The sequence below is a fragment of the Choloepus didactylus genome, chromosome 14, assembly GCF_015220235.1.
Source record: "Choloepus didactylus isolate mChoDid1 chromosome 14, mChoDid1.pri, whole genome shotgun sequence".
In the NCBI taxonomy this organism is placed as follows: domain Eukaryota; kingdom Metazoa; phylum Chordata; class Mammalia; order Pilosa; family Megalonychidae; genus Choloepus; species Choloepus didactylus.
The window spans coordinates 4459647-4531735 of NC_051320.1; the positions used below are offsets into that span (position 1 = coordinate 4459647).

Here is a 72089-nt window from a genome sequence, read left to right on the forward strand (position 1 = left end):
GAGATTTGTCAGTGTCAGAATAGAGTATTTAAAGATGCACTTTGGGCTATTATCTGGATAATTAGTCTCCAAGGGCTTTAATTCTGCCCTTGCCAGGGGACTATTGAAGTGTAAAAAGTTAAGGAGTCAGAGAGAAAGGAGAAGGGACAAAATGTAGGGCTCAAAAAGCATTTTTGGAGCCAAGGAATGCGTGCTGCTTTTATATGCCCCCCTTTCCAGAGCCCAGCCCTTCCCTAGCACTCCCAGCTCCAAAAGTTAATTAATTAATTTGTTAATTAATTCTGCAGTTGGGGCTGAGTTGAGCCCCCCTTCTTGCTCCCAGTATATTGTAGTTTTTTTCCTTTCACAAAGCCAGCTGCGAAACAGTCCATGGTGTCTGGGCAGGGAGGGGTGCCAGACCCCTGGTTGGGGGAACTTACAAACTTTTGCTGTGATCTCAGGTTTTCCACCCATTCCAGACTTGTGTATGATGTGTGACTGGTCACTGGAGATGCTGAAAGTCCTGTTTCATACAGTTGCTGGGTAATTATCCTCCAATTAATTTTTAAAAATTCCCTATAAACTTCCTCTTTGAGGCATGTATTATTTAGAACTATGTTGCTTAATTTCCAAGTATTTGGAGATTTTCTGCTTTGTATTGTTTATAAGGTTTCAGTATCAGGATAACACTGGCTTTATAGAATGAATTGAGAAGTATTCTTTCCTTTTCTACTTTCTGGAAAAATTGTGTATAGTGATGTTAATTCTTTAAAATGTTTGGTATAAATTCTCCAGTGAAACCATCTGCCTAGAGATATCTTTTTGGGGTGTTTAAAAATTTTGAATTCAGATCTCTAAATAGTTATACAGCTATTCAAATTATCTATTTCATGTTGGATGAATTCTGGCAAAGAAAAGCTTCTACTTTGTAAGAAGTTACTACATTTCATCTATGTTCTCAAACGTGTGTATAGAGTTGTTCATAGTGTGATTTAGGAAGTGTTCTTTCCTCTTCTGTTTTCTGGAAGAGTTTCTGTAAAATTGGGGTTTTCTTTGAATGTTCAGCAAAATTCTCCAGTGAAACCATCTGGAGCTGGAGATTTCTTTTTTGGGAGATTTTAAATTGTCCATTAAATTTTTCAATGGCTATTGAGCTATTTAAGTTATCCGTTTTGTCTTGGCTGAGTTTAGGTACTTTGTGGTTTTTGAGGAATTGCTTTATTTTTTTCTAAGTCATCTAATTCATAAAGTTTTTGGTAGTATTCTCTAATACCCTTTTAACTGCTACAAGATCTTTTGTGATATCTATCACCCCTATTTTATTCTTGATTTTGGTAATTTGTATCTTCTCTCTTTTTTCTTTGTCAACTTTCTAGAGGTTTGTCAATTTTATTGATTTTTTTTGAAGAGCCTATTTTTTTCACTTAATTTTCTCAATTGATTTTCTGTTTTCAATTACATTGATTACTCCTCTTATCTTTATTATTTCCTTCCTCCAGCTTGCTTTTGGTTTATTTCTGTTTTGTTTTTCTTGTTTCTTCATGTTGGAACTTAGACTATTGATTTGACATCATTCTTCTTTTCCATTAAAAGTGTTTAGAGGAGGATACAAGATGGCATGAAAAACACTAGGTATAGGACACAAAGTGCTCCAGAGTAGCAGTTCCAGGGTTCCACTAGCTGGGCAGGGACTTCTACACCCATAGTGTGTGTGTACTTGGAGAAACTGAGAAGCTGCCGTCAAGGCGAGTGAGTTTCAGCCCAGAATGCCACTGGAGAATGGATGACTGCAGCTGGCTGATGGTGTAGAGAAGAGTAGCCTTCCACAGCCTGGGCACCTTCCTCAGTACCTGGCATGGGTGATAACCCTTCACAGACCCACAGCCAAGAGCCTCTATGCCAGGAACTGGAGATTGGAGCAGGCAGACAAGCATGGAAAGGACAGCTTTCCATGCCCCATGCAGTCATCTTTGCAGCTGGCTGGCAGACAACCTTCATGTCCCCACAGCCGAGAGCTTTCTTGAGCATATTTGGGACTTGGTGGGCTTGTGACGGTATCCACTCTTCCTCCACAGAAGCCCATGGTGTGCACAGCCTAGAGGCAAGGTCACTGCACAGAAATGCCTGAAGCCCTCCCCCCAATTCTAGGGACTTGTGGGCACAAGACAGAGGACTGTGGGGCATTTGAGCTGACAAGTGAGACACACAGATTGCAGCTCCAGAGTACTCCACCAGCAGCCCTGGGGATTACTGGGACCACTGTGTCCTGGAGCAGACACCCTACCAAACTGCACAGGGCATGACCCCCACCCGCAGGGCTGGAAGTCCCTAGTGAACACAGTAAATTGGTGCACTGATTGGACCTCCACATGGTTTGGACTCCCCACTCAGTGCATAGATGAAGTTGGAAAGAACTGGCTTGAGCATAAGAGGTGGATCAGGAGTGCCATCTGCTGGTAGGTCAAGGAAAGTGCACCCCAACAAGCTGTAGCTCTGCCAAATTACAGATAAATGTTCAAATAATCCTGTGTATCCTAAAAGAACCCTATCAAGATAAGCAAATGCCAAGAGGCCAAAAACAACAGAAAATTATAAAGCGTATGAGGAAGCCAGAAGATATGGATAACCCAAATGTCCAAATTAAAAAGACCGAAGAGGCACAGAACTTGGAGCAATTAATCAAAGAAGTACACACAAATATCATTATCATGGCTCAGGATATAAAGGACCTGAAGAAGACCCTAGAAGAGGATAAAGAATAATTTTCAAGAGTAAATTAAAAAAAAAAGTGGATCTTATGGAAATAAAAGATACTGCTGATCAAATTAATAATATTCTTGGGACACATAGCACCAGATTTGAAGAGGTAGAGGAATGAATTAGTGAACTTGAGTATATGGTTATGGAAAGTGAAAGCATAAAAGAATGAATGGTAAAAAAAAATGGAGAAATTTGAAATAGATCTCAGGGAAATGATGGACAACATGAAGTGCACAAATATGAGAATCACTGGTGTTCCAGAAGGGGAAGAGGAGTAAAGGGCTAGGAACAGTATTCAAAGACATTGTTGGGGAAAACTTCCCAATTCTTCTAAATGACATAAATATGCAAATCAAAGATGCCCTATGAACTCCAAATAGAATAAATCCAAATAAACCTACTCTGAGACACATTCTCATCAGATTGCTGAAGAGAAGGAGAAAGTTCTGAAATCAGAAAGAGAGAAGTGATTCGCCACATACAAGGGTAACAACATAAGATTAAGTAGTGACTACTCAGTGGCCACCATGCAGGTGAGAAGGCAGTGGCATGATATATTTAAGATTCTGAAAGGGAAAAACTGCCAGCCAAGAATTCTTTATCCAGCAAAGTTCTCCCTCAAAATTGAGGGAGAGCTTAAGATTTTCACAGACAAACAAATGCTGAGAGAATTTGTTAACAAGAGACCTGCCCTATAAGAAATACTAAAGGGAGCTCTACTGGCTGGGAAAACAAGAAAGGAGAGAGAAGACTGGAGAAAGGCACAGAACTGAAGAGTTTCAGTAAGGGTACCTTAAAGGAAATAAAGAGAGAAAGGGGAAAAATGCATCTGACAAATAGAAACCAAGGAATAAGATGGCTGGTTCAAGAACTGCCTTCACAGTAATAACATTGAATGTGAATGGATTAAACTCCCCAATTAAAAGATAGATTGACAAAACGGATTAAAATATATGAACCATCAGTATGTTGTTTACAAAAGACTCATATTAGTTCCAGAGACACAAAGAAATTGAAAGTGAAAGGATGGAAAAAGAATATCCCATGCAAGCTACAGCCAAAAGAAAGCAAGGGGAGCAATACTAATTTCAGATAAAATAGAATTTAAATGCAAGGATGTCATAAGAGACAAAGAAGGACACTATAAACTAATAAAAGGGACAACTGACCAAGAAGAGTCATGTATGTTACCACTAATGTGAACTCTGAAAAATGTAATATAGGTGTCTTATCATGTAGAATATAGGGCCCCTAGAAGCTAGTGAAGGGGAAATAATAATCTAATATGTACAGATATGATAATGAGGGTGATCTTAATGGTATGGCAATAGTCAGGTGTGACTAGGGTTAGTTAATGGGATTATAAGTATCAGTGATGCATTGAAGGTGAATGTGTTTGTAAATGGTCATGTAACCCACAGAGTAGCACCACAAACCTAAATAAGTGTTTACCAACTGTACACCAATACTAGGGATGAATAATTAGCAGCTGATATGAGCTCTGGGATGTATTATGTTATGATAATTATTTAAAGTTGAGAGTGATGATGATTATACAACAATGTGAAGATAATGTAAGAAATGGACCATTTATCTTGGGCTAGAATATATATTAAGTAAAGTTTGGAACCCACTAGTTAATAAATCAAGCCCTTGACTTGAGGCTTGCTCTTGTGAAATTTAGGTTCATAAATAGGATACTGAGCCCTCCAATCCTAGAAGAGTTTCAGTAAGGGTACCTAGAAAGACACCTCCAGGGAAACTTTCATTGCTCAGATATGGCCTTTCTCTCTCTAAGCCCAACTCAGCAAATACATTCATTAACACCCCCCCACACACACCCCATGAGTGACATGACTCCAAGGGAATGAAAATCCCTGGTGACATGGGACATGACTCCCAAGAGAGCCTGGCCATGGCAGTGAGGGAATGAAAATGCTACTTGACCAAAAAGGAACAAAGAAAGGTAACAAGCTGAAGTCACAGTGGCTGAGGGTTCCCAAATAGAGCCAAGAGGCTGTCCTGGAGGTTTCTCTTTTGCAAGCTCCATCTAGACGTCCCAAATGGCAACAGTAAGCCACACCCTTACCAAAAGTAGTCTCCAAATACCTAGGTCCCTACCTGAGATTCTACAAAAGATTCACTCACTAAGTTTTAACTCTCAGAAACTTAAATCCACCAGAGTGTTCCCATACCAGACAAGTCCTAAAACCCAGAGGCAACAACCTCTTTAAAATCAACCATCAGATGAGCCCCCCCTTCCCCACACTGTCAACACCCTCTTCAATATGAAAAAGTTAGGGTGCTCACTTCCCAGACATCTCTGAAGATGGAGAAAGAGAGTAAGTGAAAGGAAGGGGTAGCAACAAACAAGATTAGATTTAAGAAAAGTCTATGAATATTGAAGCTTTATATAGTTATGTACATATTTTGGATGCTGGGGTGTTGGACTGGCTGGAAGATGATAAATGACATGATGGAACTGCAGCCTATAGCATCCTTTGGGATTTGTTCTATAGCTGCTCACTGAATTGTGTCTTGAAGGTCTTTAGCTTTCTGTATATATCTTGTATGGTATAATAGGGAAGAGACTGAAACTGTGCAACTGCAACCCATAACAGTTTTTGAAATTACCTATATAACTGCTTGTTGAGCTGTGCATGGAGAGTTGACACTTTTCTGTATGTATGTTATATTTTAAAGTAATGGGAATATCTGAAGTTGTGGAACTGTGAACCATGACATTCTTTGAAATTTGTTCTTGTGAAATCATACTTTGAAAGTTATCACTGCTATGTATATATGTTAAAGTTCACAATAAAAAGGTAACCAAATTACATGTTAAAATGATATTGTATTTAAGGTTGTTTTATGTGTGTATATGGGTCTTTATCAAAAAAGATAATGAAACAATTCTCCTGAGACTTCTGAAGGCATGTTCTTCAATCTCTCTTGTTGAAATCAATCTAAAAATATTTAGCATTGTATAAATCTTGTTGTGGCCAATGCATCTTCATTAGCTCATGCCAATGTTAAAAAGATTCATCTAAAAAAAGTATTAAGAGATATAAATTTCCCTCTTAGAATTGCTTTAGCTGCATCCCACAAATTTGGACATTCTGTACTTTCATTTTCATTCACTTCTAATTACTTTTTAAAAATTTCCTTAAAGACTTCCTCTTTGACATATGCATTATTTAAAAGTACGTTGTTTAATTTCCAAGTGTTTGGGGATTTTCCTGTTATCTTTCTGCTACTCATTTCTAGTTTGACTCCATTGTTGGCAGACAAGGCACTCTGTATTACTTCAATCTTTATATTTGTTGAGCTTTGTGTGATGACCAAGATGCAGCCTATTTTGGTGAAATAGTGCTTGTAAAGAATGTTTATTCTGCCTTTGTTGAATGGAATGTCTATAAATGCCAATTAGATTCTGTGGTCTGAAAGTTATTGAGTTCCTCAACATGCTTGTTGATTTTCTATCTTGTATTTCTATCCATTGCTGAGAGAGGGATGCTGAAGTCCCCAACTTTAATTTTGGATTTGTTTATTTCCCTTTCAGTCCTATTAGCTTCTGCTTCAAATATTTTGAAGCTGTAGTGTCTGGTGCATACAGGTTTGGGATTGCTGTATCTTCTTGGTGGACTGACATAATGTTCCTCTTTTTTTCCCCTGGCAATTTTCTTTGCTCTGAAGTTTTCTTTATTTGATATTACTACATCAATTTCTGCTTTTAAAAATTTTTACTAAAGTTTTCATGGTATCTTTTTTTCTGTCTTTTTACTTTAAACTTACCTATGTTATAGTTTCAAGTGAGTTTACTGTAGACAGCATATATTTGTGCTGTGTTTTTTACTCCACTGTGAATAACCTCTAAAGTAATCATTGTTATGGTAGGCCTTAAATCTGGCATTTTATCATTTGTTTCCTGTTTTGCATTTCTTCATTTTCTTTTTTCTTGCTTTCCTATGTGCTACTTGAACATTTTTCAAGTTCCATTTTGATTGCTTTATAATGTTTTTGGGTATATCACTTTGTTTAGTTTTCTTTGTAGCAATTCTATGTATTACTATGTATATATATGTATATATCTATAACCATATATATATAATTTATCACAGTACTGTTCACATTTCACCACTTTGAATGAAGTGTAGACCATTTAGTTCTCTTTTTACCTCTCTAGTTTTAAAATAGCATTTTCTCAAATACTTCCTTCATTTGATATAACATCAAATGATATTATAAAGTTTGCTTCAGCCATAAAATATAATTAAAGTAATTCACCAAAAGATAGTCTATTATATTCACTTCTGTTTTTACCATTTCCATTGTTCTTTTTCATTTTTGAGGTTTCCAGTCTTATTTGTTGACATTTTCTTCCATTTGGAGAGTTTTCTTTAGCTGGTCTTTACGAGTAGGTCTTTGAGAGCTGGGGCAAGATGGTGGAGTGGTGAGGTGTACATTTTAGTTACTCCTCCAGGGAAGTAGGTAGAAAGCCAGGAACTGCATGGACCGGACACCACAGAGCAATCTGACTTTGGGCATATGTCATACAACACTCATGAACATGTGGAACTGCTGACATCTGTGAAATCTGTAAGTTTTTGTGGCCAGGGGACCCGCACCCCTCCCTGCCAGGCTCAGTCCCATGTGAGGAGGGGCTGTCAGCTCCGGGAAGGAGAAGGGAGAACTGCAGTGGCAGCCCTTATCGGAAACTCATTCTGCTGATCCAAACTCCAACCATAGATAGACTGAGACCAGACACCAGAGAATCTGAGAGCAGCCAGCCCAGCAGAGAGTAGATAGGGATAGCAAAAACAGCAAGAAAAACCCAAAAATAAAAGTGGAGGCTTTTTGGCGTTCTGGTGAACATAGAATGGGGAAGGGCAGAGCTCAGGCAAAGTAAGGCTCATATGCAAATCCAGAAGAAAAACAAGTTTCTCTGCACCTTTGGACCATTCCTTAATGGCCCTAATTGCTTTGTCTCTTAGTGTTTCAATAACCCATTAGATCTGCAAAGAGGGCCTTTTTTTTTTTTTAAATCTTTTTCTCTTTTTCTAAAACAATTACTCTAAGAAACCCAATACAGAAAGCCTCAAAGACTTGCAATTTGGGCAGGTCAAGACAAGAGCAGAACTAACAGAGCTCTGAGACAAAAGGCAATAATCCAGCAGCTGAGAAAATTCACTAAACACCACAACTTCCCAAGAAAAGGGGGGTGTCGTTTCACAGCCATCATCCTGGTGGACAGGGAACACTCCTGCCCATCACCGGCCCCATAGCCCAGAGCTGCCTGAGACAACCCAGTGTGATGGAAGTGCTTCCAATAATACATGCACACACCACAAAATCAGGCATGGACATTAGCCCTTCCTGCACCCTCAGCTGGTGTGGTTGCCCCAGAGTTGGGAAGGCGGAGCAGTGTGAATTAACATGCCCCATTCAGCCATCCTTTCAGCAGACTGGGAGCCTCCCTACACAGCCTGCAGCCCAGAACCACCCTGGGGGGACAGCGCTCAGCTGTGACAAAGCACTCAGCTGTGACAAAGCAGTCTTCCCTCAACAGAGGACCTGGGGGTGCACGGCCTGGAAGAGGGACCCACTCACAAGTCTCAGGGGCCATACACCAATACCAAGGACTTGTGGGTCAGTGGCAGAGACAAACTGTAGCACAACTGAACTGAAGGATTAGACTATTGCAGCAGCTTAAAAACTCCAGGAACACCAGGGAGATTTGATTGTTAGAGTCACACCCCCCCCCCCCCGACCACCCAGACACATGCCCCATATACAGGGCAGGCAACACCAACTAGACACGCAAGCTTGATACACCTATTGGACCCCACAAGACTCACTCCCCCACTCACCACAAAGACAAAGTGGAGGACAACTGGCTTGAGGGGAACAGGTGACTCATGGACACCACCTGCTGGATAGTTAGAGAAAGTGTACTACACAAACCTGTAGATATGAAAAATTAGAGATAAGGATTTCAATCAGTCAACAAACCCTAAAAGAACTCTATCAAATTAAGCAAATGCCAAGAGGCCAAAAACAACAGAAAATTTTAAAGCATAAAATACAGACGATATGGATAACCCAAGCCCAAGCACCCAAATCAAAAGATCAAAGGAGACACAGCACCTAGAGCAGCTACTCAAAGAACTAAAGATGAACAATGAGACCATAGTATGGGATACAAAGGATATCAAGAAGACCCTAGAAGAGCATAAAGAAGACATTGCAAGAGTAAATAAAAAAATAGATGTTCTTATGGAAATTAAAGAAACTGTTGACCAAATTAAAAAATTCTGGATACTCATAGTACAAGACTAGAGGAAGTTGAACAATGAATCAGTGACCCGGAAGATGACAGAACAGAAAATGAAAGAAGAAAAGAAAGAATGGGGAAAGAAATTGAAAAAATTGAAATAGACCTCAGGGATATGATAGATGATATAAAACATCCAAATCTAAGACTCATTGGTGTTCCAGAAGGGGAAGAGAAGGGTAAAGAGCTAGGAAGAGTATTCAAAGAAATTGTTCGGGAAAACTTCCCAAATCTTCTAAACACCATAAATACACAAACCATAAATGCCCAGCAAACTCCAAACACAATAAATCCAAACAAGCCCACTCCAAGACATATTCTGATCAGACTCTTGAATACTGAAGAAAAGGAGCAAGTTCTGAAAGCAGCAAGAGAAAAGCAATTCACCACATACAAAGGAAACAGCACAAGACTGAGTAGTGACTACTCAGCAGCCACCATGGAGGCAAGAAGGCAGTGGCATGACATATTTAAAATTCTGAGAGAGAAAAATTTCCAACCAAGAACACTTTATCCAGCAAAGCTCTCCTTCAAATTTGAGGGAGAGCTTAAATTTTTCACAGACAAATAAATACTGAGAGAATTTGCTAACAAGAGACCTGCCCTACTAGAGATACTAAAGGGAGCCCTACACACAGAAACAAAGAAATGAGAGAGAGACATGGAGAAAGGTGCAGTATTAAAGAGATTCAGTATGGGTACATTAAAGGATATTAATAGAGAGAGGGAAAAATATATATGACAAACATAAACCAAAGGATAGGATGGCTGATTCAAGAAATGCCTTCATGATTATAATGTTGAATGTAAATTGATTAAACTCCCCAATTAAAAGATATAGATTCACAGAATGGATCAAAAAAAAAATGAACCATCAATATGTTGCATACAAGAGACTCATCTTAGACACAGGGGCACAAAGAAATTGAAAGTGAAAGGATGGAAAAAATATTTCATGCAAGCTACAGCCAAAAGTAAAAAGGAGTAGCAGTATTAATCTCAGATAAAATAGACTTTAAATGCAAGGATGTTAGGAGAGACAAAGAAGGCCACTAAATACTAATAAAAAGGGCAATTCAACAAGAAGAAATAACAATCATAAATGCTTATGCACCCAATCAAGGTGCCACAAAATACATGAGAGAAACACTGGCAAAACTAAAGGAAGCAATGGATGTTTCCACAATAATTGTGGGAGACTTCAACACATCACTCTCTCCTATAGACAGATCAATCAGACAGAAGACCAATAAGGAAGCTGAAAACCTAAACAATCTGATAAATGAATTGGATTTAACAGACATATATAGAACATTACATCCCAAATTACCAGGATACACATTCTTCTCTCGTGCTCATGGAACTTTCTCCAGAATAGATCATATGCTAGAACATAAAACAAGCCTCAATAAATTAAAAAAAAATTGAAATTATGCAAAGCACATTCTCTGACCACAATGGAATAGAATTAGAGGTCAATAACCATCAGAGACTTAGAAAATTAACAAATACCTGGAGGTTAAAACAACATGCTTCTGAACAATCAGTAGGTGAAAGAAGAAATAGCAAGAGAAATTGCTAAATATATAGCGAAGAATGAAAATGAGAACACAACATACCAAAACCTATGGGATGCAGCAAAAGTGGTACTGAGGGGGAAATTTATAGCACTAAATGCATATATTACAAAGGAAGAAAGAGCCAAAATCAAAGAACTAATGGATCAACTGAAGAAGCTAGAAAATGAACAGCAAACCAATCCTAAACCAAGTAGAAGAAAAGAAATAACAAGGATTAAAGCAAAAATAAATGACATAGAGAACACAAAAACAATAGAGAGGATAAATAACACCAAAAGTTGGTTCTCTGAGAAGATCAACAAGATTGACAAGCCCATATCTAGACTGACAAAATCAAAAAGAGAGAAGACCCATATAAACAAAATAATGAATGAGAAAGGTGACATTACTGCAGATCCCAAAGAAATTAAAAAACATTATAAGAGGATACTATGAACAACTGTATGCCAACAAACTGGATAATGTAGAGGAAATGGACAATTTCCTGGAAATACATGAGCAAGCTAGACTGACCAGAGAAGAAACAGAAGACCTCAACCAACCAATCACAAGCAAAGAGATCCAATCAGTCATCAAAAATCTTCCCACAAATAAATGCCCAGGGCCAGATGGCTTCACCGGGGAATTCTACCAAACTTTCCAAAAAGAACTGACACCAATCTTACTTAAACTCTTCCAAAACATCAAATAAAATGGAACACTACCTAACTCATTTTATGAAGCTAAACATCAATCTAATACCAAAACCAGGCAAAGATGCTACAAAAAAAAAAAACAAAAAACAAACAAAAAAAAACTACAGGCCAATCTCCCTAATGAATACAGATGCAAAAATTCTCAACAAAATACTTGCAAGTCGAATCCAAAGACACATTAAAAAAATCATACACCATGACCAAGTGGGGTTCATTCCAGGCATGCAAAGATGGTTCAACATAAGAAAATCAATCAATGTATTACAACACATTAACAAATCAAAAGGGAAAAATCAAATGATCATCTCAACAGATGCTGAAAAAGCATTCGACAAAATCCAACATCCCTTTTTGATAAAAGCACTTCATAAGGTAGGAATTGAAGGAAACTTCCTCATTATGATAAAGAGCATATATGAAAAACCTACAGCCAGCATAGTACTCAATGGTGAGAGACTGCAAGCCTTCCCTCTAAGATCAGGAACAAGACTAGGATGTCCGCTGTCACCACTGCTATTCAACATTGTGCTGTATATGCTAGCCAGGGCAATCTGGCAAGACAAAGAAATAAAAGGCATCCAAATTGGAAAGGAAGAAGTAAAACTGTCATTGTTTGCAGATGATATGATCTTATATCTGGAAAACCCTGAAAAATTGACAATACAGCTACTAGAGCTAATAAATTTAGCAAAGTAGCAGGATATGAGATTAATGCACATATGTCAGTAATGTTTCTATATGCTAGAAATGAACAAATTGAAGAGACACTCAAGAAAAAGATGCCATTTTCAATAGCAACTAAAGAAATCAAGTACCTAGGAATAAACTTAACCAAAGATGTAAAATGCCTATACAAAGAAAACTAAAAGAAATAGAAGGGGACCTTAAAAGATGGAAAAATATTCCATGTTCATGGATAGGAAGGCTAAATGTCATTAAGATGTCAATTCTACCCAAACTCATCTATAGATTCAATGCAATCCCAATCAAAATTCCAACAACCTACTTTGCAGACTTGGAAAAGCTAGTTATCATATTTATTTGGAAAGGGAAGATGCCTCAAATTGCTAAAGACACTCTAAAAAAGAAAAATGAAGTGGGAGGACTTATACTCCCTGACTTTGAAGCTTATTATAAAGCCACAGTTGTCAAAACAGCATGGTACTGTCACAAAGATAGACATATTCATCAATGGAGTAGAATTGAGAATTTGGAGCTAGATCCCCAGATCTATGGCTGACTGATCTTTGATAAGGCCCCCAAAGTCACTGAACGGGGTCATAATGGCCTTTTCAACAAATGGGGCTGGGAGAGTTGGATATCCATATCCAAAAGAATGAAAGAGAACGCCTACCTCACACCCTATACAAAAATTAACTCAAAATGGATCAAAGATCTCATTTTAAAAGAAAGTACCATAAAACTCCTAGAAGATAATGTAGGAAAGCATCTTTAAGACCTTGTATTAGGTGGCCACTTCCCAGACTTTACACCCAAAGCACAAGCAATAAAAGAAAAAATAGATAAATGGGGACTCCTCAAGCTTAGAAGTTTCTGTACCTCAAAGGATTTTGTCAGAAAGGTAAAGAGGCAGCCAATTCAATGGGAAAAAATTTTTAGAAACCATGTATCTGACAAAAGACTGATATCTTGCATATATAAAGAAATCCTACAACTCAATGACGATAGTACAGACAGCCCAATTATAAAATGTGCAAAAGGGAAGTAGAAGATGGACTGAAAGGAAATGTGGTGGCTGAAGACAGACAAAGGGGACAGCTGGGGACAGACAAAGGACAAGGTTGGGTCATTCCACAGCCTTACTTTGGCCGTCACTTGGAGGAGAAATGAAACCTTAACTATTTCAGTATTAATGTTGTCAAAGGACTGTTGTGGTGAGGAAGACATGCTAGGAGAAAATAGATACACATCTGCCAACATGATCCTTGTTTTCCAAGGATGTATCTTATTGTAACTGAAACAGATTTTTGACTTAGTAGAGTCACAGTCTCTCTCAACAGAGTTTACTACCTTAAAATATCAAGGGGCAGAAAAAGTAGGGTGGGATTTGCCTGGAAAAGGAAAAAAAGAGAAGTTTGCCTTCCAAGAGATGCCCAATCATCTCCATCTCCAACACCACACATAGTTTCTTTTATACAACTGTATGTGGAGAGTGATTATTTAGATGGACAATTCTGAGGTGCTGCACAATTCTAAGTTATCAAAGGAAAATTAAATCATGTTCACAATATTGTTTTTGGAGAAAGAGAGCTAACTTTTACAGAGAGTCTACTTAGAGACTGGAGCTTTGTATAAAGCTCTCATTCAATCCTCACTTTGAATCAAGGTAGACTGTATTTAAAGTAAAGAGAAACTTACAGAAGTGGAAACTGAGGCCCAGAGACAAGAAGTAGCAAGCTGAACATTCCATCACAGAGATGTGGCTCACCTGGTTGGGGAGGTGGGCTGCCCGCCTCCCAGTCTGTTCCTTTACCTGCGACGTGCCAAGGCCCAGGGGTGTGGCTGGCTTAGGAAGGTGGACACAGAAGGGCTGCATCCAGGGTTGGTTTTTGGGTTTTTTTCTTTTGGCACTTTTGTTATAATTGATGAAACAATATTATTGATAATTTACTATTGACTGTAGTCCATAGTTTACATTAGCAGTCTCTGTTTGTGTTGTACAGTTCTATGGTTTTTAAAACATGCTTATTCTGGTAACACATATACAACCTAAAATTCCCCATCTTAATCACTTTCAAATACACAATTTAGTAGTGTTAATTACATTCATGATGTTGTGCTACCGTCACCACTGTCTATTACCAAAACTTTTCCGTCCAGTTTCATCACTTAACTTTGCTCTAATGAGCTTGGAACTGGCCTGAAAGCTCCCTGTGGGCAGGGCCTGTGGTCATCTCATTCAGTGTTAATTCTCCAGTACCTAGGACAGAGCACAATCGATCTTTGGTGAGTTGAGAAGCAAAATTCTCAAATTATTCAATAGTTCTCTCTGAAATGTGAGGCTCGATTGTGGCTTCCATCCCTTATCTGGTGTGGCTCCTTCCAATAACCTCCACCAAAGAGGAGGCTCTGAAACTGTTACTGCGCCAAGGGATTCCATGGAAGTGGATAGACATGGCTGATTCACATTTACAAAGTTTTTGTTTTGTTTTGTTTTTTAACTTTTTAATCCCCCCATGAATTCTGTGAGGTGGCTGATACCTCCATTTTCCTCACAAGGAAATGGAGATTCTGGAAGGTTGAACCATGTGCACAAAGTAGTAGGAGAAGCTACGGATCCCAGACACCTGCAGGCTCGCCTGGGCTAAGCTGCTAGTCAAGCTCACTCCCCTCAGGGGTGTCAGAGCAGGGCTGTGGAACCTCTCTGCCTAGGTTCTTCAAGTCATCTCTTTGTCCCTTTATCCCTGTGCTAATTAAATATTCATGAAGCACCTACAGTGAACTCTGCCCTGCCTGGGGCCTGGAGATGCAGAAACCAGAGCAGAGCAAAGTCACGTTCAGACCACTTTCGGGATTTCCCTTCCAGGAGGCAGTATGGAGACGGCAGCCTGGTTAATTGGGGTTTCTGGGCACGACCCCTGTTATTGTGTTTTCTTTTTTTCTTTTTATTTTTTTTAAGGCTATGCACATAAAACTGTGCTGCAGGAGGAAACAGTGCCCCAGAAGAAACAGTATAAAGAGTAAGTGATCATACATTTGTAAGGTTTACTGCTATCATCAAAAGAAACAACGTTAATCTGCCATGCATTTCATGATGTCCATAATCTTTACTGTGCTGCATGATAATTAGGCATAAATGATCAGCAGTTAGCCCAAATAACCATAATCAGCAAGACTTTTACACAGTCAGGTCATCTTCTAGAGGATTTTCTCTTATTTTATTAGGTCTCTAGAAGTCAGTTGTAGTGTCAGCGGAGCTTTCTCTGGGCAGAGTGGTGTTAACCTGCCCACCCTGCCGGGCCCACCCATGTGTAAGAGCAGAAGCCAAGCCCTTTGCCTTACTTTCTGACAGCTGGGGTTTCCTTGGCTCCACCTTGCCCTGCTCAGGTTTCCTCTGCAGCTCCCCACACTCGTCAGGCCTCCTTTCTCCCCGTCACCCTAGACTTGTGCTGCCTCCTGCCTAGGTAGGCTCTGCACCCTTGTCCTGAGCTCAGTGCTGTAGGAGCAGAGCCTGGGATTGTCGTATGTGGCTTCCATGGGACATGGTCCTCTGGGGCAGGCTGGGGGCTGGGGGAGGGAGAGGCGATTGTTTTTCTAGATCCATTGGAGGGTCTTGGGGTAGAGCGCCAGGAGGGAGGAGCCAAGAGGTGAGAGGCAGGCAAAGGAGGATGAGAATAGCCCCTCATGGCCCTTGATGTGATTTTAGGTGTTTTTGGTGTTAGGAGAATTTAGTCAACATTCTCTCTATGGAACCAGATATTCCTTTAACTGGGGCACAATGCTCCCATTTAATGATTGGAGATAAAAATCTGAAAATGCAAATGCCTGGAGAATTACATCACTGGCATGGAAGAGTTTAGGTTTCCAGTATAAATATGTTGCTCTGATTTAGGAAGGAGATGGGAAGCTGGAGATGCTTTGCAGGGTAGAGGAGGGAAATGCAGATTGGAGACCCATGGGAGCATCTGGGGAGCTGAGCTTTACCTTGGCCATGTGGTGATGGGTGGGTCAGCACCTTGGGCCCACCTGTATCACCAGGTCCCCTGTGCATCTTTGACTCCTCTGCCCTAGAAGGCTCGGTGAGAAGATTATGTACACCAATAGGGAGGGGTTGGATTGCAATGAAGCAATCTCCCATGCCGGCTTCAGGGCTAGGACAACATGCTTTGGGTGGAGCTATAGGCACAAAGCCAAAGGCAGAGTGACTTGAAGCCACCCAAGGAGAACAATCCTCCCGAGAATGGGCAGCCTGGAGCGCAGATGTGCTGAGTGGTGGGCTGGGTGGGAGTGAGTGGGCTGCAGCGCTGCCCACCCTGTAGGGAGGACAGTGATGTAAGAGAGCACTGGAAGCCCTAGGAGACCTGCACCATGTCAGCAAAGAGGATTTCCCCACCAATGCAACCTGGTGGGCTGGGGGAAAGCCTGTCCCATCCCAGAAAACTCACACTTTGCTTTGTGAGGATGGTGGGGGTATAAATGTAAAATTCAAAGTTTCTGACGAACCCAGGGAAACAAACACAGAGGTTCCCAGTTTACTTTCCTCTAATCAGGGCCTTATTGGTATAACAGAATTACTGATTTTGGGATTAGGCTGATTACTGCTGGTGGTGACACACCCCAAAATAAACTCAAGACAGATGGCTTACTTTGAATCATATAAATTTTTTTTTCTCACAGAAATATTTAATGTCAAAGAAAGTAATGAAAAGAGTATTCAGGACCCAGATGAGTCTGGTGTAGCACATTCTCTGAGCTTGATTCTTTTGGCTTCCTGGATTTCTTTAGGACAGGATGCTAAATGCTGTCATTTAAGACACATGTCCCAACAAAGCATGGTTCCTGATCCCACAGAACACGGTCTCTCTGAAAAGCTGAAGTTCTCAGAGCCATCTGGTCCACCAACTTCTTCCAAGCAGAATGGCATGCATTTCTCATAAAACTGTGCAGATTTATCACATACATAAAACAGCAAGTAAATGCAATATCCTTTTATACATCATATAAATAAATATATTATATAAATAAGCATCTACATAAATATAAATAAATATGCATTTCAAATATCTTGTATTTGATGGAGACGTTTTCTCTATCAGAAAGAGGGTAGAGGTTGCTCAGCCTCTAGGTTAGGACCGTGAGTCTGGAGTCTACAGCTCCATCCTGGCCCAGATCCCTGCAGACAGTGGAACCTCCTCCTGGCTCCCTTTTCCAGTGGACACAGGGAACGAACGTCCATGTCTTCCACCCACAGGGGCCTGGAGGGCCGGCTCATCGGTGCTTCTCCAAGCTTCTTCCATGCAGCCCTGGAGGCGCTGGACATGCCAGGAGATTCAGGCTACCAGATCTTGGAGGGTGCAGTGGCATGTAGTCTGAAGAAGCCCCTTTCCCATCCTGGGACTACCTACTCCTCTTCCTTACCTACTCAAAGAGTCGGTCTTTTGGGGAAGGTTGAAAATAGTGCTGGAAATGGATCACTTTTTAATTTGTTTGTCAACTATAACTGTAATTCAGTCAGATTATTCACAAATGAACGCATAAATATATATTCCCATCTACTTTGCACATGTCCTAATCAACTGCATCTTCACACCCTCGCTAAAGATTTTCCTTCCCACGAAGAACACGCCTCCACCCTACTCGGTCCAGCTCAGGACCCTCTTCATGAAATCTTCTCTAGCCAAGTCTTTCTCCCAATGTGCTGAATTTCCCTAACCATGCATTTCCAAACCATTACTGTCAGTTCTGCATAGTCTAACTTATATCGCAGAGTAAAATAATAATTAACTCCTTTCTAGCACGATACGTCATTTACTGTTCCAAATGCTTTCCAAGTGTCATCTCATTTAACTCACACCTGTGAGATAGATGCTACTATAAGCCTGTTTTTGCAGATAAGGAAAGTGAAGCCCTGAAGCACTGGACAGTTTCTCCAGGTCCCACAGCCTGTGAAAGCTGCAAAGCAAAGCTGTCCACCAGGCACTGATGCCAGTACCTGCAGCTCCCCCATTAAGGGGGGCTTCCCAAGGAGAGGCTCACATACAGATGCACACCCCTTTGGTCTAAGCTCTGCCAGTGGTCCCTGGCTACAGCAGAGTAATCCGGAGCCTTTAAAAATAAAATTTCCTGAGCTTCACATCTCGGGAATCTCTTTGATATTCCTCGAGGGCACTGAGGGAGAAGCCATGCTGCACATAGCATGATCGCAGGTGTGCAGTCGTACCTAGCAAATGTCCACAAACAAACACTCTGCATGTATTGCTTTGCCCAGTCGCACCTTAAGCAACAATCTCAGGTCACGTGTGGACCTGGACACATGGATGTCAACCCATAGACAGGAAGGAGCTGTCACTAGTCTTCTCAGATACTGACAAGTTGACAATCGTGGGTGCCTATTTGCAAGTTTTAGAGAAATTTATTTAATTAAGTCAAAACTTCTAACCAGCAGGTGAATTTCTTCCAAAGCTCCTGCTTCCAATTTTGTCACTTGTCTAGTTTCAGAGTCACCTTGTAGGTGAGAAAGTGACTGCGCTAGGGGCCAGTGGACGGCAGCTGCCAGACAGAGCCCCTGCCCCTTCTGGATGAACCACGGGCTCCTTACAGGGATTCAGTCATGTTTTCTTGGTGCAGATGTGGCCTCAGAGCCTATTGAATTAATTACCTAACTCAAGTATCACATCCAGTTCATACACACTGTTAAAAGGCACAGTGTCTGCTCACGGGGCTGTGTGGGCTTCCTGTGGCTTTTGGCATAACCCACTGGGGAGACAGAGAGTCTTCTTACTGCGTGGCGCGCCCCTGTGCCTGAGGGGGCTTCCCCGCAGGCCCACCCAAATCACCTGTTCTAGAACTGAAGGACATTTTAATGCAAATTCCTGTTCACTGCACGTTTGCAAAGGTCACATCTTTCCCTCTAACATCAGAGCAAACAAACAGCAACAATAAATAAAACCAAAAAGCAAAAAATACCCAGAGTAGCAACTGTAAAGTATTGGTTTCCCCTTTCTTTTGGCTCTACTCCCCTTCTTAAGTATGTGGAGGGAAAAATCGCTAGACTTTATGTCTGTGCTTGGTGGGAACTATTAAATTACTGCGGGATGTTTTTAATTATGCCCCACATCAGCGCCTGCGCACGCGGGCCACTTGTGGGCCCCCTACCCGCGCGGCTCTGCGCAGGGCACTGCCTGACACTTGTTTGTGGGGCCCCTCCGTGGCACCAAAACAGTGCGGTTTTTTTTTTTTTATTTCTTGTGCACGGATGGGAGCGAGCGCTGGCAAGAGGGGAGGAAACGGGCAATAAAGCCGCGAGCTGCCGGCTCGCTGGAGCCACGGACGCCGCTGGGGGCTGCTCGATTGCTCCAAAATGAAAAAGACGCGGGGGTTTATGAAATCCCAGAAGTGCACTTGCCAAGCCTCAAACATCGGATCGCATTGCACTTTCTAATCCCTCCCCTTCCCCACAGCCTTGTGTCTTATTACTCGTGGGGGCGGCTGGGAGGGGAGCGGCTGGGAGGAGAGGGGGGCACTGGCGTCGCGTGTCCCCAGGCCCTGCGAGCACAGCCACCCGCGCGGGGACGCTGGGGGCCGACCCTCTCCCCTGGGGGACGCGCGCCTGGGCATGCGCCCGCGCGGAGCCAGGGTGCCTCCCCCGCCGGTGGGTGCGCTTCTGGGGGTGGGAACCCTCTGAAACCCGGCGACAGCGTACCTCCGGGGACAGAACCCATGTCCTCAAAGGAGTCCGTTACCAGAAGCACTGAGAGGGAAAACAGACATACTTTCCTTCTGTTAAAAAGAGTACAGAGCTGGGGACTTTTGGAGAGTGTAACTGGAAGGCATGGCTGAAGGAAGGATGGGAGAGCAGAGGAGCTGTGTGAAGCCAAAGGGCGATGTTAACCGAGGCTTTCCGCAGATGGGGAGGCAGGCGAGCGGCCCTTCAGAGCGGGAAGCACCCCTCCTCTGACATCCCTCATCCGATCGTCTGGCTCAGTAATTGGGGGAAGGAAACCTGGCTGGGGCAAAGAGGATGTGCAGGAAACCCAGCCGGGAGCACGCGATGAGTCAGGGAGATGAAAGCCGGCCGGTAACAAGTGTGAAGAGCGGCAACAGCCGCAGAAATCAGAGGGAACTAGGGAAGGGGAGGCCGACACAGGAACTAGTTGTCCCAGCTTCTAGGCTCCTTTCCCCTGGGGTTCACATTTTCCAGGCTAAGGACAAAGGGGAGGGATAGTCTGAGCTGGGAGAGAGCTCACAGGCAAGGTTTTATCTTCTTCAGGCAGGATTTATCTTCTTCATTTCCTGCCCAGTTCATCCCTTTTGCCCCACAAACTTTCAACTTCCTGAGCATACCTTGTTGGGCAAGTGTGTTAGAATCATTCCAAGCGGCACAGGTTTCTATGGATGCAAGAAACCAATAAGAAAAAAAAAAATGGTGACGGAAACTCTCAAAGTTTTCAGTGCATTCTTAGAAGAAAAGCATTGAGATCAGAGATTATATTCCTTTTTGCTTAGGATTTGGAAAAGTCAATAAGTTTAGTTTTGAGGAAAACTGCAAGAAAGCAATGATGCGACAGAGAATAATGATGCCGGTGTGAAGTGGAGGAAACCCTGGAGGTCATAAAGGCTAACATGTAAGGAAAACATCACTGTAATTTTATTCATGGCCATTGTCATCATCATGAAGAACACAGAGGTGGTTGTTTTCCTAGTTCCTAGATCCCTGTGTGCATGGCTTAGTTTAAGCTGAATTCAAGGATTAGCTTTTTTTCCACACTCACAGTAACAAACTGGACAGTCTCCAGCAACAGGCTATTTACTAAAGTCCCACAGCAAAGCCCCTCACCCAGTTTTGATGGCAACAGGCACTTTCTCTTCTCCACCCAGCTGTCTCGCCAGGGGAAGCCACGGGCAGATGTGGTGTTTCCTCTTAGAGGACCAGAGTAAGGCTGCTGTGGAGTCAGAGATTTCCTCCCTGTAACAAGAAAAGGACTCAAGGGATTGTCAAGTAGCATTTTTATATAGACATAGTCTTGGAGCCATGTCAGAGAGAGTGGAGCACAACTGCACCGTTGAATGAAGGAGCCAGGCATTTGCCCTCGCCTCTGCTGGGAAACAGATCTGAGCTCCCATGGTGCATGCACTTTGGGCGTGAGGCACACCTGCCCCTCACCTGTCCACACTGGCTGGATCCCATCCCTGTCTCCCTCATCTCTCCACATGTTTAGGATGGCATGTGGTGCATTTTCCCCAATCAGCTCCATGCAGTCCTTGTGGAGGAAAGTTGCTGCTGTGGTGGCAGCATGACGTTCTGGAAGCAACAGGGCCAGACATTTCACAAGCTTTGTTCCCCCACTCCCTAAGCCTACGAAGTTGGACCCTTCATGTGAGAAGCGCCTCCATGGCACAACCCAGCACCCTCCAGTCTTGCGACTCTTGTGTTGGGACATTTTGTTTCCAATGACAACGATGTCCTCAAAGTGAGAACAGCAGCAAAATATCAGGGTGAGAAAAAGCTGCATTAGAGGCAGAGGAGTGGATATAGCAAGTGCAGTGACTTGGGCATCAGAGGAAGCTTCAAGTGACTCAGTTTCTCAAATCCCTGGAGAGAGGAACTGTGTGCTGTCAGCGTGTGGGCTGAGCTGCATTCCATACAAAGTTCCCTTGGGAGCTCCGGGGAAAGGCTGGGCAGAGAGGACCCATGCAAGCTGTCCTTTAGAAGAACGGCATCTTTTGTAGACAGCATGGACCATGATCTCATTCATGCTTCAGAAGGTAAGAAAGGAATTCTCCAGTCCTCCCATCTAGCCAGAGCATTCTGGAGAAAGGGAAGAAGCCAAGTAACCACCACTGACTCTTCCCACACAGCTCTGGGAATGTACCTTTTATGTACATCATTTTACTTAAACCTCACAAAATCTTCTAGATGCTGATTGATATTATTCTTTTAAATGTGGAAAGTCAAGCTCAGAAGTGTATTAGTTAACAATAGCTACTGTAACAAACAAACCTCCAAATGTAGAAAGATTTAAGAATGACACAAGCTTACTTCTCATTTACTTAAATCCCATATAGGTGTTCCTTCTGCAGGAGCACCTCACCTCCAAGCGATAATCCAGGGGTTCGAGTTCCCCATCCTGGTGACTTGTCTTTCTCCCTTCTCTTAATGTGCTTCAGTCCCTACTGTAGGATGGATTTAAAATTTGGTGTGATTGGTATTTTAGAACTGGAATTAACCATAACAATAAACAGTCCAAACTCCTTATTTTTTGAGAAACCAAGACTCAAAGAGACAGAGATTGACCAAGGTCTCAAAATTAGGTAATACAAAACCTGGGTGTTGTGTTCAGTACTACATATGCTGGTGAAAAATTGCTAGTTGGGCTGGAATATAAATAGGACTTTGCCCCATCAATAAATTTTAGAAATAAACACAAATTCATCTAAGCTTATATTTGTAGCTGTGAAACATGGGGTTTCAAAGCCCTTCTACAAACCCTGGGTATAAATATTTTGACAAGAATAATGTAAGTGGCAATGCCTTATGGAGGGAGAGAATGCTAGGCTTTCATTTTTTTCCACTTAAATTTTCGCTGTTGTTGCAAAATATTTGTTTATCTCTATTGATTAACAAAAAGTGTTTCCAACTGCTTGCAAGTGAGATTTGCTGATGAGCTATCCCAAGGGCAAGTTTAGTTCTCTCTTGTTTTGGGTACTCCATGTTTTCGCAATGAGCATGTGGTATGCAGCAGGGCTGGGAAGGGAGGAAACAAATGTCCCCGGTTCTCTGCTGGGGTCCCCTGCTTGTAAGACTAGGAGGGGAGGACTGGCTATAAGAGAAGAGCATGAAGTAGAAAGAGAGGAAAGGATGGGAAAGCCCTCTAGTGAGGGGATGGAGAAGCCATAGGCAGAAAGAAGCCAGTTCTCTCCTTGGGAGATTAAAATCTAGCCTTACTGTCTCCACCAGAAAGCCTGCTTTTCTCATAAATCCATATACATGTGATGTGGGATGGAATAAGCTGGCATTAACATAGATCAGATAGTCAACTCCAAGCTCATGTCTACTTTTTGTCCACACTCCCAAAAGCCACTTCCTACCACCTAATAAAAAGTAAAAGAAAGAACCACAAAAACCTGACCATGACAATAGGGTGAGATATGTAATAGAGCCCTGGGGCAGCTCATCCCCTGACACCAAAGCTCTCGCGGGGTGAAGTCATTGCCCCTCTCTCCTGGCTTCCAGACAATGCAGGGCAGCCCCAGTGAAATGTTGGGGAGGGGCCAGGAGACCCAGACATCACCGTATGGAATTTATGCTTGTTTCTTCTATCCCTATAACTAGGCTTGCATAATGCCTTTTTAAGTGAGAGAAATAATTGGTGAGATAAAAGGCCATTGATTTCAAACATTAAGTTTTGTCCCTGTTTGGTGTTTATGGTTTGGTTGCTAAATCTATAAAAGTGTAAAACTTTTCAAAAACCCTTGCTGAAATCTTTTGGAAACAGTCTCAGATCTTTTACCACCACCACCACCCCTCCACCCCCGTGTTTCCCTTTAGGTTAGACAACAAATGGAAAGAAGTTGGTTTGCTGTCCTGGAACCCATGGTAACAGAAGTGCTTTTGAGTTTTGAATTATTTGACTCTCATCAATTGTGTCTTGCCAAGTTGAAAGAGTTTGAAATGAATTGTATTGATTTAACATAAATTAATTTCCTGAGTATTGAGTGATTTTAGTGGCAGAATTCTGATACTCTCCAACACTAACATACAAACCAGGGAAGGATTCTGAGGTATCTCAAATACAACTGAATTTTAAGCAATGCTGTGCTGAAACATCTGAGTGCTTTCATTACAATGTTCTCATCAGTCTCCTGGTAAATGGAACTGCTTTGCCAGCAATGAAGTCAGAATGAAAAGTAGTATAGAGAGGATAAGATAAAAGGTATCTTTCTTCTCAAGTGCAAAAGTTTGGTGACCAACTACCTTGTTTTACTTTTTAATATTCTGTTTAATTTTCCCATTTTATTTGGTTTGTATTGTGGCTTTCCTTGGACTTGTTACGGTACGTGTGCGGTACTCTTGGCTTCTTTGGAGAGGAAAATGGTAAACCCTCAGTTTCTGGAGACAGGAAACAAGGGCCCCGCGGCCCAGGGCTGGAATGCCACTTGATCACCATGTAAACACACCGGCCGTCAGGCCCCAGGACGGCCGCGATCCGTCTAGCTCTCCCGTCCCCTCCCCCACGCTGGACGAGCTTCAAAGGAATCTCCTTTTAGCTGAGTGAACGAATTCCTGGAAGCTTGACACTGAGCTAAAACCGGGACGTTCTGGAGGAGAGTTTGGACGCACTCAGCGCAGGCCCTTTTTTAGGAGGCAGAAACCCATCTGCGTCTAGAAAAAGCTCTGCCGATCACAGGGGCCCTCTGAAGTTTTCTACTTTGTCATATTCTGCATCTTGTATCAGACTTGGCATCAGCTAAACATCCTTTTACAACAGATAATCTTCTGACTGCTATTCTGACTGCTATGCTTTTTTAAAAAAATTGTAGTAAAATATATATAGCATTTCCCATTTTAAACAGACAATTCAGTGGTTTTAATCACATTCACAGTGTTGTGCTACTATCACCATCATCCATTACCAACTCTCCCTTCACAACTCAGTATTTTATGGGTGACTTTTTTGTAATCCTACAGCTTCTCTAATAAAAATTTAAAAAAACCAACAAATGTTCCCATCACCCCAAATAGAAACCCTATACCCATTATGCATTAACTCCCCATTCTCCCTCCCCCCTTTCCCCTGGTAGCAGTTATTCTACTTTCTGTCTCTATGAATCTCCATATTCTAGTTATTTCACATACGAGAAATCATACACTATCTGTCCTTTTGTGTCTGGCTTTTTTCACTGAACAGGATGTCTTTGAGGTTCACCCATGTTGTAGCATGTATCAGAATTTCATTCCTTTTATGCTGTTTTTAAAAGTTATATATTTTCTCACATACTGGAAGCAAGTAGCTAAAGAGTTAAAAATGTAAAGGGCAACCAAACCATATTTGTTATATGTAAGAACTTTTAAAATTAGCATAAAATGCTCTGGTTGCTTGCAGTTTTCCTTCCATCTCCCGCTCTTTCTCTCTTTGTCTTATTAAAAAAGATACCCATGATGATTTCCTGGGTATGCTTCTAACAGAAAATAAAAATTTTAAAGAAATCCTTTTGCCCTATAGTGCATTACTTTTTGAACCTCTGGAATTTCACAAGAGGTGTCAAATTTAGCTGACCCCTAACTTTTCACTTGAACAGAAAGAGAAGCCTAGAGGGGAAAAGGCATGCTGTGTGCTAAGGATATATGAGCCATGAAAAGAACTACAATAGAATATTTTAAATGATCCCATTAAAGCCCCTATGGCTCTTCGGAGTTATGTTTTTACCTCTCATGAGTGGGGAATAGAATTTTGTTTATTTTCTGTGGCTTGCTCATTTAATGAAAAAAAAAACTCTTCAAAATGAGTTTTTGATTTACTAACTTAATGCTTTAACCAATATTACATTTTTCTCTTGTTCATTTCCTATAAGTTGCCATTCATTCATTCATTCATCCGTTCATTCATTTATTCATCTAGTACTAAATGTCTATGGGGAAGAACGAGGTAAGTAAGACACAGATCCTACCCGCGAGGAATTTATTCTTAGTTTTGTTACTTTAAAATTCAAATCATAGATTACGTCTTTGACCTTTTAATTCCAATGATATGCTACAGACGTTATTTATACCCTGTGCCTTGGGTGCCTTGGATAGATTGGTATTTGATGGCAAATCAAGCTGCTCTTTGCGGAGCTCTTGTTGTCTGTGATTTTGCCTTGTAAATATCTTATTTGGCCTTAGATTTTGCTCAGAAAGACCCTTGTTCTTCCTTGCCCTGGGCCTGAATTCCTTGGTAATGTTCGAGACTTAGAGACATGACTGCTTCTCCTCCAAGAGCCCACCTTGTAGTTTGAGACTGAAATCTAAAATAAACTTCATCGTGGAGAGACACAAGTGAGCAGGAAGTTCAGTAACCAAGGCCCACGCCAGGTGCAGTGGACGTGTAACCTGTGGCACTCTGGGAGATGAACGAGGACAACCTGTGCATCCGGTAGTCTGGGAAAGGTCGATGGAGCCCATGGAGGGAGGTGGGCATGCTGGGGGAGCCAGGGAACCAGTGGGGCTGAGAGTGCTGGGTGGGGCCATGAGCCCAGGAGTGGAGGGCTGAGTTAGGGAGCAGGGGGATGGGGGGTGGATCCAGCTACCCTGTTCCCCTGCTGTGCTGATTCTTGCCCAGCTGGTCTCCAGGGCTGGCTGTGGCTCTCCACACAAGGCCATGTGACTCCGTCTAAAGAATCCAACCATCACAAGAGACCCACTCCCCTGGAAGTTTTAAAGGATTTCCCTCAGAACCCAGGGGGGTCTAAGTGCATGCCATCTGTGCTGGGAGGGAAGACGAGGGCTGTGCTTGTTTTGTTTCCAGGAGAATCCCTTCATGGATCTGCATGGAGACTAAGAAAGTCCCAGGCACACCCTGTACCTTGGCTAGGCACTGGCATGACAGAGCTAAGGAGGTGTTTGGGTGTCACTGCCCTGGGGTGCAGTGCAGAAACCCAGGCAGGCTAGGGGAGGGGTGTGCCCACAGCCATACAGCTGGGAGGCATGTAGCTCGGGCCTTCAGACCCGCCATCCTTGGTGCTGCATTGGCCAGATTTTACTGGAAATTGGCTTTTTGAAGATAGGGACATATGAGTGATTAGGCAGAACACATAACTGCCTTCCGGGAAGCAGATCGGACCTTGCCTCTCCTGGCTTCTGACATTCCACCTGTAGAGATACCTCCCTCCTATTCATAGTCATTAAAAGGTAAAATTCCCTGCTCATTTTATCCATTGCGTGCCAGAGAGGATGTCACAGGCTTTGGCGAGAGGTGACTTGTCAGGGTGACCGAGGATGGGGAAGCTGCCAGAGGGGCTGGGCACTTGGCACCAAGAATCCTTTAATCCACCAGGTTTGTTTGTGGCATGGTTGAACTTTCCCTGAAATCACCATCTGAAATTCTCTGGAATGTTGGTTGTCAAAATGGTAGCAGCAATGACCGAGGACGGTCTGAATTATTTGTGACCCACTCCTCAGTCTGTGATTATTTCGGATTACTTCCTCCCTCAGTTCTCATGCACTTGCCGAATGGTGTCCCACGTAGAATGGGAATCAGCTGCAAATTTAAGGGCAGCCAGGGAGGAGCCAGCTTCCCTGCAGAAGCAGGTGGGCTGTGAGACCCCCTGTCACGGCTGCCCCGGACCCTCCCAAGGCTCCGGTGAGGTCCAGGAGCACAGAGGCGGTGCAGGGGAAAGGGGCGGTTCCCGTGGCCCACGGGGGTCTCCCAGCTGCCAAAGAGGGGTCCCCTTGGGCTGCCTGGGCTCCCAAGGCCAAGCAGCACCACTAACTAGGATGCAATTATGACAACAGGATCTTTTTCCAACAGAACTCTGAAGTCCCATTATGAGTCTTTAGAGTTGGACCAAGCGAGTTCAAATACCATTTTGTTTACCTGACCTAGTTAAATGGCTTTGTTTTTTTAAACATGCAACTGAATTTGTAGCTTTCTTCACCCTAAAATTACTGAACACTGGAGCTGGGAGACAAGAGATGGCTGGTCGCTAACTGCTTCACCTTACAAAGGAGGCAGAGGAGGCCCCGGAGCCTCCACAAATGCAGGCTTGGAGGCCGAGGGCCCTGGGCTCTGATTCTCAGGTCCTGATGGTGGAGAACACGTCTCCAGCCTTGCGGTCTTCCGTTCTAGAGCAGGAAGGGGTTGCCATCTCCCAGGTTGCTCTAGGGCTGTCCTTTGTGTTGACATCAGCATCAGCGGCGGAAAGAGGTTAGTGTCCTCCACGGTGTTCAGAAAGACAGATGTGCAGAGCGCTGGAGCCATCCACATCTAACACCGAGCAAGTGCCGACCCCCATCACTCTATCACCTGTCCCCTGACCAGGCAGCACCATCCACACAATGAGAGCAGCCAAGGTCAATGCTGCACCCTTTCTCAATTTTATGTTCGGGGCATAGAGGGGAAACAACAAGCTTTATTAAAAAAATTCTAAAAAAGAAAACTGCCATGATCTTGAAGCCTTTGAAGCCTGTGGAATGTCCTCAATTTCTCTAAAGCTCAGCTTCCCTGTCTGCAAAATGGGATAGCCACAGAACCGACCTCAGGGGGCCATTGGTAGGAACAAAAAGAATCCACCTGGGTGCTGTGCAGAGAGCCCTCACACTTCGTGGGTTCTTGGTGTTTCTAGCCATGAGGAGATCCGGGTCACCAGCTCTTCCATTTGGGTGCTGGGAGACAGCCCCTAGAACTTGGTTTCCTGGGACATTTCCCTCTTAGCTCTCTGCACAGCTTGTAATTAGGCCATTCCTCGTGTGCACTTTGCTTGGGGTCCTTCTGTTCCAGTCCTAGGGCAGACAGCTGTGGGGCGACCAGGCAGCAGATCCAGTCCAGACATGTGGTTGGGCCTCAGTCAGTCCTTGTTGAGCGAATGAGCACAGAGGTCCAGCACCTGCTCCCTGGGCTGGTGGAAAGGGCAGGCCTCAGAGGGAGCTGGGTTCCAGTGCCCCTTTCACTGTGGGTGGTGTCGGTGGGGGCATAGACGGGGAGCCCTCCTGATGTGCCCCACTGAGTTGGCCTCAGCATCCAGGGAAGCCATGGAGGACACACACTCCTGATGTGCCCCACTGAGTTGGCCTCAGCATCCAGGGAAGCCATGGAGGACACACACGGCCTTGGCAACCTTCCCTCTTATTATTAAGGCTTCTCATGCAACTCAAGTACATGTCATTTTCTATTCACCCTGTCATATTTTTCATGCCTTTCCAAAGAGAAAAATTCTGCTGTGCTTCATTGGCTGTGTCTGCAAAAATGCACTGAAATTAAAGTTAAATCCGGTTTTCAAAAAAAGCTTTAATAACTACATTATGCCAGATAACCGATTTGACTCTGTATTTCAGTTGTTAGGACCTGGTTGCTTTGTCTTAGTTAAAAAACAACTTGTTCTCTCTCCGGGTCTATGAGGGATTGCTTCCCCACACAGGCATCCAGATAGGGGTTGCAAGCCTGCTACTGTCCTGCCTCTCTCTTTTTGCTTGTACTGCAATTTATTTTCTACACTTCTGATCCAACCTGGCTTTAATTCTTGGAGACGCACCTGGATGAGAACACTTTACCAAAGAATAAGTCTCAGTGAGCATTTAAGACTCTTTTCAAAAACAGCGCCCCCTAATTCCAGGGTCCCAGGCAAAACATCACACCGCACACCAGGGCCTCCTCCGCTCCTTGCAAACGGGGCCTTGCCGGGTCCCGGATCCCGGCTGCGCGGGCGCCATCTGGCGGCGGGGCTGGGGACCTGCCTTTCTCGGCCTGTCCCGGGCCTGTCTCCCCCCCGTGCCCCTTAGCTTCCGAGCTGCGGTGCGAGGTGGCGGGCCACGGCGCCTCCATCTCAGGGGGCGAGGCTGCAGGGCAGCACGAGAAACGGTTACGAGAAAAGGATCCAGCCTTTGTGCTGGAAACAAGGGGTAGGTTCTGGTCATGTTTCTCAGGGAGGTTTCCCTGGCGGACCAGTCCCGAGGGAGCCCCCGCACCCCCACAGTCGGCGATGACCGACGGGCAGGGGGTTCCGCGGAGGTGGAAGGTCGGGTGTGCCCCCGGGCTCCCCTTGCCCCGGGTCCCTCCCCGCCAAACCCGTTCTTCCCGGTGCCCTCCACCCCGCGCGGCTTCCCCATCACCCCTACCCTCGCTCTCCCCTCGCTCACCACCCGGGTGCCCGGCCCCGCCCGGCTGTTCTTGTCCGCCCCGCACCCCGCCCGCGCCGGTCTCCCCTCCTTCCCCGCTCCCTCGCCCCAGTCTTCCTGCTCTCCCCCTCCCGGCCTCAGCGCCTCTCCTCCCCGGGGCCTGTATCTCCCCTCCCCGGGTGCCCCAGGCCCTGCCTCCCCCGGCCGCACGGACGCCGCCTGCCAGCGCCGCTGACCGCCGCCCCCGCACCCGCTGGCGCCAGCCGCCCGATGGGGCTCGCACTTTGATTATTTGTGTTAACAGTTAATTTAGCACCGCGGCCACGTGTGCCAAAGCTGCCGCCACTTCCTCCAGGCTCCCAACAAATGGCGCTTTAATGAGATCCTTTCAAAGCGACTCCGGGCCCCTCCCACCTCCTGGCCTCGCCGAGCAGGGACCCGCTCCCTCGCCCTCCCCGCCAGGCCCTATCTCCGCGGCGGCCTTTTGGAAGTTCGCAGGAAGGCAGCTTTTTTTTTTTTTTTTTTTTTTTCCTGGCCACTCTGTCCCTCCACCCGCAGCACTCAGTCGAGTCAATGAAGATTTGCAGAGACGACCCTGAGGGGCGCTGAGGTGCTTTCCTGCGCGGAGCAGGGTGTGCGCCTGTGTAGACGAGCGCACGCGCGCGTGCAGGGTGCATGACTGGGGATTTCCAGATCTCAGAGTTTGGTGATGTAGCCTCATGGCTGGCCGCTCTAGTGACATACTGCACAAACTAGACCTTTTTCATAATAATTCAATAAAGTCTTGTTACATACGCACTCGGAATATTTCGGAACCCTCTCGGCTCACCTGCTAGGATCTCATTTCGCTTCCGGATCCGATTTCGCCTGCCTCCTCCCGGGTTTGGATCTGTGTGCTAATCCTGCGTCAGGTGTACCAGGGCGGGCGTTTGGCTTAAGGCCCGTCTAAGGCAGGGTTTCTCAGCGCTGTTGCAACAGCCAGAAGGCGTGGCTCCCCTGGGGAGGCCCAGTAAGGACTTAATGTTCCTTCCAGTTCTTCTGTCCTTTTAAGAATGTGATTTTTCTTGCTTTTATTTTTATTCTTGTTTTTGCTTTTGTTTTTTGGAGTGATGAGAATGTTCAAAGGTTGGTTGTGGTGATGAATGCACGGCTGTGTGATGGTGCTGTGAACAATTGTACACTTTGGATGATTGTATGGTATGTGAATATATTTCAATAAAATTGCATTAAAAAAGAATGTGATTTTCTCTTTGCTCGAATTTTTAATATTCATCATGTCCAGCATACTAATAACATTTAGATGTTTCCTGATGGAGAGAACTCGATTGCGCTCTGAGCGGTGATCCTAAAGGGTTTTGGAAGCAGAGCAGCTGTGTCAGGTGACAGCCTCCACCCCTTCGTTGTTGGGAAAGGGGCCTCCCAGAGTGTTCAGGCACAGCGTCCAGGGCTGAGCAGTGGGGGCCCCAGGGAGTCTTTCCCCGGCCTGCAGGGCTCTAAGGCGCCTGGGGGCCGGTTTAGGGTAATTGGAGCTTCCGGTCTGCTTTATCATCAGCCCAGTGTTGCTGCTCAGTCCAGAGCTTGCCCTGGGCCACGCCCCAATTCCCGGGTCTCTGGGGACCTCATCTCGTGGTGTGACAGCTCTATTTAGCGCTCGGAATTATCTTTGCGTTGGACCAGCGAGCTCCTTGCTCTTGATCACCGCGACTTGACTAGAACTTCCCCGTCTCTAACCACATATGCATTCAAATTACCCCCACTCTTTGCAAAATACTCTACTTACTTCTCTCAAAATGAGTGCGCTTTGGGCTGACCCCAGTCTTTGGGGAGAGGCGGAGGTGGCATTTCTACATGAAAATGTAAAGAGTCCAGAGCCCATATTTGTTGTGATATATGACTGAGGATAATGAAATCTATTTTCAGTACCAATCATTCTATCACTGCTGTTTTTTTGAAGGTCCCATTCAATGGTCAAGTTCTAATCATCATTCTCACTAAATTCTCTGGAACGTTTGATAAAATGGTTCCATCCATCTCTCTTGAAACTCCTTTCATATCTGTGACTATGAACCAGCCCTTGCATCTCCCTTTCCTGCTCCTAGCTCCCAAACTGTGAATGGATTGAAGCCTGTATATCCCACCACTGCCTTTTTTGCGGATGACTGTAAAACCTAAACCCACCGAACAAAAATTCCCCGTCTCCCATCACCCCATCCCTGGTTACCTTTAAGTGCTGTCTCTGAGAATTTGCTATTTTTAAATACCTCTTATAATACAGTATTTGCCTTTGTATGCCTTGCTTATTTCACTCAGCGTAATGTTTTCAAGGCTCTTCCATGCTGCAGCATGCTCAGAACTTTATTCCTTCTTATGGCTGAATAATATTCCATTGTGTATCTGTACCACATTTTGTTTATCCCTTCATTTGTTGGTGGACACTTAGGTTGTTTGCTAGAGTGAACCATGCTGCTATAAACATTGCTTTACTATGTTTGAGATCCTGTTTTCAGCTTCCTCATGTATAAACTTGGAAGTGGAAATGCTAGGTAAAAAAGTAATTGTGTGCTTAACTTTTTGTGGAAACACCATATTGTTTTCCACAGTGGTTGCACCATTCCCTCAAACAATGAGACTTCCAATTTCTCCACATCCTCTCCAACACTTATTTTCCATGTTTTTTTTTTTTTTTTAAATAATAGCCATCCTTGTGGGTATGAAATGGTACTTCTTTGTGGTTTTGATTTGCATTTATCTAATGGCCAATGATGTTGAGCATCTTTTCATGTGCTTATTGGTCATTTGTACATGCTCTTTGGAAAAATGTCTGTTCAATTCCTTTGCCCATTTTAAAAATTGGGTTGTCTTTTTGTTGTTTCATTGTAAAAGTTCTTTATATATTTTGGATATTAAGCCCTTACCTGATATATGGTTTGCAACTATTTTCTCTCATTCTGTAGGTTGTCTTTTCACTTTCTTGATAATGTCCTTTGATGCATACAAATTTTTAATGTTGATGAAATTGAATTTATCTATTGTTTCTTTTGTTGGTTGTGCTTTTGGCATCATATATAAGCTCCTATGTTATCTTCTAAAGGTTTTATGGTTTTAGTTCTTAGATTTAGATCCTTGATTCATTTTGAGTTAATTTTTGTACATGGTGCAAAGTAGGGGTCCAATTTCATTCTTTTGTGTGTGGATATTCAGTTTTCCCAGCAACATTTGTTGAAGAGGCTTTTCTTTCCCCATTGCGTATACTTATCACCCTTGTCAAAAAGCAATTGGCCATCGATGTGTGGCTATTTCTGGATTTCAACTCTATTCTCCTGGTCTATTTGTCTGTCCTTATGCCAGTACTGCACTGCTTTTATTGTTTTGATTTCTGTAGCTTTGTAGTACATTTTGAAATTGTAAAGTGTGAGTCCTCCAACTCTGTCCTTTTTTTCAAAATTGTTTTGGCTATACCCGGTCCTTTGCAGTTCGTTGTGAGTTTGAGGATCAGCTTTAACATTCCTACAAAAAATGCTGCTAGAATATAGATGGAGGTTGTGTTGAATCTGTAGATTGCTTTGGGTGGTATTGACACCTTAACAATATTATATCTTTCTATCCATGAATATGGGATGTCTTGTCATTTATTTTGGTTTCCTTTAATTTCTTTCAGCAATATTTGGTAGCTTTCAGTGTAGAAGTCTTTTATATCCTTGGTTGAATTTATTCCTGTGTATTTTATTATTTTAGATCAATCATAAATGAAATTGTTTTCTAAAATCTAAACTTTTAGTCCCATACACCAGGCCCATATTCCCATCTAAATTGTACATTTCTAAGACGTTTAACTGGCATCATTTAAAGTGCAGTTTATTCATTAGTTTAGCCAAAAACCATTGAGAAGCCCAGTAGTCTGGTTTTTGGTGTTGGGGATATAGTAGTGAAAGACACAAATCAACAAAGTCCCTGCCTGGGAGCAAGGCTGAGAGCCGAGCCCCCGTAACACCATTCCCTTCTCCTCTCTGGCTCAAATGCTTGGAATCAGTTCAGTTTTCCCCTTTTGTTTACTTCTTACATCCAATAAAGGCCTATTGGTTTGTTTGTTTGTTTGTTTGTTTTACCTGGCATCCAAATTTCCCCACCACCTGGGCCTAACTTAACTTCCTAACATATCTTGCTTTAATCTACTTCCTTTCCTCAGGGCCACACTAAAGGCCTTTTCCTGAGCCTGCTCCACCTTTCCTGCCATTCTGTTTGTGTGTCTGCCTTTTCTCTTTGTCTACAATGCCCTCCTCTTACCATCAGTACCAATTACAATTCTGTCTGTCCTCTAAAATTCATCTCAAATACGATGCTTTCCAAGCACCTTTTTTTTTTTCAGATTTGCCCCAGCTGCAAATTGTATCTTTCTTTCCCAAACTCTTTCAACATTTTATTTGCATTCTTTCATGACATCGTCATGTTTTAATATTGCAGCTATTTGCTCTTCCTCCTATACTGTAAGCTCCCTCAGTACAGAGACCTTGATTCTTTATTCTTTCAGGCTCCACAGTGACTATGGGACCTATCAGCTTGCAGATAATATAAGCAGTGAATATTTTGGGGTAAACAACTAATTTACTGGACTCATAGGGGAAGCAAATTTCTTTTGAGCTTTGTAAGGAGGTCATATCCAGGGTTGCTGATCTGAAGAGCAAAGGATGCTTTTTGAGAAGAGGAGAAGATTATTAAGATGCTGGGTTGGAAAGAGCCCATTAACAGAAAGAAGACAGCAAAATTATGGCCAACACAGGGGGATTCTGAGTTGGAGAAGCTGGAATCTTCAACTGAGTGCTTTTTTAATAATAATTCAAATGAGATTGTATCTGAGACCCAGAAAAAACAAACAAACAAACAATTATTTTAGGTGTGATGAAGGGAATGCCCTAACCTGAGTGTTAGGGTGGAACTGAAATGGAATGCTCCAGAATAACAGTGGTGCTGAGAAAGGAGGGAAATGGTGACCATTAGTGTCACTGATTCTTCTAAGCAGTGTAAAGTGAAGTGAAGAATGAGGCTTGTTCCTGTGAAGTCTCTACCATATGCAATTTGTACCTCGGGTTTTCTTCCTGCTCCTGGGGAAGGAGAGAGGGAAGGCCATAGAACCAAGACAGTTTAAAGGGTGAAGGGTCATGTATCGTAGAGGAGAAAACCACATCCCTAATAGCTAGTCAGTGGCAGAGCTGGGACACTGACCCTTTACTGGTTACAATACAAGAGGAACAGCTTTCTCCAGGCATACCTGTTAGGGGGCTTTTGGTTGCAAGTAACTGAAAGCCCACTGTTCTGGTTTGCTAATGCTGCCAGAATGCAAAACACCAGAAATGGATTGGCTTTTATAAAAGGGGGTTTATTTGGTTACACAGTTACAGTCTTAAGGCCATAAAGTGTCCAAGGTAACGTATCAGCAATCGGGTACGGAAAACCTCTGTTAGCTGGGAAGGCATGTGACTGGCATCTTCTCCAGAGTTCTGGTTTCAAAATGGCTTTCTCCCAGAACGTTCCTCTCTAGGCTTCAGCTTCTCTCCAAAATGTCATTCTCAGTTGCTCTTTGGGCGTTTGTCCTCTCTTAGCTTCTCTAGAGCAAAAGTCTGCTTTCAAAGGCCGTCTCCAAAATGTCTCTGTAAACGGCAGTTCATCTCTCAGCTCCTATGCATTCTTCAAAGTGTCCCTCTCGGCTGTAGCAAGCTCGCTCCTTTTGTCTGAGCTTATATAGTGCCCCAGTGAACTAATCAAGGCCCACAGCTGAGTGAGCACATCTCCACGGAAACATCCAATCAAAAGTCTCCAACCCAATCAACACCAATAATTTCCTGCCCACACAAGACTGAATGAAAGATAGTGGTCTTTTGAGGGACATGATACATCCAAACCAGCACACCCACCTTAAAGTGGCTTAAACCATAGAGAGATGTGCTGCCTTACCCTGAGAGTCCAAAGGTAAGCCTGGCACCAAGATGCTGACCCCATTTCTTTGTGGTCATTGAGTACTGCTCTTGGCTACATGTTAACATTGTCCACAGCTGCCATGTGGCTGACTGGTCCCAGGCTAGCCTTTGGACTCATCCCTATGCTTAGGGGCTGCTGTGGCTGGTGGGCTGTAGGCCAAGTTCCAGAACCATCTTTGACAGGGGAGATGGAGATGCCATACTCAACTTTGATGAACTGGGGCTCCTTCGTGGAGCTAGAGACAGGGTCCAATTTCCTGAGTTACAAAGGCTGCATAGGGTTTGCATAGGAGGAATTGGGCCTCCAAAAACGGGTCTATCCTTTGTCCTGGCTCCTGGGAAGGTAACTTCTACATCCTTGGAATTTCCCATAACAACATCTTATGCTATTCATGGTGGCCCCAGACCACACTTGATAGGAGATGACAGGGTGGGGCAGCCACATAGATCATCTTGGGCTGGCACTGACCACACCAGAAAGACCAACCATGATGAGGGGGCTGGGGCTTTGAGCCACCTCATGTCAACCCATATCAGCCCACCTCCCTGACCCCTGGGGGTGATGAGAACCCCAAATTTGTAGCCAGTCAGTCAGAAGTGCAGGTGGCTGGGTTGCTGAGCTTGCCACTCATGTTTGAAGGACAATCTTGTAGAGGGTTGCCCTGAACCTGTGGGGTCTGGCTTGACCCCAAGTAGCTAACTGTCAGAATGGGGTCAAATTGAGTGGTTGTTGGAAGTGTTGAAGCTGTTGTAGTGCAAATGGCAGGAAGGAGGAGGGAGTGAGTGGTACGATCCACTGGAGATTGAGGCAGGAAATGCTCCTCACCAGTCCTCACACAGGTCAGGATGGGAAGTGCCATGTGGACATTCCTCTTTGGATTCTGAGTACTCTCTCACTATACTTTCCCACAAATTGATGAATTCTTTGAGTTGGTCAGAGTAGGGGTCAAAAAAAGTGAACCAGTACCATGGTGAGGTAGACGACTTAGAAAACACAGAAATGTGACATTCCACCAGTGGGTTGTCACACACAACATCAAGCCAAGAGCCTATGGAAAGTCACTTGGAGGATCTGGTCTAACAAGCCGTTCCAAAACTACACTGTTTAAATCATTCCACTGTGAGAGGAAGGCCCAGTGGAACGGCTTTGTAACACAATGTGTCTGGAATGCCCTATTGCACAGCTTCTTACTTCCTTATCAGGATTTGTGTCCTCACTGTCCACGTGGCGACACAGCATCTGTCTGCTTGGCTGCCCTAAACCGCCTCTAAGCCTATCTGGATAAAGCTGCATCTATGGAGAGAGGGAAAAAAGAAATCAGAGGTAATGGTTGTTGAATGAGAGGCAGGATGGGATTTAGAACAAAACTATATTTGAGTCTTAAGAGCTTTTCTATAGGTATTTTGATCCCCTGCCTCCTCTTCCTTTTGGTTCATCAGGACCGCCAAAGGCTGAACACTAAGACTTCTAGATCCCCAGGCTGGAGAGCAGCAGGCCTGTGCAGCTCTATCTGTGAAAAGCAGAACAGAGATTTCACAGACATTGGATATATCACAGGCTTTGGAGATCAGGTCATCCCCACCTCTTACTTAGTAGATGAGACATGGAAGTGATATTTAGATGGAGACAGACTGGACTCCGGCTGAAATGGGTCATCAGTCTTACGATGGCCACGATCTTGCCCGTGGAAGCCAGGTAGACACAAACATGCACAAACACACTCTGAAATCAGCACGCAACATGAGGAAAGGGCATGTGGACCAAGAAGGAAGATGCACCTGCCCACAAGCTGTGTACTCCAGTTGCCCAATACCTTCAAGCTCAGTCCTCCATGAGGACCAACCTTGGCTGCATTCTCAGAACACAAATAGACTGAATGAAGTTATAGAAGAAGAAATATAGTTTGACCATATGTTGAACTGGATTTACAGGTGTGAGGTTCAAAGCAAACTATAAGAAGAGCTTGGTGGTTACAGCTACTGAAGTATTTCAATGAATTGATTTTTTTTTTTTCTGTAGTTGCAAGCTTTGCATTTGTGGGTACCATTTTGTACCTCCCTGGTTTGAATGAAAGGACTAAAGCGCTCTCATTTTTGTTTAAATTCAAATGGCAGAATCAAGTCTTTGGCAATCTGCTGTAATTAAATTGACAATATTGCAAAACTGTGGATAAAAAGAGGAAAATTCAGTCATTTGTCTGGACCCTCCCAAATGGCCATATGATTCATTGCTTGGGTGTTTCCTTGACTATCATTTCTGACTGCTGGTCGGTGTGGCTGTGTGTTGCTTCTCTGTGCTTTGGCCCAGGGGAATGTTTCATCTCCCGACCCTCCCTTGTACTCTTAGGTTGGTATATGTCTCAGTTCACCCTCCATCACTGTTAAAAGTATCCAGAGGAGTCCTGTGTGCTTTTATTTGGGTTTTCAGTATGTTTGTGAAATGACGCTATTTAAACCATTTCCTAGATTAAATTCAAACGTGGTGAAAACTATAGCCCATAAGGAGTTGTGTCTGATCTTTGAGTAATACATAAATTAGTATTTTCTGGCAAAGAAAATAATCCATTCCTAGAAATGATGTTGAGTACCACAGACGAGCCTACACACAGAGCCACAAGATGCTTTGATTTTTAAAAGAATAATCAGCTTTTGCTCCCCCCTACGGGGGGATAGTTTTATCTTCCTTACCCCTGCTTAAGTGAAAAACCACTTTGCTGAATTTTGAGGTTTAAAAGATTTTGACTTTTTAAAAATCTGCTAGCTTTGACCTTGAAAGAGTGGCAATTTATTGTTCATCCCAGGAGAGGGGTGTCAGGCCCAAAGGTCAGAGAAGACGGGACCGTGTGGGGAGGCGCCATGCGTCTCCATACACAGGGGAGCTTGGCTTCTGAGGAGTGGACGTGCACAACCCTCAATGGGGGGTAGAGCACAGCAAGTTGGAACACAACCTGAACGGTCACAGCTGAATACCAAGATGGAATCCAGTCTTCTCCATTAGCTTATTTGATTTGCATGTTGTGAAAGCTTTATTGTTTCCCATTAATGCTGCATGAAAATCAGCTAGACATCCCAGGAAACCTAACCAGGGGTAGATGTAGGAAGAGGCTGTGGTGGGCTCAGATGAATCCGTAAGCACCTGCAGGTGAGCCCGCTTGTGCACGTGTCCCCACGGGAGTGGGCAGGGTGTCTGTTCGTGCGGGAGGCCCTGTGTTCCCATGCCCGGAGTGTCTTGCAGCCAGCTGAGCTCTGCAGGCTAAACGAGAATGACTGGGCAACTTCCAGTTGGGTCAGTGGCATTTTCTCTGCTGTTTCGATCGGGTGGGGCCCACGTTCCCTTTCTGGGGTCCCCGCCCACAGCTCCCAGCTGCTGGGCCTCCTTCCCAGCCCGGGGCAGGGTTTCCTTGATCCTTGCGAGCAGGGGAATTAGGTGAATCAGGAGAATCATCAATCTGTCTTAGAGGACATGTGTCCTCGGAGTTGACTGACATCCTTTTTCACTTTCCAAAATGATAATAGTCACCGCCCTTTCCTTGAGCTCCTCTGTGCTCCTCACCTGCCCATATGCATAGCATAAAACTCTGCACCCAGTCCTCACAATGCCCTTGTAAGGCATCGATTATCTTTGTGATTTTACAGATAAGGAAACTGAGGCACAGAGAGATTGGGAACTAAAATATCACTGCTGGGGGTGTGAAGATGGCATTGAAATCCAGGTCTCCTTGGTGGCTTTTGCACCTCCTTCTAGAATCCGCTTCTTCCCACTGATGTGGACCCACACGGCTGGTGATGGCTGGCGGCCCCTGCCACCCTGGGCCGAGCTTCCTTCAGCCTCTAAAGTAATGCTCAGGATGTCAGCGCACTTGCCATGCAACAGTCCACAGCCAGGGAAGTGGGAGACCAAAGGACGAAGTGGGCAACTGCTGGGTGGGTCCAGACCCTTCAAGATTGTTCTGCAATCCACCAGGCACCTAATGGTTTGGTGCAGTGAGGAGTCACACACCTTTCTTCTGCAAGTCGGTCTATAGGACTGGCATTTAGAGCTGAAGTCTTGCGTATATGGCTTCCTTGGGCAATAGCTAAGTGGAAAACAACTGTGAGAAGTCTAGAAAATGCAGTGCCATGTTCCCACTCAGTGCCCTGTGACCCACTGAACACTGTGGGGTGAGACATGATGTGGACCCACTGTGTGCCCTGTGGGGTGGGGTTTGCTACAGGCCCACTGAGTGCTCCGTGGGGTGGGATGTGATGTGGGCTCATTGCACACTCTTAGTGGGTCCGTGGCGTGACTCCTGCTTCCCTGGCTTAGTGCCCACGCCTCACTCACCCCAGGGAACCCCCAGCTGCCCCGTTTCCCAGCTGTAGGAGAGCCTGCAGCAGCTGCAAAAATCTGACTCACTCCAGAAGCTGGAGCCTGGATCCCCCTTGAAGGGCATCAGGTTATTGCCTCATAGCTCTTTCCCATGTTTTCAAAACTGGTTCCTGTTTGCAAAGATGAAACTGCGTCCTTCTAGGTCAGGTCTCCTCACTTCATCTGAATATTTATGAGAAAGCTCACCATATTTAGACAGAAAAATCTGAATACCCTTTCAAAGTTGAATTTGCTACAGAAAGAGCAAAGAAGGAAAGAGAAAGGACAATCTTTTCCCTGCCCCCACCACACACACGAAAATCACCTGTGTGCACACATACACACAGCGTCACACTCATTCAGAGTCACATTTCCTCAAACCCTTCTGCACTCACGCTCACACACACTCTCCTACATGCAAGCTCGCAGACTCTCACAAACATTCACACTCATGCTTGCACACATTTCCAGTGACACAGTCACACCTCACGCACATATGCGCACACACCCTTTCTCTCTCACACAAGCACATCCTCATGTTCACACAGGCACATTCACACTCTCACCTCACACACACCCTCACACACTCACCCTCACTCTCACACACACTCGCCTCCCCCCAGTTCTCCCCCCACAGAGCTCCCACCAGCACTTCGGAGCTCCCTGTGGCAGGCAGAGCTCCTGGAAAGTGCAGGGCAGCCACTGTGGTGAAGTCATACGGATGCTATGCCCCCGAAGGCCACAGGAATTGTGGAAAGAGTTGTGTAAACATCTCATGCATTTTTGTAATCTAAGGTTTATGGAAATGAAAACCACAGTCGAAAAACCAACACCACATTCATTCTTCCTTCTTCTTTTCCTCCTTTAGAATAAATTCATAGAATATTTTATGGAGCAGCCAAGAAAATAAATTATTCCAATTTTATTACCAGAAAGACGTGAACCAAAGTGCACAGCAAGGACTAGGAAGGGGAAGCGGGACCACCCTGGGGAGGAGACTAAACCAGCAGCTGGGTGCTGCCCTGGTTCCTGGGGTGGGCTTGGGGAAATCCAAACCAGGACGGCTCGTGAGCCACCTCGTTTCATTCATTCCCAGACACGATCGGCAGAGTCACTCATGTCCAGTTGGCTCAGACCTTGTCTTGCTCCAGAGTACTTCAGATTTCTTTCCCCCTCTTTCTTTTCTTAATTTTGTTGTGAGTGTTGGATTTGGGATGTCTCACCCACCCAGAGCAAAGCTCAGGTGTTAGACCTGCTGAAGCTTCCCAGTTACCGAGTCAAAGCAAGCCCTGGAACACGGGGTTCCCACGCGTGCCCAGCGCCCCCAAGGGCAGCTCCCAGGGTCTGCTCTGCCACTCGCCTTGTGCTGGGCCTGCAGTGAGGAGAGCCCCAGGGCAGGAGCAGATTCCTCTCGTCCCCCGTGCTTAGGAGGGCAGGGACACAGTCCTGAGCCTCGGTCTGACCCTCCATTCATCGCTGCCCACGTGCTAACATCTTCCTTTACTTCTCACTTCGATGTTCTGTCCTGTAAGATGGAGCATTGATTAAATCTAATTAATTCTGACTTCTTGCTTCCCAGACACCCCACGTTCCAGTCTGTGTGTCACCCACATATTGCATGGACCTGACTTGGAGAAGTGCAAAGCAGGAAACAACCCTGTTTTTAATGAATCCAGTTGAACCTTCCTTCATTGACCTTGGACGAGATCTTGGGCAGACCCTATAGCTTTTCTATTCACTTCTAGGTTTCTGTTTGGAGCGATGCAAACGTTTTGATAATGGACGGTGGTGATGGCAGGACAACACTGTGAACGTAATCAACAGCACTGACATCTGAAGGTGGTTAAAAGAGGAAGTGCTAAGTTGTAGGTATGGTATTAGAATAAAAATTCAAAAACATTCCATGGAACTTCACAACACACTGAGCCCAAAGTTAAACCATGGACTATAGTTAATAATACAATCATAAAAATGTGCTTTCATCAACTGTGACAAATGTTGTAACCAACAGTGTGCTAATAACAGGGAATCCAGTATTTTATGCAGGATTGTTCTGTAAACCTACAACTTCTCTAATAAAAAAAGTCCAGTCCGAATTAAATCAAAATTTTATTCTCTGAAATAACTGAAAGTACCCTCTCCAGCCTCACCGCGTGCAGACGTGATCTAGTCTTGGGACCCGATAGTGGAGAAAGGGAACATTTACCCCTCTTTTCTTCTGCTCTGGCCTTGGGCAGGGGAGAGAGGGCAGGTTAGTGCGGAAAGGACTTCTTTCCCTGGGGCAGTTATTGTCTGACAGGGGGACCGTCCCTGGGCAGTGCCCCAAAGCCAGCTTTTCCCTTCATATATGTTTCTGCGGATATTTTGGAGAACACCCCTACAGAAGGAGCTGGCGCCCTGAGCTGATTCCGGCTCCCTCAGGCTCTGTGCAGGCGGCTCACCCTCAGTCCTCCGGGCACAGCCGTCTCAGGAGTCCCGCGCTGTCCCTTCCAGCTCAGGAAGTAGGAGGTGCAGCCCCAAGGCACCCTCTCTCCTCTCTCTGCGCCTGGAAGCTCAGGCTCAGACTTGTCCAAGGAGAAGCAGACCCACCACTCTGACTTCCCAGTCCACCCCGTGCACCTGGAAGCACCCTCCTTGGCGAGGGTGTGGGTTGGGGCTACGAATGCCACAGCATCCCTCCCACCAGGTCAAAAGCTCTCCTTCCAGAATCCCCCTCTCAGGCTGCTCCATCCATCTTTGGCCTCCCCCTCGGCTGGGGGCTAAGCCGAGGGGCTCTTTGCTTTAGGATGTGCCCCAGCACTTGCCACCGTGGGCCTTCCTGGGATACCCAGTTTCTGTGCCCCTGTGGCCTGGGCAGAGTGGAGCCCATGGTGGGCACCAGGGAGGTGCAGGTGATGTGCTCCTGTGTTGCTAGCTCATCCAAGACGCTGACCTACAGGAGGACATAGCTCAGGCCAGGATGAATGCACAGCCCCTGTTTGCAAGACCACACAAAAACCACTTATTACATGACAGTGCCTCCTGGTTTCTTAAAGGGATGGGATTTTAGGTCTTAGAAGGGCAGAGGCTTTATAAGGTTTCTCGGGCATCCACACATCCCCGTTCACCTCCTTTTACAGATGGGGACACTGAGCCTCAAGCATATTAAAAATGTGTCTGGAACTACTTCACACATACTAGAAAGGCTATTATTTAAAACAAAACAAAACAGAAAATAGTAAGTGTTGGTGAGGATGTGGAGAAAGAGGAACCCTTCATACATTGCTGGTGGCAGTGTAAAATGGTGCAGCCTTTGTGAAAATCAGCTTGGCAGTTCCCCAGAAAGTTAACGTATAGAACTGTCATATGACCTAGCAATCCTGCTTCTAGGTGTATACCCCAAAGAATTGAAAGCAGAAACTCGAACAGATATTTGTACACCGATGTTCGCAGCAGCATGATTCACGATAGTCAAAAGGTGGAACCAAGTGTCCATCAACGGATGAATGGATAAAATGTGGACATACACCTGATGGAGTATTATTCAGCTGTAAAAAGTAATGAATTTCTGATGCATACTCTCACGTGGATGGCACTGGAAGACATCATATTGTGTGAAATGAGCCAGACATGAAAAGATAAGACAAAAAGAGATTGCATGATCTCACTTAGATGAAATACCTAGAAGAAGCAAGTTTCACAGAGACAAGTAGTAGATTATAGGTTACCAGGGGTTGGGGTGGGAAGGAGAGAGGGAATTATTCTTAATGGGTGCAGAGTTTCTGTTTGAGGGGATCAGAAAGTTGGGGTAATGGACATTGGTGATGGTAGCACAGTATTGTGAGTGCAATGAATACTACTAAATTTGTCATGTGAAAGTGGTTAAAATGGGAAGTTTTGAGTTGTATATGTGTTAGCTACAATTTCTAAAATGCGCCTGGAAACTATGGAGTCAGAAAGCAGATGAGTGGTTGCCTAGGGCTGGGGGTGGGAGGGGAGAGACAATGAATGGGATTCCTTTAGGGGGACATAAAAGCTCTAAAATTGATTATGGTGTGGTTGCACAACTCTGGGAATATTCTGAAACCCACTGAATTGAACACTTTAAATGGCTGAACTTCGGCATGTGAATTATGTCTCAACAAAACTCACATAAAAACTTTGCCTGGAGGAGAGGATAAACCTGCTTATAATTGTGCCTAAGAGTCTCCCCCTGAGTGCCTCTTTGTTGCTCAGATGTGGCTCTCTCTCTCTAGCTAAGCCAACTCGGCAGGTGAACTCACTGCCCTCCCCCCCTGTGTGGGACCTGACTCCCAGGGGTGTAAATCTCCCTGGCGGTATAGGATATGACTCCTGGGGATGAACCTGGACCTGACATCATGGGATTGAGAACACCTCCTTGACCAAAAGGGGGATGCAAAATGAAACAAAATAAAAGTTTTAGTAGCTGCAAAATTCTAAATGGAGTTGAGAGGTCACTCTGGTGGGCATTCTTATGTACTATGTAGATAACCCTTTTTAGGTTTTAATGCATTGGAATAGTTAGAGGTAAATACCTGAAACTATCAAACTGCAACCCAGCAGCCTTGACTCTTGAAGACGATTGTACAGCAATGTAGCTTACAAGGGGTGACAGTGTGATTGTGAAAGCCTTGTGGATCACACTCCCTTTATCCGGTGTATGGATGGATGAATGGAAAAATGGAGACAAAAGACTGGGTGAGAAATAGTGTGTGTGTGGGGGGGATGATTTGGGTGTTCTTTTTTACTTTTATTTTTTACTTTTATTTTCACTTTTTCTGGTACAAGGAAGGTGTTCAAGAAATGGATTGGGGTGGTGAATACACAGCTATATGATGTTATTGTGAACTGACTGTGCACTTTTGATGATTGTATGGTATGTGAATACATCTCAATAAAATTGAATTAAAAAAAAAAAAACTTTGCCTGAGCACCCACTAGCTGGTTGGCACAGAGCAGCCCTCCAGCTCTCCCACCAGCCATGCTGACCGATGGGGGTGACGATCCTCACATGCTCTTCTGTGCAATCACTAGTCTGTGGCCAGAACTGTCTGCATGATGACTTTGGTCCCCGAAATCACTTGCCCATGACAGAGCTTTCCGGTACCAGGTTTCATATTCAAATTGCCCAAGTTATGGCTAAACGGTCCCCAATGGAATGAAGATGGCCTTGAAACAAAATCTGCCAAGGAAGCAAAAAACGAGGCTTTAAATTTTCAAGGCTTTCCTAATGCAATGGTCTTGGTTGCGAAAGCTTTTCCAGCTGGCCTGCAGGGGAGAATAATGTGAGATTACGTGGAAGAGAATGCCCTAGATGGAAGCCCATTCCACTTGTGAAATAGGCAGACAAAATCCAGACAGAGGGTCATGTTCCAGCAGCTACGTCCCCTCTGCAATTGGGAAGGACGTTTAAGAAGTGAGCAATGAATCACTGCTGGCAAACATGACTTTGTGCCAACAGTGACCCCAAAGGGCATGGAAAATGCTCTGGTTCATAGCTCATTCTTCCAGCACAGCAGCCCCTGCAGTGGAGCTGACTGAGGCTGACTGAGGGGTGCCACGGCCCTTCTGAGGGCAGCCCCCTTCTATTGCTCTGGATCCGGGGCCACCAAGTATGAGCTGAATGAACTCTGTGACTGCCCTCGCTTGGGAAGGTTGGTATTGGCTGTGCATCAGTCAGGGCTCTCCAGAGAAACAGAATCAACAGGATACATATAATATAATATATTATAATGTATGATCTCTGTGTGTGTGTATAGTCTCGAGGCAGAAGGCAGAATCCCTTCTGACTCTTGGAACCCTCAGCTCTTGCTTCTAAGACCTCCAACTGATTGGATGAGGCCCACGGCCTTACGGAGGGTCATCTCCTTTACTTAAAGTCCACTGAGCATAGTTGCAAATCCATTATGTAATACAGCTAGGCCAGCCTTTGGCCAAACACCTGGACACCGGGACCTAGCCAAGCTGACACATGGAATTAGCCATCACAGGATGATTCTGGAGCCCCTCCTTTTGCCTTCCAGCAGGAATCTGCACAGCAGAAGGGGAGGACTCCCCATTTCAGGCTGACGCTGCTCTCATGTGCCGAAATTTCCTTGGATCGCTTTCATCGTGATGGACAGGATAGGGGCCATATTGGGTTTAGGAAAACTCACTCCTAATGACTTCTGTTTTATCCCTGCCTCCCCGTTCCTGACACACTTCCTCCTCTCTCTGTCCTCAGCCCTGTGAAGGATGCGCTCCCGACCTGAGGTCAATGGGCTGTTGCTTATTTTATCTCCCCAAACAAAACAAATTTCTCTCCATTTTGTCCTATTTCCTACAGATAGAATCTTTTGTTTTCACTTGCTGCCTCCTCAGCTTCCAAGAATTTTTTTCTGCTGGAGACTTGTGGAGACAGCCAGGGTTCAGCAGCGTGCGCCCAAGGCCCAGGACTCCCTCCTTTTCCTTCCCTGCATTGTGCCGCATCCTGCGCGGCCCCGCCCCGGCTGGCCGGAGGGACCCTGGCTGAGCGCTCGCGGGGCCTTCGTGACAATCCCTGCTCTCTGCTTTTCGATCGCGGACGAGAGAGAAGGTTCTAGAAAGGCGCGCTCCTGTAGTGGCATCTGCCTGGCGAGAACAGCCTCCGTGGGGCATGGCGCATCCAGCAGCGCGTTCCCCGACCTCAGCCAGCAACGTCGGAGAGGGCGCGCGTCTCCTGCCAGATGGCGGAGTGAGTCCCTATTTTAAGAGAGTGTCTGTGGAATTCCCAAGGAAACTAGTTTAGGAACACTGTGGTTTCATTCCAGCGTCATTTCAAAGAAAGCAGCTTTCTCCCTTTCACTCTTCCCTCCAGACTGAGCTGTCCTCCCACGGGTAGATTTCATCAGGCTGCTTTGCTTAAAATTCTTCCGTGAATTCCGTCTGCCATAGGGCAAAGCCCGGACTCCCAGCAGGCCGAGGGGACCCTGCCCCCGTCCCCTACCCCCTGCTCCTCCCATCTCCCTCAGCGGTTCATTGCACCTGGGCCGACCTCCGGGTGAGTGGGCCTCTTTGATGGAAACTCTTAATTTTCAGCAAAATCCTTATTATGAATGCTGTTACATAATATTCATCATATGGTAACATAATTGTATCCCTGTCTCCCTGCTTAGACTGTGAGCTCCTTAACTGAGGCTCAGGATGACGTTGAGCACACAGCAGATGCTCAAGAAATGCCTCTTGCTTAGAGACTGTAGGGAGAAATGGGAACAGAGTTCAAAGTCCTTCAATGCACATCCTTTGGACACCAGTGCTCCACACTGTTAAGGGTGGTGATGAAGAAGGTACGCCAGGCACAGGTGAGCAGGGAACAGCGAGGCAGTGCGCGGCATCTTGGGAGCCTGGAGTGCAGGGGGCTGGCACCACAACCTGGAGAGGGAGGCCCATTTTGATACTCAGCTCACTCCTCAGTAGGTAAGCTCTTCCGTCAGACTTCCAGAGCCACTTAAAGGGCTTACCGCTCTCATTTCTTCTTTGGGTGAATTATCAACTCAGGTAATGAATTTGCTTTTCTCATAGGGGAGTTTAAATCAGAAGCACTGAGAGAATGGAGCCCTGGGGGATGCAGAAGCTAAGGGAAGGGAGGATCCAAGACCCTGTGGGGTGACTCAAGACCAAGGACAGGTAAGGGGAGGGGATCGCAGACCACTCCCCACCCAAGCAGGAATCCTCTCATTCCCAGATCTGGCAATAATAGTCACATAATCTGTATTGTTCAGAACAGATGCTTGTAAATGCATGATAAATGACAGGTAGTTGAACTATTTTCAACCAAGTTTCAACTAAAATTAATAACTTTGTGAATAAAAATATGTTTCTCAACGTGTGTTCCACAGAACACCAGACCAGCCTCTGCAGAGAGTTTGTAGGTATTTTGTGGGATAAAAGTACACGGAGGTCAAGAACCTTCTGGAAAGGTGAAACAGGTTTTTTTCTTAGAGAAACTCCATCATCACTAAAGAACATGTCACATTTTCCAATCACATTTGAGCACAGAGCCCCCTTTTTCCCTAACAGATATCTCTCAAAATGTATGATCCACAGAACACATTTTTTTTGAGATTTTGGTGCGTTGAAAAGAAAGGAGTCCTTGGGCCAGATGATGTGCGTTAGCCACATGGAACGCCGTAACCTCTGGAGCCTGGTTCTCTGACCTGTGAGGTGAGGTCCGAATCCTCCGTGCTCTCAGAAGGTGCAAGGATGGACGTGGATGTGTTGCCAAGGGCCACCTGTCAAGGTGAGTCTTGCATCCTGTGGCATTGCTTTACCCGCACTTGGCATAACAAGCATCTTTATTCTGAGTATTTAATATTCAAATGCAGCATGAAGTATGTGGATTTTACTGCTCAGAATTTCTTGAGTTTTACACTTTTCTCCAGCTCCATGGCCACTGGATCACCACGTCCATTCTTCTCCTTTCTAATCCATTCCTTACACTGCAACCATCATGATAGTTCCAGAATACAATTTTTCATGAGATTCTCTGCAAAAACATTCTCCATTATTCTCAGAACCAACGTGGAGGTCCTGCATGGTGGGGGTCTCCCTGCCTCTCTCCTTTTCCAGCTTTGTCTCAGATCCCTTCTGTACCTTATTTCTTCTCACCATTTGAATCTCAACTCAAATATATTAACTTCCCCTTTACAGGCTCTGATTACACCACACCTCTCTCCTTCATGGTTCAATTCTATATTGTTTTGATCAGGGTTTGGCAAACTGAAGCCTGCAATCCAAATCCAGTTGCTGGCTGTTTTTGTAAATAACGACTTATTGGAACACGGCCACACTTGTGTGTTTGCATTTGTCTATGTCTGCTTTTGTGCCACAATGGCAGAGTTGAGTGGTTGTGATGGAGACTGGATGGCCAGCAAACCTGAAGATACGTTTTGCAGACAGTGTTTACTGACACTTGGTATAAAGGGTGAGGGAAAAAAGTGGGCCTAACACCAATCCTTGAACCAATCTGTGATTCAATGCTGAACGTCTGGGTGGAGAAGGAAAGGGAGGCATGTAGAGGAGGAAAGGTATGCGAAAGCCAAGAGAAGAGAATTTTAAGAAGGAACGTGTGGCCAGGAGCAAGAAAGCCTGGGAGAGGCTGGGGGTGGGGGGGAGTGCTGGGCAGAACTGTTCCTGAACCTAACAACACGGCCCGAAGACCCTTAACCAAGGTCCTTTCGTTAGACACAGGGATGCCTATGAGTGGGGGTTTGGGTGTTGGGGATCCAAGGACAGAAGACAAGGAGAGAGGATAGAGATGTGTGCCAAGGGGAGGAGAGGGTGGGGGGGGGGAGCAGAGGGGAGAAGGAGAGGGCAGGGGTCGGGCAGAGGGGAAGGAGAGAGGGCAGGAGGGTGGGCAGAGGGGAGGGGACAGGGTAGGGGGGTGAGCAGAGGGGAGGGGGAGAGGCAGGAGGCGGGCAGAGGGGAGGACTGAGCAGCGCGGCACAGAGGCGAAGGAAATGGCGCAGTCAGATAACGGAAAGCCAATGTGACGGGTCCTTCTTCCGTGGGAGCCCCCAGCCCATCGCCAAACCGGCCACGCAGGCCAAAACCTGGTCATGCTCTGTCTATGTGTGGATCAGGGAAAGCTCTGGAGGATGTGACACGGATAGAAGGGGAATTAGAGCAGGCAGGAAGCAGGAGGCAGCGATGAACTTGGGAAGTCAGTCCCCGGGGAGTTCATTTGCAGAACAGTCGAGGTGGTCCCTGGATTTTTCCACAGAGTGTAGAATAGAGGGGAGGTGATACGATGTGTAAAAATAACATTGTGTATGATACTGTCTCGATCCTAAGGCGCTGGATGCCCCCTGACAGCCTTGGGTTGGGGGGAGGGATGGCAATATCTTTATTTAATTATTCGCTGTCACCGCCATCCCTCGTCATAAGTACATTCGCCTCCTGATGCTAGAGCGCGTCTCCTCACACCAGGCCGGGGCCTGGCACAGAGACCATCTCAAACAGTGTTCGCGGAAGGAAAGAATCCCCGAAGCCACGAGAAGAAAGCGGGATCACCAGCAGCTCCGCTTTGCAGGTGAAGGGACTGCGGTGTAGAAAGGAGCAGATCCAAGTGTAGGCGAAGGATCCAGAATTTCCATTCATATTCTACACAGAATTTTTATATTCTTAGTCTCCACGCTGTTTGCCCAGGAGGGCCCTCCATCCTGTGGCGCTGTGTCATCTGCCTTCTGTGACGTGCACATCTGAGTGTGGTTCGCACGATCCCGGCGACCCCCGAGCCCTGCTGGTGGCTGCAGACCCCGCGGCGCCCCGCCCTGGGGGTGTGTCCCTGGCGCTGCTCCGCGCTCTCCGGGAGTCCTCGCCAGCCCTGGGGCGCATGCGCGAAGTGCCGCGGTCTGCGGTGACAGGGCCTGCAGGTGAAGCCCCGGATGTGGACCCGGGAAACTTGCAGCAGGAGTCGGACGCAGCAGCTCGGTGCACGTGCGGCAACGCGATGGACCCTCAAAGCGCGGTGCTTGGTCAAGAAAGTAGGATGCCTCCTGAAGCTAATTACACGGTAGCACCGACAGAAACTGAGAACACATGCACCCAAATCTGCAAGACACGCTTTGTCAGAACACCTTCCCATAAAGAGAAACGCATTTTAAACACGTTGTCTTGGAAGGGGGAAGGGAAAGGGCGTGGGATACAGTGGAATTAAAAAAATTCTCGAGATGGGGCCTGGCCTGGACTGGATGTTAATGCGCCAAGAACTGAGGAATGTGACTCACTGAACATTCTGGAATGGGTGTTAAAAACACCCTCGGAAGCTTTTCTCTTTAGAAGGTAAAATTTGATTCTTAATATGGTTTAATGATCTGGTTAACAGGGTTTGTGATCTGATCCCTTTTCCATCTTCCCACAGCTTCCTCCTCCTCTCCACCTCCCACTGCCTCCCACACTCGGCTCCAGGCCCTGACTTGGAATTCACCCTGGGCCTTCGCAGATGCTGTTCCTGTTCCCAAAATACTTTTCCTGCTCCCATCACCTGGATTTTCGTTTAGATTCTGTTTGCTCCACCCAGCCTTCTTTCCTCCCCTAACTTGATTAGATTTCTGTCTTCAGCTCTTATAATAGCCTGGGCTTCCCCATTTTTGGGTTTTAGATCATCTTCCTGCATGTAATTGCTCCTTATACCTGTCTCAAGGCTGCCAAAATAAAGTTCCAAAAACTGGGCTGCTTAAAACAAGAGAAATTTGTCGTTTCACAGTTCCAGAGGCTAGAAGTCAAATCAAGGTGTTGGCAGGGCCGTGCTCCTCGGACATCTGCTGAGCTCTGACCTTGGCCGGCAATCCCTGGCGTTCTTTGCCTTGGGCATCACTTCATCTTTGCCTCCATCATGTAGCTACCTTCTCTCTCCTGTCTCTGTTATCTGTCTGTGCCCAAGTTTCCTTTCCTTATAAGGCCACCATCTAATCCAATTTGACCTCATCTTAGCTAATAGCATCTTTCTAGATCCTATTTCCAAATAGAGTGACATTCACAAGTCTAATGGTTCAGAATTGAACACATCTTGTTGGGGGACATGATTCAACCCATAACAACACCCAACTAGACCACTGACTCCTTCCAGGCAGAGCAAGTCTTGTTCTGCTGAGTTCTGAGCCCCCTGGTACAGCCTGCCCCTGGGAGCACTTGAGGCGGGGCGTAAATGTAGAGGACAGGGATTGGGGTGGGCCGAGGGGCACAGACGGAGCCTGCCCATCTCTCTGCTCCCCTCTTCTCACCTGCCCAGCCATGTGCCAAAATTCAAGCCAGGGTCCTGGCGGAATGTCCTCTCTCAAAGGAATTTTTATTTTATAGGGAAGCCCTTAGAGCTGCTTTGGATCATCACAATGTCACATTCTGATACATTCGCAGAAAAAAAATATAAATGGCTGTTTCTTTTTAACTTGGACTCTCTTTGTAGTGCATCCCCCACCCCCGGCTCTGCCCCTGTTTGTCACAAGCCTGTGGGTGAGAACCTTCTCTTTGCTCACGCTCAGCGCCGTTTTCTGTTTGGATGGAGAAGGGCCGTTTTCTCCCAGCAAACTTCTTCAATGCCGAGTAGCAGCAGCACCAGATAAGTGCAGGCCAATGACTCAGCCCCTTCCCTGCCCTGCAGATCTGGACCAAGCCCCAGATGGGATGTCTAGAAGAAAGAGAAAGAGAGTGACAAGAAGGGAAGGGGCTGAGTTAAGCCAGCATCCATCTGGGAGCCCTCGTGGGCCTCTCACAATCCCATCCTGTGCTGTGGGGCCTGGGGAGGCCCTGTGCCAGCCTGGCTTTGTGGGCCTGCCGGCCATCTGGGTTTTCAGGTACCGGCTGAGCTTCCCTGGGTGCATTTGTCTCCAGTCCACTGAGCTGTGTGACATCCCAGGGACCCCTCTGCCTTGGCTTGGCACATCGGGGAGTCAGCCCAGGACACTTCAGCATCACCATCTTCCCACCCATGCCCCCTCCAGCCCTGCTGTGTCCTCCTGTCACCAGCCAGCAGCCCTGGTGACCCCAGATCCTGGGTGCTGCCCCCAGAGGTTGGCAGCCGGCAGGGGGTACAGGCAGGAGTCCTGGGGAGACCCTTAACCCCACAGTAGTGGCGATGATAAGGATGTCTCACCCACATTTTCACACCCAAAACAAACTACGAAAGGCCCTGTGCACAGGCCCAGCCAATCCCCAGCAGCGGCGTCTGTGGAAGCTGTCCTGTCCAGCCACCACTAATTGGTGTTCTTTTCTGAACACACAGCTAATGGCTCACCAGGTTTGGGGCTTCTTGAAAGAAGGCTTTCTTCTCATTTTGGCAACCTGTGTCTTTAAAGACACAAGTCTTTAAAGGAAATCCAGTTAAAAGTTGGACGGGAAGCCATTGCACAAATAGCACATTATTTTGGTAACTAACAAGTCTACCACCACCAGCGTGTCCCCCACCTCCACCCCCACCAAGGGGATTTCTCTCTTATCTTCTTTTTTTCTCTTTGCCTCTGGCGTTAATTGTCATAAGGTCAAAGTATAAACTCTCTAGGGGATCCCAGTGTTGTAAGAACTTGACTGAAGATCAGAAACAAATTGCAGTGAAGTAAAAACATCAGGGCCCGAGCGCCGAAAGCCGTGGACGTCCCAAACGGCCGCATCTGCAGCGCTCCGGGGAGCGGGCTGGCGCCGGAGCCGGCCTGGCTGGGCAGTCTCTTACTCAATCTTCTGTTTTCCTTGGGGGGTGAGGGGTGGGGGGCGGGTAGAGGGTGAATCAGGGAGGGAGGGAGGGTAGAAGGAGGCAGTTCAGTTGCCCTTTTGCCTCATGATTTATATTTGGTGAGACTAGCCCCGTTCTGCTTTCTTTCAGCTGGAATGTGTCTTGGACATGTTGTTTCAATATAAGACAATCAGCTGGGCCCTCTGTGGGATGTCCCCCGAGACTGGAAACGACCTCCCAACAGGGTCATTTGTTCAGCAGAATGCTAAGACGCGTTCTCCAACATCTGCATTCTATTAATACCTTCACAATGTTTCCATCAGCTTTGGGAAATCAGAAGATGCTTTGAGAGATGCTCAGCATGAGGTCCGAGCATATTTCTAACTCGTCCTCCTGGTGAGTCTTTGGTTTTGTGGGAAGAGCCCTCCGCCCCTCCCACCTGCTGCCCTCTACTTGCGCTGCTGGGTATTCGCTTCCATCCAGCCGACGGCCTTGGTCTCTGGGCACCCAGAGTGGAATGTGAATTTGTAAACACACAGAAAGGGGCATACACAGGGCAGGTGCCAGGGGTGGGATCCTGGTGGTCTTTACCCGACAGCAAGTGGAGAAAGGCCTGCTCAGCAGGGCATGCACAGGGGCTCAGACAGCTCTGTGGCCATCTTGAGGTCCTAGCTCTCGATGCCCAGCCTGGCTGTCACATCCTCTGAGAGCGTGGTGGTGTTAAATTAGAAAAGCAGGGGAAGGAGGAGGAAGAGGAGGGAGAAGGGAGGAGGGGGGTAAAGGAGGGGAGGAGGGAGGAGGAAGAGGAGGACGGAGAGGAGGAGGGAGGGAGGGGAGGGATGAGGTAGGGAGTAAGAAGTTTGAAGAGAGGGTTGCAATAAAGTGATGGAAGAAAGGGAAATTTTCTTTAAAGAAAACTGCAATATGTGTTTTCTGTAACACAATGGAAATAGAACTACGTTAGTAAAAACAAACAAAAAAACACCCCCTCACTGAGATAGGGCCTGAACTTTGCAGGGGGGCAGGTCTAAAGAACATTTGTCATAGGAAGGAGCTGGGAACAAAGAGATGAGACGGGGAATAATGAGGGTGAAAGCTTCTTTGGCGGACAAGGAGGCGAGCAGAAATGCCTGTAAATTCTGTGTAGGTGAATTCAGTTCAAGACGCATCTAAGGAATATTCACTACATGCAAAACGCCAAGCAAACCTCAGTAGAGCAGGCTGAGACTGAGGAAGGCCGCTGGGAAAGTGGGGTTTCAGGAAGTGGGGTGGGGTCCCACAGGGGCTGGGAGGCAGTCTCCGGAGAGCTCTGTCCTGCTCTGTGGTGGGGTTATGTGCAGGGAACCCCTGAATACTAACCCGCTGCTCAGAGTTCCTGTCTGAGAGTTCTAGAACATGCACCCACTGAGAACAGCACCTGTGACAGGGCAGACATTTAAATACTGGCGTCAAGTGATGAATACTCTAAAAGCACTTGAGAAAGATCTCTGCTACTAAAAAATACTGGAAACATACTTTTACCCAGAAAGTGCTCCACTGCTTAAAATGCTAATATGCTGCTAAATTAGATGGATGGATTTCAAGGCTTGGTAAGAAGTATGAGCAGTTTTCTTGGAAAGTCAGAAGAAAGTAGATGATGATAAGGCCTCTGGTAGTGACATGCTGTTTCCTGGTTATGGGACATCAAACCCCTCCTCCGGGTTGTGAGTCGGTGATGGAAAGACAAAGCACTCCCTGGACATGAGGACGCATCTCAGGCCACTGGGGAGGGGCCCCCAGTTGGGGACACCCCAAGCAACTGCTCTGATCAGCCGCTGGTCTGGGCAAACTGATTACAGAGTCAAGCTCCTTTGCCCAAAATCCTGTAAGAGCTCCAAGAGCACAAGCTTACAAAGGACAATTGTATGTTTTGGCTTTATATGTTCTTTTCCTTTGTCAAAATTATGCAAAATCACTTGGAAAACAAATAAACAGATACAGCAAATAACTGGAGTTGGATCCTTGGCTCAGGAAATTCTTAAGCTCACGTGTCTGCTGGGAAGAGTTTCCCACAGCCTGCCGTGGTTTTTTTTATCTATCCCCACAGGATGTACTCCTACACTCTCCCTTCCAGGGTCCCTCACTTCCTGTCCGTGTTCCCACAGCTGCCGAGGGACTGCTCAAGTGTGCGCTCTGGGGCTTTGCAGCCCAAGGATCCACGCTGTCTGCTCAAGCTGGTAGCTGCACACAGAAATGAGGCAGATGTTCAGCATCAGGAATCAAAACAGTGCTCGCCCCACACAGCACATTTTTCCTCCCAGTGCTGCTCGTTTCCTCCCAACAGGATGTGGAACAATTTCTCTCATCTGTTGCTTGCTCAGTGGGTTTGGGATTTTGTAAATTTTACAATGACACTTAGATTCCTCCTGAATCTGCTCCAGAGGGTTAAGAAAGAAACCTGAATGCAGATGCACCCTCTGCTTCTAGTTGGGGGTGGTTTCTGGTTTTGTGCGGTGTACACACGGGTGAGATTGAGAAGCAGAGAAAGGAGGCTGACTACCAAATGAGGTTTGTTGAGTATTGGCATCCAAAGAACGACCTCCAAGTAGCTCTAGAGCCTTCTAAAGTCTAGAGAAACCCTGAACAAATCTTCAAGATTAAAGAGAGATGCGAAAGGCAATTTACATTCACTGCCATGTAAACTAGACAGACTGTATATAAAATTGCTGCAGTATTGCCCTGGCAGAGAGGACTTCCTGGCAGAAGGCAGAGAAGTGGGGCACTGTTTTTTCACAACTGTACTCAATATGTGATCAGAGTCCAGTGACACTATTTGGTAAATATGCCAAATACAACGGTTTCTTTCTGGATTCCCAGGCTGTGCGCAGTTCCTTTGGCTTAAACCCCTTGTTTTCCTCTTCCAATAGCAACGGGGAAGGCAAACTGACATTTGCAGTGACTCACTTGGGGCCAGTTGCTTTAGATGTTATCTCATTTGCTTGTCACCACACTGTGACACTGGTACTGGGCCCACTCTACTGATGGGGAAACTAGGGCTCAAAAAGGGGTGCAAAACTTGTCCACGGACAGCTGGCAACAGATAGAGTTGGGAGTCAAATTAAGTTCTCTGTGATGACGAATCTGTGCTCTTCTTACTACAAGTTGGTTTCCTCAGATTTCTAGATTTCTCCAGAGCATTGGCTCTGGAAAAAGTACACCACAGGAATTCAGATTTTTTTGTATTTTTGCCATTAAGAGAAATGGGCTGTTTCTCAAGGGTTCCCATTCTTGCTGTATATTTTTCTTTTTTTCCCAATAGCACCTAAGATTTCATAGCCACCAACCAATTGAAGCGACAGGACAACTCACCCCATGCCTTGCACACACTATCAAGTGGAATGGGAGCATCCTTTCGGAGCTGGACCGGAAGGTACCAGTCAGTCTCTCTGCTGCTTGCTTTGGATTTGAGCTGGGAGAGGTGGTTTCAGAACCCTTCATTGGGGTGAGGTGATTGGTTATGCTTACTAACTTGAGTGAACCATTTTACAAGTTGTGGTCCTTTGAAAAGGTTCTCTTCACCCTCCCTGATAAACTGTAGTGAATTCTTCTCTCTTGGCCACATCCATACGTTTTCCAGTTTTGACAGTTGCACACTAGCTCACAGCTGTGATTGGCTGCAGGCTGTGGGAGGGAAATTGATGGTTGACTCTATTTATATTCTTAAGGCAAGTTCCTGGTCACACTTTCTCCCTTCCCATGTTGAGACGCACTGAGGCTCTGTTTCTAGTCCCCAGGGAAGGGTGCTGGGCGAGCCGGGCTGTTGGCAACGTCTTCCAGCCCGGCAGCCGCTCTGCATGACCTATTAATAGCCTTCATTTCCAGTATGTGCCTTATAAAGACAGGCCTCATTTTTAGCAGCACTGTTACTCACAATTCTAGGAAAAGTTCCCTTTGAATGTCTTCCTGCAAGAGGACAGCCCGGCTCCTTTCTGCCTCCTCAGAGAAAGGAGAGCAGGAACTCATGGATCCTTAGTGGGGGGTGCAGTATGGTGGGACCTGCGCTCGCCCCGGCTCCTCCTACAGGGGGAGCTGCGTGTGTTTGGAAATTGGCCCTGATGAGCCTCCTGGGGAGGAGGGTGAGATTCTGACGGCCGGAGCCAAATGCTGAAGTCATGTTTGACTCATCTCTTCCTCTCACACCCCTCACCCAGACCATCGCAAATTCAGCTCTAGCTTCAAAATAGATCCAGAAACCAAGCCCCTCTCGCCGCTTCCAGCTCTAGTTCGAGCTGCCCCTCCCCAGCTCGCACAGGCTCCTCTCTCAAATGGTTCCCTAAACTCAAAGTCAACCGGGTCCTCCTCAGCTCCACGGAGCCCCAGGCTCCTGGATCAAGTGTCCCAGGGGCTTTAAGACATGACCTGGCCCTGGTCTGCCCTCTTCCCCTATCACCTTCTCCTTCTCTTCCTGCTGTGCCCACACTGGTTCCCCAGCTGTTGCTGAGTCCCTGCCTCAGGGTGTTTGCACATGCTGCGTCCTCCATAACACTCTCCTCCTGGTGCCATATTCTTTGTGGCCTCTGCCCTTGTCAGGGAAGCCTTCCTTATCACCTTAAATAAAATAGGCAGCCCTCCTATTTTTAATTTCTCTCCTTGCCATTACCTCTATGACATATCTGTTTCCCGTCTCTTTCCTACCTGTCTCTGAGAGGGGAGGGCAGAGGGAGGGCTGGAATACGCCAGCGGATCTGCACCCATAGCGGATGTGACCAGCGTCATTTTGGAACAGGTCTCTCTAAGATGGAGCTGTACCTTGTGAACCCTCCTGTGATATGAATTCCTTTGATTCTTTTCGTGATAGGCAGTCATTAAAGAAAAGACTGAGACCCATTGTGCGATGGTTTCTAAACAGTACCCACTCACTGGGGCCAGAGGGCAAGGGGACTGCAAGCAAGCAACCTCCCGGGTTTCTCTGAAGTCTTACTGACAGCCTTGGCTTTGCCAGGCAACATGGAATTAGATCCGAATCAATCCTCCACGGATTTTAGGGGGTGTATATCTGGTTTACATCCACATTGACTCTCAGGGACCCCAGTGATCTTTTATTAGAAAAGCCACAACTGACTGTAGGCTGACACAACTGTGTGCAAAGCACACTGGGTGTCTGCAACTTGATGTTACAGTTTTGGGAATATCAGATGGGGAGGCAGCCATGTTTGCTACCAGCATCCCTAACTGCCAAACCACAGAATTTAAAATGGAAGGAAAATTACATAGCCAACCCCTCCCCTAGTCTGAGCTCTCAGAGGGCTGGAGCTATAGTCTCCTGTGTTTACCCCTGTAGTGACGTTGAGCGAGGTCACACTGCTTGCTGAATGGAAGGTGCGAGAACTGGTGGGAACAGTGGCTCAATCTTCTTCATACAAATTAAGCAGCTTCTTGTTGAACACATCTGGGAAAGAGGAGTGGTCTTTCTACCAAGACATTACTTTCTCTTTTCAGGCAGCTGAAAATTATAAATATTAGAACTGTAAGAGATACGGAACCCAAATATGTTTGCTGGGTACCCTACTCAACGTACGTGGTACATTTTTCTTCCTCTTGACTCTCTTACATTTGCTAAAATTTTGGCAGACTCAAAATTCTCTTACCACATCCTGTTGAGTGAAATAAGCCAGATAGAAAAAGACAGATATTGCATGATCTTGCTTATAAGAAAGACCAAGAAAGAGAAAGCTTCATAGAGACAGAAAGTAAATTATGGGTTACCAGGGGTTGGGGTGAGGGTGGGGTAGGACAAGAAGAGGGAGTTATCACTTAATGGGTGTCCAGTTTCTGTCTGAGGGGATCAAAAAGTCGGAGTGATGGATATTGGCGACAGTAGCACGATATTGTGAATGTCATTAACACCACTGAATTACACACCTGAAAGTGGTTAAATGGGAAATTTTGAATTGTATGCATGTGTCTACAATAAAAAGCTAAAAAAGAAATTTTCTTTTACCAGGAGGGGACATCACCATTAGATGGTAAGAGTAAGTGATAACTGAGTAGCGAGAAGTGAGGACAACCTCTGTGTGAGGACAATACTGATGCTTCTTCCAAGCCTGTGCCTCTGAAGCAGACTCCACCTCAGCTGGAGAAGGCTCGGAAGTGAGATCAAGTTGGGTTGTCTGGGAGGAAATGAACCCCTGCACCGTATGGAAGAGGGAGTCCGGCGCAGCCTGGGGTGGTCAGCATTGCGAGAGGTCCTGCGGCCTGCCCGTGGTCTCCACATCCGCCTCAAAGCCAGGGTTTGAGCCAGGTGGTCACAGGAGGCCTTCATGGCTTCCTCATGAACAGCCGGGTGCTGTTGGCCCCAGCATGGAGTCTGGAGAAATGCAATTACCTCTGCAGGTTAGGGCTCAGCCATTTGTTAGCCTCTGGGCTGCCCGAGGGTTGGAGGCCTTCGAGTACTTTCCATCCAGTTCTGGGTCTCCCATGTCTTCAGCGATGTTCACGGCCTCTGTCCGCACGAGCCTCACAATATGAAAGCAGCACCGATTGGCAAGCCCACGCCTCTGGTGCAGGTGCAGGGGCCTGGATGCGTCCCAGCGAGCTCGGCACCCAGAGCACGGGGTCTCCTACCACGACCCCCGTGATCTCCTTGCTGGACAATTGTGAGCTGGTGATGAGATAATCCCTTGCCACTTCCAAAGCTCTCCCAGTTTGCTCCCTCTCCGGAAATAGCTGAAAGCCCAGGTTTCTGTTCCTGCAGGGTGAGAGCCACGTTTCCACAGGGACTCTCCAGACAGCTTGGGGTGGAGTGTGTGAACGTCCACGAAAGGCCTCTGCCCCTGCAGCCCTCCAAGGCCCTCCAAGGCCCTCCAAGGCCGTTGCATCTCCTTCTGCGAAGCCCACGCCCCCCAGTCCAGGGCTGAGCTTGATGTCTGCACAAAAAAGAAGAGAGCACACGGTTCTGTCTTGCTTCCCCTTGCTGCTTATTCTCCTGATTCTGGAAGCCACTGGCAGGAGTCTCGTCTTCTTCAACAGGCTGCCTCCTGTAGGAGGGACCCAGACATGGGTTCTCCTTTGTCTATTAAGAGGATCACACGTGGTGCTTTCAACACGGTCTCCCGTCAGTGTCTGAATGCCAGCTGAGAAGAACATTGCCTAGGATTTGGTGACATAGCCAATTTGTCTTTTCCGTTCAAGGCAATTCATTTATAAATTATCTAAGCCCTTTCCTTCGGTTTGCTTTCTTTTGCAGCATCGTCTAGTAATTGAATCCTAGGTCTCTGGAGCCAGGATGATGTGGCTTTGAATACTGACATTGTCCATGTTTGACTTTGCATAACTGAACTAACCCTTCTAAGCCTCAGTTTCCCCATCAAGTAATCCTAACAACCACCTCATGCAGCTGCTATGGGGACAGAGTAACTGATCCTATAAAGGGGTGTGCACAGTCCTGCACAGGGTAAACATGAAATAAAGGTTAGCTCTAGCCTACTCTTGGGATGTGCACCTAAATCCATTTTGAAAAATTTGCAGGATGATAGATGTTTTGAGGTGGATGGAGAAATCATAGTTAGAATTTGTCAGAGTTTCTCCTCATTGCAGGAAAATAATGGGGAAGTTGTGAAATAGAATGACATTTATCTGAAATCCCAATGAATGAACTGTTCTAGGAATGTTATTTTTTGGATGGTGAAGATTTTAACTCTTTATTATAGTGACGTGCATTTGAACACTTTTTTGATGAAGATCTTTTTGAAATTTACTGTCCAATTTCCTGCCGTCTTACACAACGTTTCCTAGACATAATTCATCAGTTTCCTTCTGTCCTGGGTTGTCATTAATCACCATCAATTTTACTGTCCAGTGGTTTAGATGGAAATAATGTGGGATGTGGGGTTTACTGCAGACTTGCCTCCTTGCTGCCAAACGGATCTCCCCGTTGTGGCTCCAGAACCTCCTTCTCGCAATTCCTCTGAGATATGAAACTGTGCCCCCTTCCTGTTCCCTGACATCTTCATGACACACAGAATAGGCTGCACTGGGTCTGTCTACAAAAGACAAGCTGTCACGACCTTTGGGAGCCATCTTCCAGATTAGGAAATATTCCTCATCGAAGAGAATGAAGACATTTTGTGGTAGACTATTGTTCTAGTTTGCTAATGCTGCTGGAACGCAAAACACCAGAAATGGATTGGCTTTTATAAAAGGGGGTTTATTTGCTTACACAGTTATAGTCTTAAGGCCATAAAGTGTCCAAGGTAACACATCAGCAATCGGGTACCTTCACTGGAGAATGGCCAATGGTGTCGGGAAAACCTCTGTTAGCTCAGAAGGCACGTGGCTGGCATCTACTCCAAAGTTCTGGTTTCAAGATGGCTTTCTCCCAGGATGTTCCTCTCTAGGCTGCAGTTCCTCAAAAATGTCACTCTTAGTTGCACCTGGGGTATTTGTCCTCTCTTAGCTTCTCTGGAGCAAGAGTCTGCTTTCAATGGCCGTCTTCAAACTTTCTCTGGAAAGCTGAAGCTCCTCTCTCAGTTCCAGCGCATTCTTCAAAGTGTCCCTCTTGGCTATAGCAAGCTCGCTCCTTCTGTCTTCTCTTATATAGTGCTCCAGTAATTTAATTGAGACCCACCCTGAATGGGTGGGCCAACACCTCCCTGGAAATTATCCAATCAGAGTCATCACCCACAGTTGGGTGGGGCACATCTCCATGGAAATACTCAAAGAATTACAATCTAATTAACACTGATAGGTCTGCCCACACAAGATTACATCAAAGGCAATGGAGTTTGGGGGAACATAATGCATTCAAACTGGCACAACTGTGATTGTTTTTTATTATTTTGTCCTTACAAAAACTATATTTGAATTGTATCCTAAACACAATTCTTAAGAGGTTCCATGCAGAAAGAAGACAAATAGAATTTTTTAAAGTCTTAAAGATTAGGATTACTTAGCTCAACATTTTCCCCAAATGTAGAACCCATCTTATAAATACGCGACATGAAAAAAAAATGAGGTGGATGTTAGAATATGGGTTTCTGGATCACTGAGATATTTCTTTCTTTTCTAGTATCATTGTTAGCCTCCTGCTTTCTAATTTTATTTTGTTTTATATTTCTTCACAAACATTTGGGATGGACTACACTCTTGCTAATTTTTCTTCGCCCTTGCCTTTGGGTCTTTGCTGGATTGGAAGGTCTCTGCTGATCTTTAGTTGAGGGAGAACTGAAAGAGGGAATAAAATCAGAATCTATAACAACATTGGCATACATGTTTGCAATTTTTAAAGTGTGTTTATATCCAAATTTTCAGTGTTTAATGATGATAACTCTATACATGGGAAGAACAGCTCCTTTTGACATGGGTAACAGTCCCTAAGAAGTTCAGATGCTTCCTACAAGAGCACAGTGAGACGTGATGTCAGGGCAGATCTGGGTTGGCTGATCCCTACCTTGGGGCTCTTTCCACTCCCCACAGCTCGGAAAATTATTGAGACCATTGCTCAGACTCCACGGGAGCTAAGAGAGAATCAGGTCAGCTTGGTATTAAAATGAGCTCACACAGGTAGTTTGTTTCTTACTCAATTTTATTGAGATATATTCACATACCATTTAATCATCCAAAGTGTATAATCAAATGTTCACAGTACCATCATATATATATAGTTGTGCATTCATCACCCCAATCTATTTTTTGAACATTTTCCTTGTACCACAAAAAGTAAAAACAGGAATAAAAAATAAAAGTAAAAAAGAACACCCAAATCTCCCCCCCCCACCCTATTTTTCATTTAGTTTTTGTCCCCATTCTTCCATTCATCCATCCATACACTGGATAAAGGGGAGTGTGATCCACAAGGTTTTCACAATCACACTGTAAGCTACATTGCTATACAATCATCTTCAAGAGTCAAGGCTATTGGGTTGCAGTTTGATAGTTTCAGGTATTTACTTCTAGCTATTCCAATGCATTAAAACCTAAAAAGGGTTATCTATATAGTGCATAAGAATGTCCACCAGAGAGACCTCTCGACTCCATTTGGAATCTCTCAGCCACTGAAATTTATTTCATTTCATTTCACATCCCCCTTTTGGTCAAGAAGATGTTCTGAATCCTATGATGTCAGGTCCAGATTCATCTCCGGGAGTTATATCCCACATTGCCAGAGAGATTTCCACCCTTTGGGAGTCAGATCCCACGTAGGGAGAGGGCAGTGAGTTCACCTGCTGAGTTGGCTTAGCTAGAGAGAGAGAGAGAGGGCCACATCTGAGCAACACAGAGGCACTCAGGGGGAGACTCTGAGGCACAATTATAAGCAGGTTTAGCCTCTCCTTTGCAGTAACAAATTTCATAAGAGCAAGCCCAGTGATAGAGGGCTCGGCCCATCATCCCGCCAGTCTTCGATGTTTGTGAGAACATCAGCAATAATCCAGATAATGAAGCCCAACACCTCTGCACTTTCCCCCAGCTCCTCAGAGGCCCTGCAAATATATTTTCTCTCTGTCCAAATTACTTTGGGATGTCACACAGGTAGTTTTTGCAGTGTTCATACACGTGTTTGATTTTTATTTCTAGAATTGCCCAAATAGTAACTCTTAATTAACTAGTAAATTCCATGTATCTGAAGCATGAGTTATAGCCTCATAAAAAAAAAAAAAAAGGCTTTATTAGGAATGTGTGTGCCAGTTTGAATGTATTATGTCCCCCAGAAAAAGCCATATTCTTTGATGCAATCTTGTGGGGCAGACATAATGGTGGGGATTAAGTTGGAACGTTTGGATTAGGTCGTTTGCATGGAGATGTGCCCCACCCAACTGTAGACAATAACTGATGGGATATTTCCATGGAGGTGTGGCCCCACCCATTCAGGGTGGGCCTTGATCAGTGGAGCCATATAAATGAACTGACTCAAAGAGAAGGAACTCAGTGCAGCTGTGAGTGATGTTTTGAAGAGGAGCAAGCTTGCTAGAGAGGAACGTCCTGGGAGAAAGCCATTTTGAAACCAGAACTTTGGAGCAGACACCAGCCACGTGCCTTCCCAGCTAATAGAGGTTTTCCGCACGCCATTGGCCATCCTCCAGTGAAGGTACCCGATTACTGATGTGTTACCTTGGACACCTTATGGCCTTAAGACTGTAACTGTGTAGCCAAATAAACCCCCTTTTTAGAAAAGCCAATCCATCTCTGGTGTTTTGCATTCTGCAGCATTAGCAAACTAGAACAATGTGCATGCAGACACTCGCAATCTGAGTACTGTGCGCCACAGGCTGGGTTGTTGGATCCTACCAACACAAAGTCCACAACACAGAGAATATTGTAGAGGACACAGATAACTCACAGTGATAGAAACCAATCCTGCTTCCATTTTGCTTTAAAACAAAACAAAACAAAACAAAACACCACACACACTCATTTTGGAAAGATTCATTGGGGGAAATGCCAAGTTTATCAGCTGGGGCATCTAAAGCAAGTGTCAAGTCTGACTTAGAAGGAGGCACAACACATCTTAAAGGCCATGCACCACTCTGCACAGAACCTGGGCTTTCTTTATGAAGCCTCCGCCCAGAACCAACTCGCTTATTTGTGACATCTGACTTACAAAGTGCCTTGGCATGAAGAAGGACAGCAGTGCCTCCTTTTCATTCTCCATAAATGGGTCAATATTAGGCCCTCCTTCCTCAGGTTATGATGATAAAGTAAATTAATTAATACCTGTAAAGCACCTAAGCCGTGCCTGTCGCAGAGCAAGGCACAATAAAGTCTACCTTTTTAAAAATTGCTCCTGTCACCAACACTACAAGGTTTACCTAGGAAACAAAAGGTCCCTCCAACTTTCAGGTTGCTGCTTGTGGAGCTCACCCATAACTCTTGAATGCTCACCCATAAAGGTACTGAAGATGAGAGAGTTCAGGGCCCAGCCCTGAAAGCCTCTGGGACAGAGAAGAGGGGTTCAGACTGAGGCCAGCAGGCCACCGGCCACAAACGGGTTGTTAACGACCTTGCAGGGAGAGCTACACTGTCTGCCTTCATGCTCCCATCTGCAAAATGGGGATGATGATAACAATAGTTTTTAAAAAGCTTTTTACTTTGAAATAATTTCATATTTACAGGATGCTTGCAAAAAATAATACAAACTCTATATAGAGAACTCCAACATATCCCTCCCAACTCGGATACTTACATCCACCGACTTTCAACATCTTGCCACATTTGCCATCTCGTTGTCTATCCATCTATCTATCCGTCTATCTATCTATCTTCTGAACATTTGAGAGGAGGTTGTAAACATCATCCTCCTTGAACACTTGATACTTTCATGTACATTTCCTAAGAACAAGGATATTCACCTTTGTAACCACTTCAACTACAGTTATCAAGTTCAAGAAATTTAACATTGATATAAAGCTTATAGTCAATACCCTGAATTTTTCATGTGTCCCAATAATGCATTTTCTCCTCCATTATTAGATCCAGTCTGGGATCATATATTGCACTTAATTATCATTGTCCCTTCAGTCTTTCTCTCTTCTTTTAATTGTAGAAACACACACAATAGACGTTTCCCCATTGCAGCCACCCCCAAGCATGGAATGCAGTGGGCTTAATCACCCTCACAATGTTGGGATACTCTCACCACCATCCATAATAGTAGTTTTGAGGGTTAAGTTATTTTTTTTTTTACAAGGAGGATAGATCCTGGCACATAGTAACTTCTGAGTAAGTGTATGTTTTTTGTATTTTAAATATGTGTACATTTTACAAAAGATATCAGAGAAGGAAGAGAGCAAAACAGTCAGGAGGAGCGGGGAGCATCTCTTTGGAGAAGTTTACACTTGAGATGACCCTAAATGGTAAGCTGATTTGGATGTGTGAGGAGGAATGAGCAGTGGCGGGGTGTGAGGGAGAAGCAAGATTTCAGCCCTCTTGCAGCTCAGGTCTGGACAAGTTGCTGGTACCCGAGTGAGTAGATATGCAGCACAACCCTGCAAAACAGGATCATTCCTGTAACTGGATTTTACAGATGACCCCAGAGCTCAGAGGAAAGCTTCACGGAGACCTGGGGCAGGGTTGGCTCATGCTCGCCTTCAGAGTCCCAGCAGAGGGGACAGGGCTGCCAGCTGCAGCAGGGAAAAACCTGGCAACTTTCAGGAATAATTTGAAGGAACAAATAACTTGGTTGGGTATAAGAAATGATGTGCACCCATGTCAACTTCCTTCCCATGCTCTCTGGAGTCCTCAGCATGTTGTATCGAATGGATGAAAGAATGAATGAATGAATGAATGAATCAAGAATGAATGAGCAATGTGCTAACTTCAGCATTCACTGCTAATCTCATTAGACCAAGACTCTGATTTCCCAAGGCCTGCCCTGGTCAGCAGTCTAAACTGCTAACTCATACGCATGGAATGACTTCTTGTGTATTTTACTCAGGGACTGTTTTCCATTTTGCGTTTTAGAGTGTTTGTAGAGCAACATAAGCCTTATGGTCCCTTTATATTTCAATAATTCAAGTAGATGAGAGAGAAAGACTGCAGCTGAGCAGCAGAGCATTAAGACTCCTCGGTGCAAAGCAGAATGACTAAATTCTTTTTTTTGTTAAATTTCCCAAGCTAAGTAATGAATGAAAGATAAACAAATAGTAGTGCAAATGGTGAAAACCAAATTAGACTTGAGGTCTCTTCCCCCTCTGATTTAATAATAAGTAATCCAAACAGTTATTATTTGGGGGAGTCAGGAAGCGATATTGTAAAAATAAATGCTCTTGCACCGGTCGGTATTCTTTTCCTCATGTGTTATTGTGGTGCGAGGCAGGGCCTGCTGCCTGCAGCTCCCACTGCAGGGCTTGGCACGCTTTGTGAAACATTGGCTCCCCGAGAAGCAAGGAAAGCATCCGTTCAGCGGGAAGAGGAGAGCGTTTCGGTCTCAGCGTCCCCCGTGAGAAAGGGAAACTTGGAAAGTATAAAATACTCTGTGTTCCTAGAAGCTGGGAATCTACATCCAAACCCACCCCCAGGTTTTCATCTTCATTTTCCTTTTGAAAGTGAAGAATAGATTTATTTTCATTTTTTACTTATTTATTTTTTTGTCTCTGAAAAGTGCCTCTCAAAAAAGATGAAGTGTCTGTGTTAGAGTGGTTATAGGTCAAATTTCAAATCATGGAATGTCATTAATACAACCTGCAAGAGCCAGCAGCTTTGAGAAGTGACAAAGCCTTCTGGGTCCAGGCTCTGCCTTCACCTTCCTCCACAACTGCTCCTTGGCTCCGTGTCCAAGCCCGGAAATGACTCCAGTGGCTCCCCAGGCCCGTTCCAGAGAGCAGCCGTGGGGAAGCTGAGCCCTTTCCGAGCAGCCAGGCTTGCAAAGAACCTCACGGTGCTAATCCAATAGGTTGGAACGTCTGGAAGAAAAACGGAATGGAATTCATTTCCCAATGACTTCTCCAAAATATTCCCTGGGAAAGTTAAACACTGACCATTCTCACCTTAAGAAATGATTATTCTGCTTCTTAACAATAAAATATTACTCACCCCTCCCAAACTGTACTTTTGGAATTGTGGTTAAATATCGCATATCTATGTTTATGCCTTAAAAACGTTCCTCTTTCATATGACATTTTCCTTTCTGTGGCAGGGGCACAACTGGTCAAACTTATTCAACCAATCTGATCAAGGATACTATTTATATCAGTTGAGCCTTACTTTATATATAAAACCTCTGTTTTTAAGTTTTATCCACATTTCACAGATGCAGAAACTGATCAGGAGGCTTACGGGCAGGAAGAGGTGGAGGTGGAGTTGGACACAACTTGGCCTGAACTACCACTCGCTGCTCCTTCCCTCTGCCACGTTGCCACTCCGAAAGTCAAAGAGAGCTTTCGAGGTTAAAATAGAAAACTGTTGTTTTTCATTCCTCATCTTGTGTCTCCATTTTGTAATATTTGTAACTTTCAGTGGATCTTTTTATAGCACCAGCAACACAATTCCTGCTGGATAGTTTTATTTTTGACATCAACTTTGAGAGTTGCTCTTAAGCTCTGAAGGATGATGTGCTGATCTTTGACTAAATCAGTTCCTCGGATCTTCCCAATTTACTGAGAGGTTATATTTGCAACATAAATGACAGGTATTAAGCGCATAATCGTGAAATCTGGTGTCCTGAAATACAGTGACTGAGGCTGATTCCTAGGAAGAATAAATACACAGCTGTGGGTTCATCAGAATTTTACTTTGGACAACTGAGTTGGCTCCAAGTATTTGAGAGTGAATGTTTGTGCTGACTTAGGGGGCAGGGCTGCTGGTTGTTTACCACTCTATTCTTGGCTTAGTAGAGCTCCATTTTTACTGTGTGTGGCCTTTGGCTGGTTAAGAATACCCTACGCTTCCCAGCAAGCCTTGCTGAGGGGTGGCTGAGCCATCGTGTCGGTGAGATGCAGGCAGAAGTTCATTGGTGGGGCCTTCTGGGGATGGGGGCTGGCACGAGCCTTTCACCTTGGCCCTTCCTCTTTCCTGAAATGTGGGGTCGTTGCACAGGAGTGAGGGCAGGGTGGGAGCCATCTCATGGCAATAGGGTGAGACTATTTCTCTAGAACAGCCAAGCAGAAAGACCGAGGGAACCTGATATGCTTCCGATGTTGTCGGCTGCAGCCCCAGTCTCTACTGTGTGAGAAAAAGAAACCCTGTTTCATTTAGGTCATCTTATTTGGATTGTGTCTTACATGCAGCCCAAGGCAACTCTAACTGATACTCCGTGTCTCATAAATACCACATGATTTTTGTGTGGCTGCCCCAGAATTTCTCTCTCGACCCCTCAAGTTCCTGTCAAATCAGGCTGCATTCCCCGGGGCATGAGTTGGAGTGTTTCCCAGAAAAGGCCACTTTCGATGTGAAATTTGCTTCCTTTTATGACCCTCTGCAGTCTCTGTTTGAGGGACTTTCAGGAATGGGGCAGTTTTTCAATCATAACTTTGCCTAGGATAACCAAAAGATCAGAGAAAGTGGACCGCATTGCTTCTCACATTTATAAATCGACCTCAGAGCTCTCACAAGGGAGAAGTAGGGACTGGAGCTTAGCGAGGAACAATGGCTGAGCTTTGTGAAATGTCTAGTGCACACATTTGACTCATTAAACACGCATGGAGGCGATGCCTGGTTTATTAGCAATGGCCTTGGTGGCTTTTCCTCATTATTCTTATTATTTCCCCTTTGCCATTTTAATATGTCTCAAATGGACTGTCTTGCTTCCAGGCCTGAATGTATGGTGCCAGGACAAGTTCTAGGGGATGGATGCACTATGCAGAAAGCACCAGGACTCTGTTTCTTTCCTGCATTCCTCTAGCTGCGTATACTGTGTCTGCTCAGACTTGTGTCTTCAGAGTCAGAAGCCATTAGGGTTAAACTCACTCTGGGATGGAGGAATGTCTCTAGTCCCTGGAATTCTGTGGACTTTGGTGGTAGACACTCTTCTCCAGTGGTTAGCTTAGAAACCTCACGTCGTACTTAATTCTAACAGAGAAGGTGTGTGTTTCCTCACCGGCTTAATCATGATAAATGGCACGATGACACAGGATGATAGATACATCTAATCGCTGCAGGTTAGTGCCCAGGATAAGCTTGTTTGGGGCTTCATGTGGGAGAGGGCAATGCTCTGAGGTGGTTAAACCATAGGCTGTGCAAGTAGAGGTCAAAGATTCCTTTCCAGCGAGCAGGGTGCAATGTTGGTGGCATCACCCGAGCATGGGACATTGGCTGGTTGCCACTGCCCAGCTCCTCACAAAATGTGTGGGTGAGGCCGAGGCTTCCGTCCTGGGAGAGCTGTAGAGCAGGTTGGCAGGTAGCACACGGATCAACAATGGATGCTGGTTGCAGATTCTCTCCAATATAACAGAGAACACAGGGTGGGGGGACAGAGTGAGGGCCACCATGATGGGGGGCAAATGGCCTTAAAAGCACAGAAGAAAGGCATTGAAAAGAAACTTGGGCCTCTTTTGATTTTGCTGAGGTCTGCAGCTGATACCATTTTCCCTGGGTGTTGCCTCTATGAAATGAGACTTTAAATCCCTACAATCAGCCCGGATAATACCTGCAAGAATGATTACAAGTCAAAAACCCTTAAGAGCTCCTCAGGGCAGTGAAATTCCACTGTCTATTTCCTTTTGGATGTTAGAAACGGTAAAAGAACACATTTTAGTGGCATTATAGAGCTGACTTGCAGCCCCCATCGGTGCCCACATTCCTTGATGACCAGGTCATATCACAGAGGGAGCTGTGAGGAATGTACTTCCTGGTGACAAGCAGTCTTTGTTTTCCTCTGCTATATGTGGCCATCAACTCTGAACAGTGCACGCCACCATTCAATCCTTCCCCTGAATAAAGCCAAATGTGAACTCAAACAAGAAGCGTGATAATACAAATAACAAGTATATCCTTTCCTTTTGCTTCTGAATCTTTGGGATACTTTTAGCCTCTTTCTTAAAAATTTACTCAAACCCAAGAAGCTATTGACCTAAAATAGTGACCTGAAATTCAACATGATTTTTGTTCTTTCTGCAGCGTCTGCTGTAATTCATGCATGCATGTGTGCAGCAAGTAAACAACTATGCATTAGGGACCCAGAGCTGAGGAGACTATTGGAAGGACCGGACCTTACTCAGACAAGCTCAGCCTTAACTATGTAACCACACATGTGGCCAGTGCTGGGAAGGGATAGCCTGGCTAATATCAGCGCATAAAATGGGGGGAGTCGGGGGGATTCCAGGCAGAGCTGGTGTGGGGGACAGGGTTAAAGGAAGCATCTCTGAGCAAGTTTCATGGAGCTGAAGCCAAAGGCAGAGTTCAGTGTGCACGGGTCTGGGGTCCAGCCCAGGCCGCCGGGAAGAGCAGGGCCAGGAGGTGGCACTCGGGGCTGGGTGAGGCCTGGGTGAGCTGGTGCAGCAGGATGTGGTCCAAGACACCAGCAAAGGGCTGGTGGAAACCACAGGGCTCCGAAGGAAGGGTCTCTGAGGCTCTGAGCAGACGGAGTGGGCAAATGTGACAATGGGAGTGGACGGTGTGGAGGAAATGGTCCAGGCTGTGGGGCCTCATTCTGTCTGAGGAGGTGCGTGCTTCAGCATTTAGGATGAGCTGGGGGTGGGAGGGGGGGAGAGGTGTCAGGATGGCTCTCAGTCTGGCTCCCTAGTTGCAATCAGGCAATGGGACCAAGACCAGGTTTCCTTCAGGTGGGCACAGAGGGGAAATGACCATCAGCTTTGGACACGTGAAGGTTCAGAAGCATAAGGGACGGTGCAGTGTCGAGTACATGGCTGTCTACATTTGCCTGGAGCTCAGGGTTTGGGTAGAAGTTGGTGTTGGGGATTGAACCACGTACCCCCCAAAAGATGTGTTCAAGTGCTGACCGCTGTTCCTCTGGGCGTGAACACATTTGTGCATAGGATCCTTGAAGGTGTTATTATTGGTTAAAGTATGGACCCATTTGTGAATAGGGTCATCAAAGATCCCATTTAGATGAGGCCAAATTGAATCAAGGTGGGCCTTGGAGTCCTTAGAAGCAGAGGATGTTGGACATGGATGCCAAGGGCCGTAGAAATTAGGAGTCAAAGAAAACCACAGGTGAAGACTGAGGAGACAGATCGCCACGGGATGGAGGCAGAGACCCAAGCCAAGGTCCAAGCATAGCCTGTCAACAGCTTTACGTCCAGCCTCCCAAACCGAGAGACGATCAATCCACGTGTGACATTTGTCATGGCAGCCCTGGCAACCTAAGACAGTTGGAGTC

At 45.6% G+C, this 72089-nt stretch overlaps 1 long non-coding RNA gene across 1 annotated transcript; it reads right to left on the reverse strand.

Annotated features, from left to right (window-relative positions):
- Positions 1–16726: 16726 nt before the first annotated feature.
- LOC119509573 lies at positions 16727–30741 on the reverse strand. Its single transcript, XR_005211725.1, has 3 exons — positions 30668–30741; positions 20866–20994; positions 16727–16968 (listed from the first exon to the last, which is right to left on the reverse strand). It is a non-coding gene; the product is annotated as an uncharacterized LOC119509573 (long non-coding RNA).
- Positions 30742–72089: the final 41348 nt, after the last annotated feature.